The sequence below is a fragment of the Poromitra crassiceps genome (assembly GCF_964638095.1).
Source record: "Poromitra crassiceps genome assembly, chromosome: 13".
Lineage (NCBI taxonomy): Eukaryota > Metazoa > Chordata > Actinopteri > Beryciformes > Melamphaidae > Poromitra > Poromitra crassiceps.
The window spans coordinates 19,095,895-19,166,135 of record NC_139644.1 but is presented as its reverse complement, the minus strand read 5'-3'; the positions used below and the strand labels follow the sequence as shown (position 1 = coordinate 19,166,135).

The 70,241-nt window shown below is 44.4% G+C and overlaps 6 protein-coding genes across 8 annotated transcripts in view; 2 read left to right on the top strand and 4 right to left on the bottom strand.

Moving 5' to 3' along the window:
* Window positions 1-14,765: 14,765 nt before the first annotated feature.
* ndufa4a (NDUFA4 mitochondrial complex associated a) lies at window positions 14,766-21,628 on the bottom strand. Its single transcript, XM_083649235.1, has 4 exons — window positions 21,491-21,628; window positions 20,564-20,652; window positions 16,921-16,984; window positions 14,766-15,039 (listed from the first exon to the last, which is right to left on the bottom strand). The coding sequence occupies exons 1-4, from the start codon at window positions 21,530-21,532 to the stop codon at window positions 14,983-14,985; spliced, it is 252 nt and encodes an 83-aa protein (XP_083505361.1). The 5' UTR covers window positions 21,533-21,628; the 3' UTR covers window positions 14,766-14,982.
* A 4,718-nt stretch (window positions 21,629-26,346) lies between these two features.
* On the bottom strand, window positions 26,347-31,881 carry slc35b1 (solute carrier family 35 member B1). Its single transcript, XM_083649452.1, has 9 exons — window positions 31,364-31,881; window positions 30,635-30,738; window positions 30,198-30,328; window positions 29,821-29,851; window positions 29,183-29,343; window positions 28,375-28,501; window positions 27,756-27,862; window positions 27,404-27,557; window positions 26,347-27,002 (listed from the first exon to the last, which is right to left on the bottom strand). Exons 1-9 carry the CDS (start codon window positions 31,486-31,488, stop codon window positions 26,950-26,952), a joined length of 993 nt encoding a protein of 330 aa, XP_083505578.1. The 5' UTR covers window positions 31,489-31,881; the 3' UTR covers window positions 26,347-26,949.
* Window positions 31,882-32,757: 876 nt separating this feature from the next.
* On the bottom strand, window positions 32,758-42,762 carry fam117aa (family with sequence similarity 117 member Aa). Its single transcript, XM_083648992.1, has 8 exons — window positions 42,336-42,762; window positions 41,324-41,469; window positions 38,290-38,385; window positions 37,947-38,060; window positions 36,910-37,026; window positions 36,005-36,338; window positions 35,305-35,491; window positions 32,758-34,137 (listed from the first exon to the last, which is right to left on the bottom strand). The coding sequence occupies exons 1-8, from the start codon at window positions 42,457-42,459 to the stop codon at window positions 33,924-33,926; spliced, it is 1,332 nt and encodes a 443-aa protein (XP_083505118.1). The 5' UTR covers window positions 42,460-42,762; the 3' UTR covers window positions 32,758-33,923.
* A 3,859-nt stretch (window positions 42,763-46,621) lies between these two features.
* Window positions 46,622-56,085, bottom strand: LOC310787712 (very-long-chain enoyl-CoA reductase-like; the record flags this gene model as incomplete). The annotated part of the gene is made up of 11 exons (XM_083649201.1): window positions 46,622-46,795; window positions 50,219-50,307; window positions 50,414-50,471; window positions 50,588-50,631; window positions 50,719-50,791; window positions 50,938-51,043; window positions 51,273-51,388; window positions 54,022-54,125; window positions 54,269-54,313; window positions 54,474-54,525; window positions 55,915-56,085. 11 exons carry the CDS (start codon window positions 56,083-56,085, stop codon window positions 46,622-46,624), a joined length of 1,032 nt encoding a protein of 343 aa, XP_083505327.1.
* A 3,598-nt stretch (window positions 56,086-59,683) lies between these two features.
* Window positions 59,684-65,098, top strand: dnajb1a (DnaJ heat shock protein family (Hsp40) member B1a). Of its 3 annotated transcripts, XR_014553285.1 has the most exons (4): window positions 59,684-60,217; window positions 60,839-61,425; window positions 61,742-63,714; window positions 64,024-65,098. XR_014553285.1 is itself a non-coding variant. In XM_083649595.1 (3 exons), exons 1-3 carry the CDS (start codon window positions 60,007-60,009, stop codon window positions 61,970-61,972), a joined length of 1,029 nt encoding a protein of 342 aa, XP_083505721.1. In that variant the 5' UTR covers window positions 59,684-60,006; the 3' UTR covers window positions 61,973-65,098. The 3 variants fall into 3 exon arrangements, 2 of the variants coding, with proteins under 2 accessions (XP_083505721.1, XP_083505722.1); XM_083649595.1 differs by having other exon boundaries at window positions 61,742-65,098; XM_083649596.1 differs by having other exon boundaries at window positions 59,766-59,805; window positions 61,742-65,098.
* A 938-nt stretch (window positions 65,099-66,036) lies between these two features.
* The window catches only part of gipc1 (GIPC PDZ domain containing family, member 1), a 4,946-nt gene continuing 741 nt past the window's right edge, over window positions 66,037-70,241 (top strand). Inside the window, exons 1-7 of the mRNA XM_083649078.1 lie at window positions 66,037-66,186; window positions 66,645-67,199; window positions 67,329-67,514; window positions 67,686-67,866; window positions 68,641-68,753; window positions 68,862-68,943; window positions 69,317-70,241. The exon at window positions 69,317-70,241 is cut by the window's right edge and continues 741 nt beyond it. Of these exons, the coding sequence (XP_083505204.1) occupies window positions 66,900-67,199; window positions 67,329-67,514; window positions 67,686-67,866; window positions 68,641-68,753; window positions 68,862-68,943; window positions 69,317-69,468 (1,014 nt within the window). The 5' untranslated portion in view covers window positions 66,037-66,186; window positions 66,645-66,899 and the 3' untranslated portion in view covers window positions 69,469-70,241. The remainder of the gene's footprint in view (window positions 66,187-66,644; window positions 67,200-67,328; window positions 67,515-67,685; window positions 67,867-68,640; window positions 68,754-68,861; window positions 68,944-69,316) is intronic.

The window sequence follows — 70,241 nt, the reverse complement described above, 5'->3', positions numbered from 1 at the left end:
ATGGGCCCAACTCCCATGCCAGTTATTGATATTTAAATAGCAGACTTCTTGGATCTGGTGATTCACTATATACAGTGTCAGTGCCCTCCTTCAGGCTGCAGCTCTAAAGACTGAATGATTAAATGACTCAGAAAGGACCTGGCTGGAGTGCAATACATAGGAAAGCCAGTGCTGCTTGACAACTCTCTGAGGCGCTGCAGTGTATCAGAGGACTGAGCCTGGTGGCATCTGAACACAATAAGACATGGGGGGCTATCGACTCAGAGGTTTCTTGTATTTGGCTTTTAGGTGTGTTCTCTCTGAACCTTCTGGTATATGGTAATACTGTACATTGGTTTCATGGAAATTGTACAGAGCAGGGATTTTCAAAGTCTGAGATTGTGGGCCTCCTGCCAGACAAAGCTTGGAAAAAAGGCGCCCCCCTCGCTCAATTACTGGATGCCTATGGGATCATGATTATATTATTTCATCCCATAGTAGACCATTGGTTCCCAAACTGTGGTCCGCGATATTTGGGAAATATTACAATTTTGAACATTTGCTGTCAGAGGCTGCAGAAAGGCTCAGTTTTAAAGTGACGTTTCTGGTATCTTATGAAACTAGAAGACCTAAGGAATCGATTTCTACCAACCATGTCAGGGTAGTTTGTCAGGAGGGTAGCTAAATAACACTCAAATTATGGAAATTTTGGCAAGGGAAAAAAACATTTTCAAATGTGTCACAACCTAATGTTGGCAGGTGTGTGTGTGTGTGTGTGTGTGTGTGTGTGTGTGTGTGTGTGTGTGTGTGTGTGTGTGTGTGTGTGTGTGTGTGTGTGTGTGTGTGTGTGTGTGTGTGTGTGTGTGTGTGTCCATTTTGAACCAGCTAGTAGTCTTATATTGTTATTAGCCTTTCTGCTGCTATTGCATGGTTAAATCAGCAAATTTATTTTATGGGGGGGGGGGGGGGGGTTGGTGGTCCCTGGGAAATTCCTCAAAGCTACTGTATAACCAAATCACACACATTTAGCCTATTCTAAGTGATCTCCTTTTGATAACTAATGTAATATTTTTTCACTTCCATTCACTGAGCCTCTCCTGAAACAGCTTGGAGCTGCCCTGGGGAGGCCCGCCTCCCACTTTGAAAACCTCTCTAGAGAGCCTACTCCCACTGCATGAAAAATGAAATCTATTGGGCCAAATACAATTCACCGGTGAAAATATGAAAACTGGGACAGGCAGTCAGTCAGTCAGTCAAACAGTTTAGTATTATCTAGAGACAGACAAAGCCTCTCTCACCGAACATGAAATGAATCTAAAGAGACCAATTTTCAGCAAATAATCAAGCCATTATCATTCATGACTCAATCACAGTGGACATTAGCAGGAGGCTGCTGGTGCCCAACAGAAGAGAAGAGAGTGACGTGAGGAAACAAAAGGGCAGACAGACTGGTGTTTGGATAATAATCATATCCAGTTTGTGGCTCTGTTGGGATGAGTGGAGGATGTCAAGGTTTGGGCACGCTGCCACACCTGAGCCTCAGTCCAAATTCAATTGTACAATCTTTCTTATAATGGAGAGCAAAGACCAAGCAAAGAAAAAAATACAACAATCTATTTGGAGGTCACATCTAAAGAAAATCACATCAACAGATAATTTACCGTAGGTTCCCTCTAAGCTGTGCAGACTTGGTGAGCTAAATAATTCATCACACTGATCAAACAATGATATCTTATTTTTCCACTTTGTCCCTACAGATTAAATTCATGTAGGTTTGGAAGTTGGGCAACAGATGCTAATCAGAGGCCAAAGCTTCGAGTTTCATGAAGTGATCTGAGGAAGTTAGATGCAGTCCGTCTGTGTGGGAATCCCCACAAAATGTTACTACGGCTGGGGCGCGAGACTAGACGGTGGGGGGAAAACCCCATATATCTCAATGGGCTGACTCACCAAAGGACGGTGCTGTGGCTCTACACTACAGGATTGGGGATTCTAGAGCAGGTACATAGACGGTCTGTTTAGATGTGCGTTTATTGCGGGGGTTGAATTCCCAATCCTGTCTGCATGGGCTGGGCTAGCAGCTAAATGTACTAAAAAAGTACACACATTCTTTACTTAAGTAGAAGTACAGTTACTTGTGTAAAAAAGGGACTGACAAAAGTAGAAGTACTGATTCAACTTGTTTACTCAAGTAAAAGTAAAAAAAAGTACAGGCTCTGAAATGTAATCAAGTATAAAAGTAAAAGGTATTTTTATTGGCTGTTTCTGTGCAAAGCTAACTGATGAACCAAGCACACATGGACACAGCTCTCCAATTATAGTAGTAGGATTGGCTACAGGTGGTGTATGCTGATGGTATTTAATCTCTGGTCCTGGATTTGTTGGAAACACAGTCACTGAAGAACTAAATCTAGGAAATGAAAATAAATAAACTAACAGTCCTTCAGTCCTTCAGTCAGTTTTGGTGGAGCACGAAGTCCTTCATCACTTGTGGTAGTGGTAGAGAGTGGACTTGGTTCAGGTGATGTGTGCCCAGTGCTTGACGGATCCGGATCCGGATGTTTGGATGGTCTCCAGATAATGTATGGATAGTGTTTGGATGGTCTCCAGATACTGTGTGGATAGTGTTTGGAAGGATGTTAGATGGATGTTGTTGGAATGGGTGTGTGGGTGGTGTTTGGATGCTTGTTAAATGGTTGTCCGATGGACGTTGGTGGGATGGATGTTGGGATAGTGTGTGGAGACAGTGGCTGGTTGGTGGAGTCTGGATCTTCTGTGTGGATAGTGTGTGGATGGAGCGTGGTTGCTGGTGTCAGCGTGGCTCTAATCAGCTGCTGGCAAGCGGATGAGCGGGCGGCCTCTCCCCGCGGCGGCACCCCGGGTCGGAAGCCGGTTTGAAGTTTAATGATGCCAGCTGCCAGCTCCGCCAGGCTGTGAGCGCTAACGAGCTGGCACCGGCGGCGGCTCGGGCCGCGGCGGCTGCACCTGGAAATGTAGCACACACGTTTCAGTGGGGCGGGGCTCCAGCGGGGCTGTCAGAGGCCTGCTGGAGACCCAGGACGGCACGGAGGGGCCCGGATCTCTTTGAAGACCGCCCCAATTTCCATATTTCATTACACGCTGCTGACTGACAAGGCTAAGCCAGATGTTCTATTTTCAGCTATTTAAATTTTGACCTGCTTTCTTACTATGGATGCAACAAGAAAAGAAGAAAAAAAGAGTTAATCAAAACACAGATGCCAAGGATGATGGGAGCTTGGGACTGGTGTGTCTGCTGGTTTTTGTCATCATTCTCCATGCCTTTCCATCCGAATAAGAGGGTTGTTGAGAGAAGAGTACCATTATGCAGAAAATTGCTGCTACTCAATTGGATGGGATTTCTAAATGCAGGGTGGCAGAGGCAGAGTAGGGTGGGCTGCCCCTGCCATCCTGCATCTATCTATCTATCTTCTTATCTATAAAATTGGCAACATGGACTCCGTTTCTCTGTCTGTCTGTTTCAAGAATTTTGGCCGGCCACAACTATGCTGTTTTACGTGCGATCGGGCTGAAACTTTCAGGGGGTGTAAAGAGCACCCGTGTGGGTGACCTGACGGAGCCAATTGCCTAAGGCTGAGGCTATAGTTCATTGATGATGTCATCAGTGATGTCATCAGCAGCGCGCGAGATGCCTAGTTGTGGAAAGTTACATGGTTGCAGCTTTTGCGAATTCACGCTCGTTACATTTCAGGCGTGACACTCTTATCCAGAGTGACTTGCAATAAGCAGGTGTTACGTGTGTTCCTCAAGGACACCTCAACAGTTGGTCACTTGGTTGCTGCCGGGATAAAACTGGAGACCTTGTCTTCTCTCACTGAGACATTCTTCTCTCTTTAATGACGAGGCCAAAGTGAGTGATACATGCTGAGAGACATCACATAAAGCATGCACACACTGCCGTTCTGTCCCTGAGATATCTGGGAAGATTAATTCCTGTGATATTGTTCTTGAAATGGCTGTTAAATGACGGTGTCCTGACTCAATCCCTCACTCAAAGACACATCGACAACCCTGACCTTTCTGTTGCAAATGGCACTTTGTCAGCCTGAGTGAGCAAGCCCAAGGATCAATGTGATGGAATAAAACATCCATAGACGTGTGTGTGTGTGTGTGTGTGTGTGTGTGTGTGTGTGTGTGTTCATGTCCAGAAAAGAACGAGATGCATAATCTTAGGGAGAAAAGCGCTCTGTCGTCTCTGAACACAACACAGCTCGCGAATGGGGAAACGTTTATCCCTTCACATATCTGTGAGTGTGTGTGTGTGTGTGTGTGGGGGGGGGGGGTTTACGACTGTATTTGTGTGTGTGTGTGTGTGTGTGTGTGTGTGTGTGCGTGCGTGTGTGTATGTGTGTGTGTGTGTGTGTGTGTGTGTGTGTGTGCGCGCGTGCGTGCGTGCATGCATGTGTGTGTTTCTGAGAGAGTGAAAAAAAGGTAGGCTAATTGAGAGAGGGCATACAGTAACTGTGTAGTTCCCACACATCACTGTTTGTTCCCTGGGGATACAGACCTATTTATACAGTCTATGATACAGACACAGCCAGCTCTATTTATACAGTCTATGATACAGACACAGCCAGCTCTATTTATACAGTCTATACAGACACAGCCAGCTCTATTTATACAGTCTATGATACAGACACAGCCAGCTCAGCTTGACGAGATTCTGTTTGAAATATCTGTGGAATAAAGAAATGAAAAGTGTGTGTGTGTGTGTGTGTGTGTGTGTGCGTGCGTGCGTGCGTGCGTGCGTGCGTGTGCGTGTGTGCGTGCATGTGTGTGTGTGCGTGCGCACGTGTGGCCACTGCAGCCACACTGGACTTTGCTATAGTGTGTGTTTGATAATTTGGCACAGGACATATTGAAGACAATTCTATTCAAATATACAGTATATTTTTATGTTTAACAGCAAATGTAATCTCCCAATCCTCTTTTTAATTAGAATTCTGTCTTGCCATCTTTAGTAGCTATTTCTCTCTCAAACAAATTTGAGTCAAGTAATTTTTCCATAAAATGCTCCACTACTCCCCCTGTCATGTATTAATATAGAAATGAACGCTTCTGACAGTGGGGATGTCTCTGTGGCGAAGCAAGCTGGGATTCATCCCATGCGCATGCAGCATATCACAGGTTCAAGTCTGCTTAGTGACCTTTCTCCTCCGAGCTGCTTCCTGGCACCAGAGGAATGGAATGAGATGAGATGAGATGAGATGAAACTTTAATGATCCCTTTAATGAACCCTGGGGGAGATTGTTGTAATTGAATGGACGTAAGGAAAGGGAGGAGTGAGCAACAGAGAATAGTTCTGGGAGCAGTCTGGGCATTTGATGTTTCCTCAGAGTCGTCCTGGTAGAGAGAACATGAGCAATTCAACTCAATTAAAGAGGACCTATTATGCTTTTCCACATTTTGTGTTACATAGCCTATAGAGTAGCGCAGAGATGATGTATGCTTACCCAGAAGTCCCTGCACTTCCTGATTCTTATGTGTAAAATTAAATTGGATTTTTGTATGGGAATTTTGCGTTCTTCTTCTTTTCGTTTCTTTGAAGCATGGTGTTATATGACAGTTTCCCATTTCTTTACACAGTTCTTTGCGTGTTTATTAAACTCTGCAAGGTCTTCTGAGCTGCAAGGGTTGGGCAGCAGAGGGCAGACAAGGCAGTGCTCCATAGTGTGGTCTGCTTCTCCACATTCACAGGTGGTTGGGCCAATCATGTAGCCCCATCTGGCCAGAGCAGCTTTAGATCGTCCCGTTCTTGATTTTGCGTTAAATGCATGAAATAAGGTCTGTGGTTAACAAAAGTTTATTAAACACAAAACTTTGTGTTCAGCAAGATAATCTTCACAAATGAGGACCACTTTTATGATATGAAGTGTTTTCTGAAAATTGCATGATAAAAGTGGTCCTCATATATGTTTCATAAAAAAATGTAACCAGAAGGATGTAACCAAAATCGCGATACAAAAATGCCATTGAGTTTTACACGTAAGAGCCGGAAGCCGGAGGCCAGCGTTACCGGGGTTAGATTGGCACATAGCAATACAACTCTGCCTTTTGTTGGCCATAAATGATGGTGGTTTCCAGGACTTGCCAGGTGGTTCCAGGACTTTACAACCTGCCCAAGACCTCCCCTGGATCTTAACACCGCTGCAATTTTCAGCCCAATCCGACTTGGGGAGGTGGCTTCCAGGACTTTCCCGGTCCTTTACGACATGTGCAGCTTGACCTTCTCTGGTTCATAACCCACCGCCATGCAAAATTTCAGCCCAATACGAACTGGGGTGTGGGCATGCATTAAAGATATGCAGCGTTTCAATGTTGGATGTTCATATTAAACGTGGACAAAGTTTCAATTAAGGAGGTAAACATATCTGAAAGTGATCCCCATTAGCAAAAATGGTGGGACTCAGACCCCTAACGAGAGGTTACGAGAGTTGAGAACACAACTAGTTGAGGTCAGATAAACCCTGATTTCCTTATGGTCATTGCTGCAGCCTCCAGCACTCTTCAAAACATACCAAACCAATGTCACAATTCATGCTACCAGGCTTTACAGGCTGTACTCTTTACTAAATTCACACATTTTTAAAATGTGACAGTTCAACTTGGCTATACATCAAACCCTATTAGCTACTAGCAAGCTACTTCTGCTCTCACTCACAATGTCAATATATAAGCGATGTTACATATATTTTTTGATAAATTAGCGTTTGTTTGACACAAGTGTTCCACTCTTTTTCACAGTCATTTCTGCTGTCAGCTAAAGAGACAGGAGCTCAAACGAAGCCTTTCAGACAGGTTGAACTCATAAAGGGACAGTACAAGATAAATAAGAAGTTTTTTGAACTGTGAAGCATGCAACCTCTAGTGGAGTCCCAGAATAAAATAATAATAAACTATAGAACTGAAAATTAGCATAATATGTCCCCTTTAATGATCGCTTTAAGTTAATGAACCCTGGGGGAGATTGTTGTAATTGAATGGACGTGAAGAATGGGAGGAGTGAGCAACAGAGAATAGTTCTGGGAGCAGTCTGGGCGTTTGATGTTTCCTCAGAGTCGTCCTGGTAGAGAGAACATGAACAATTCAACTCAATTAAATTATAAAACCGCATCAACAGCCAATTTCCTCTTTAGCATTCTGTGACACTTTTCATGACTGAGTGAACTGAAAACTACACAATGGGAAAAGGTGCGTGTCATCGGTATTTAAATCCTTTAAGCATTCTCTGATATGTTTTCTAGGAAGTAGCCTACCACTAAACTCAACAATAAAAGTCTTCAAAAAAATAAGACGAGAGAACGACTTGAACCTACAGTGTCAATAAAATCTCCAGGAGAAATCGGGGAAAGTTAGCAGCCATAGCACCCAGGGGGATTTTCTCGGGACATTTTATAGTTCATAACTACAGAACACAGAAGGTGCTGGTTAATAAAACACTCTCAACCTCTGGCACACATCCATCGGCTCCCCCCAGGGCTGTGTCCTCTCACCCCTGCTGTTCATCTTGTACACAGATGACTGCAGAAGCCGCCATCTTAATCGCCACCTGGTGAAGTTTGACAATACTCTTTCCCTGCTCTGCGTCCTGCCCAAGATCACGCGCCGGTCCTCAGGGAGTTTGTGGAATGCTGTGACCGCTCCTGACAAAGGAGATATTTGTGGATTTTACCAAGCATGAGGGAAGGAGTGTGACCGTAATTCATGGGGAAGTTGTAGCTACACCATTACAAATACCTGGGCACTGTCATCGATGACAAACCGCGTTTTGAAGTCAGCACAGATGCGGTCCTCAAAAAGTGCCATGCATCAGTATTTCCTGAGGAACTAAACTCCTTTGCGGTACACATATCCTCAACACATTTTACAGCTCCCTCATGAAGGCATAATAACCTTCTCATTCATTTGCTGGTTCCACTCTCTCATATTAATCCAAAACAAGAGGTGCCTCCAGAATACCATGAACACCTATTTATTAGGGGTGGGGGATAAAAATCGATACACCATAGTATCGCGATATTTTGCCTGATGATATTGTATCGATATTTGGACGCCAAGTATCGATATTGCAAAAAAAAAAAAAAAAAAAAAATTGCAGGCCATGCCAGGCCACCGGGCTACTATAAACTTTAGTTCCAAGGCCAGCAGTAAACAAACTGTAGCATATTTTCATTTTGTTTTAACAGTAACAGTTTTGTCATAACAGTAATTTACAAATTCCCCAGTTACTGAGTGGGCTGCACAAGTTTTGTGCAAGTGAAGTGAAGTTGCATTGTTGTTCAAAAACTACCTAAGTACAGTACTCCACACACACATCCAGTTAAGGTGGACTGTAGACTGTAACAAACAGTTCAGTTTGTCAGGTACATGCAACTATAACATGACTTTATGAAAGTTGTTGGTCTGTCTACTTGACAATGTTGCTGCAATAAAATGGTTGAAGTCAGATGTACAGACTGGAAAATTGTTCTTATATAAACCAGATGTTGATAAAGTTTTCCTTTGGGGACATCATTTGCAGTTGAAAAAGTAAGAAATCGCAATATATCAAAATATCGCAATATTCAATATATCGCAATATCGGCGATATTGCAATACTATCGTATCGTGACTCAAGTATCGTTTTAGTATCGTATCGTGGGCATCTGGTGATTCCCACCCCTACTATTTATTTATGTTGATGATGAACACCTGCTCCAAAATCATAGGCCACACCCTCCAGTCTCTGACCTCACTGCATGATCATGTAACAAAAGGCCACTCCATCATACAGGACCCCAACCCATCTCCTAAAGGGCCCTTCGAATGGATCATTTCACAAATTAAAAAGAAAACGCAAACATGAATTTGAAATGAAAAGAGGTACGAAGTAAAAGGGAAAAAAACAGTGAGGATGAAAACAGGAGGATAGCAGTTATTCACTATTCACTAGAATAGTCCATACTCTGGGATGTGCGTGACAACTCACAGACTTGATTTTACTGCGGTCATGTGGCAATTGAAACAAATGGCCCCTTCCCTACTTCCTACTGTCAGCCCTACTTCGGGCCCCCTTGCTTGGACCACACCCCTCTTTGAACTCTGCTTTCATTGTGATCGGAACTACACACATGTAAAGCTTTGTGACTACATCTTGCGAGGTTGTGACACTATCGCGGTGACAATCTGTCCATAACACCTGACAAAGTACTCAAAACTTCTTATGTGGTACTTCCCTCTACAATAGGTGTCTCCACGAGTCACGATCACATTTTACCATGATGACACACGCACGCACACACACACACACGCGCGCGCATACACACATATGCACACACACAATGAAACTCATGCGGGTTCTGAATACATGTCAGCATAGAAGCATTATGTTATGAACGCTGCATTCTCATCCTGGTTGTGGACGGCGTGACCTCTGGCATGACCTCCACAAGACAATTTGCAGCAGCAGCAGCATTCGCCTCATGTTATTTCCCCTCATTATTTTTGTCTCACCGGTGTACCTTGCAGGGCAGCGGAGAAGAAAAGGCTGGATTCAACACAGGGGTCAAGGGTCGGGAGGAGGGCAAAGACGCGGGTCAGATGGGTTCTGCAGTCATGTTGGGCCAACATCCTCAGAGGATTCACTGCCACGGAGCCATTTGACCTCTGAACCCTGCGGCTGTCACTCAAAGCCTGTCCCTTATCTGGTATGTGGGCAGGGACGAACGATTAGGAAGAGATGCTCACCCCGTAATGATGGACTACGACACACAAAACATCCAACATGAATAATTAGGAAGAAAATCGATGATGCTCTCCTAGGGGTGTCACGATACACTCAGTTCACGATACGATACGTATCACGATACTGGGTTCACGATAACGATACGATACGATACGATTTTAACAATATTTTTTTAAACTTGAATAATGACAATATATGACGGGAAAAGTAGTATTTTATTTGAAATGCACAAATACAAAACATGCTGTTGTGGGAAATTGTTATTACAATAACAACTAGAAAAAACATGAGATTGGAGATAAGGCTTATCTTGAAATAGAATGAGTTACACCGTCACTTAGATTTACTTTGAACTAAAAGGTTTCTCAGCAGTATAAATTCTCATTATGCATCTTCGGTTTTTCTTCAAACTCAAACAACAAGACTTTTCTTAATCTATTTTTTATGCATCTTCAGTTTTTCCTGTCAAGTAAACAGTTTTGCCAGAAACTCAATTGAATGGTTTCTCTCCTGTATAACTTCTCATGTGTCTCTTCAGAGACTTGTTCAACTGAACTACTTTCCACACATTGAACTTCAACAAACAAAGACGTTTCTTAGTCTATTTTTTGAAAAAAAAAAAAAGATTTTTTTTTTTTTTTTTTTTTTTTGCGATATGAGATTTCATCTCAACGATACATATCGTGACGTTTTACTATCGCGAAATTTCGTGGGACGATATATTGTGACACCCCTATGCTCTCCACATTCCGTTACAAACATTATCCTGAGCCAATATCAATTAACCAGAGTATAGGGAAACAACATGGTGTCACTTGCCGTCCATTTTAACCATCTAATAAAGCACAAGGCACTTGTGGAATAAAGTTGATCATGAGGGGCGGTTTTACCATGAGGTAAAGGGAAGTGACTGCCTTGAGCCAGCAGCAAAAAAGACAAGACTAGAACTATGTAAACTTGTTTATAATCAATAAAAGAAATTGAAAAACACTCGTCTTTTTTGTTGGAATTAATTATTTCAATCTTGAGTCATGGTCACCCAGCCTAATCAATCAGGCTATTAGCGGGCTCCACTTCTTGTGGTAATTATTACTACTATTGTGTTACTATGTTGCTACTTTAGCTCATTTTCCTTGATTGATTGATTGATTGACTTTATTTGGTGAATGTCAACAAAGAGACAGGGAACACAAATACAGATACAGACAATCACTGAGGATAAAAACACAATAAAGCCGTAGCATAAAGCATAGGCTTGTTTCCATTGCGGTCCTCTGAACAAACAACATAAAAGGGACAAACACAACACACGAATGGGTATCACCTTCTATACTCAAATTAAGATTTTTAACATTATTACTAGATTGAATAGGAATAAAGGCACACTTGAATATTATACAATACATAAACATTTGTTGTTAAATGTAAGGAGTTAACAGACACAAAGAACAAGAAAAACAAGGGGGGGGGAGGGAGTGGGTTTGCGGGGGGGGGGGTTGCAGCGGGTAGTGGAGGGAGTAGCTCGTCCACAGAACACTAGAGGCTATGCAGGCTAATAGCAGCTCCAATAGGATGTTTCCGAGGAAAGGAGGGGGGGGTGGGCGTGGTGGGAAAGGATGCAAGAGCTATAGGCAGGAACAAGGCGGCGGTATGGGACGGGGAGGATGGGGTGGGGTGTGTGCATGTGTGTTTGAGAGTGTGTAAAATGTGTGGTCAGGAGTGTCCAGAAATTGTCCTTGTGTGTGCAGTGAGCCTGATAGTCTTTTCATGGGAGCCGTCTCTTCCCGGATGGTGAGCGATAACACAGCAGGTCGCTATGGTGACGGCCTCGACCAGAGAGTCTTATCAACAGGTGTCTAGGGCGAGGGTGAACGGGGGGGTTGGAGCTCGCACATTTCCACAGGCTCTTCATGGGGACTTTTATCTTTCACCGTTGGCCTTGGCCAAGGCCAACATGCAGTGGGGGGATCCGAAACAGTGGTGGATGTTTTGGTTAGCGGAGTGAAAAGTACATTCCAATTCTTTCCATTCCATGCTCGTCTCATCAACTTTAAACACTTCAGCGCCGGATGTTAGAACTTCTCCAAGATCTCGTCCAATTTTTGGTTCACGTCTGCAAACATACCATCCACCTTTAGATTGCGATCTGTGATCGAAATAGTCTGAGTGTTCACAACACGGCTCAACTCGTTAATCATTCCCATAATCATAGGTAGCTTGGGGCTCTCAGAATTTTTTCCCATCATCATGGTAATTTTCCGATAGACAACGGCAATGCTCAATCCCATTAGCAAGTGTCCTGCTATCATAAATCCAAATAGATAAATATCTTCGACGTCCTCGATGGTCAAAACAGCAAGGCACAGTACCCGCCATTCGAGCCAGGCGTCCATTACGTACCCCGCGGCGAAAGTCCCGTCGGGGCACACAGGCTCCCCGGATCCTGCATTCCTCGTGGAGATAATCTTATCAATTGCATTGAGAGACCAGCTTAATAGTTCCATAATTCTTCAGGTTTTGAAGAGACAGTGTAAAGGAGAAGCTTTTTTAGGGCAGGGTGCAGGCAGTGAGGAGAGTAGGGAGAGCAGGAGGAGAGGAGATTTGCGACCGCCCTGTTCGAGAGGCAAGTCAGAAGGGGCCTTGCCACTGCATCAGAGAAGTAAGACCCAAAACAAAAAGGCAAGCTACACAAATGTTGTAGAAAAACAACAAAAGTGCCCTTGCATGCATAGTTTTCTCAGGCACAACTTGATCATGTAGAAAGGGCTGGATTAAAAAGGTCGATGTTGGGACTCAGGGGGCACCATGCTTGCCTTTGCCTGGGGGCCCCCAAATCACGAAGTCTGCCCTTGTTCATCATAAAATTGTTGTGTGATAGCTCTTCAGATCGTGATATCTCTAGTTACAATATGGTCAAAATCAAGACAAGTTATCTTTATTTTATTTTAGGGTAAGAAACTCCTTTGTTTGCAAAATTACTTTCACAGACTTGATCCTGTACTGTAAAGATATGACATAAAGTCGTGATAAACTTCATCCAAAATGGATCTAATCTAAATGGATATCCTTCTGCAATTTAACTGTTCATTATCAAGTGCAGTTTTTGTTGATTTTTCTCATGCCCTAAACTCTGTAATTTGACATAGCTTACTTTAGATATGTGCAAATCAAAAAGTTCAAACTCAAATAGTGTTTCATCTCATACCAACGACACAGCAGATTGATCAAATCCAGATCTAGTCATGAGATGTTTCCGACAGTTTGAGTGGCAGTATGAAATGAGAAAATGCTTCTGAAAAAAGTTTTTTTTTTCAGAGTTCCATGATCCAAGTGATGATTTACTTCAGTGTTTGGTTTTCATAACACAAGGGCTCCTCAGAGTTTTGTGTGTGTTCTTGTCAATTTCAAGTTATTTGAACTAATAGCATTCCATTTTGAATTCTTAAAAAGTGTGAGTGTTCAGTCAAGCCAGGGTGAACATGCTGTAAAATGTTCCAACGTGAAACTTGTCGTGACACACTGTACCACCTTAACTTTTAACTCGGCTGAGAAAAGCTCAGCCTCCGAGGAGTGAGTAGGTGAGGTTTTAGACGTGGGTTTCTATTCAAATATGAAGGTCTCCTTGACATTTTCTGCACTGCGTCGGCTGCTCATCCTTGTCGCATTTTCCCCGAGTTGCAGAGATGAACAGCGTGACCTGTTGACATTTGCAAATTCATCTAGCGGAGAGAGCGATGGCATTCTATAAGGAGAAACACTTCTGCACGTCCCTCTAAGGGAGTCACGCTGCCACTGCTCATTGGAACACGTGGACAAGTTATTGCTTTATTCATCAAATATAAATCAACCTTTGCAGACAGAGTGCAATGTTGCCTTCACACTCACTCTTCCCGTTTTAAGTCAGCAACTCAAGTGTCTCCTGACAGCTTGGGGACCAAGCCTGCAGCACAGCACTGGGCAGATGGTTAGGCCTTGTAAACTGGACTACAGACTGGCAAGGCTGCATTACATTCAACAGGACTGTCACAGCTGCCACCAGAGAGCTCAGTATTGTGAAGTAACCAGGCTCAAGTATGTCTCTGCCATACCGAGAAGTCTCTGGATCGCAGCCAGGAATGCTATGCCATGTTACGCCAGTGAAAGCTGGGTTAAGGCTAGCCGCGACACGCAACTCTAAATGGATTCTCCTTTAGAGTTGCGCACGGCTTGCCCTTCTCCGTGGAAGTCAGACCCAAAACAAGCTCGTACGGGCTTCAAACATGCACGAATCACAAAGACAAAAGTACTTTCAGTTTACGAGTACGATGCTTATTTGTGTAGCCAGAAACAGTATCTTTCCCTTTTCAGAGACTCTTCTGAAAGTACTTTTGTCTAAAACTGAAAGTTAACAAACACCGTTGCCAGCCCGTTATGAGGGAAGACACCCGTGGCTATGCGTGAGTACTTTTGTCTTTGTGATTCGTGCATGTTTGAAGCCCGTACGAGCTTGTTTTGGGTCTGATTTCCACGGAGAAGGGCAAGCCGTGCGCAACTCTAAAGGAGAATCCATTTAGAGTTGCGTGTCGCGGCTAGGTTAATCGTGCATTCCTTTATAACTGGGAACTGGTAATCTTACCGGTTCAAAGTTCATGAGCTGGGACGTGACGTCACTAGAGCTGGTATTTCCCATTCCAAACTCGTAGGAGCCTCAGCAGCCCCAACCTCAAAAATCCAAGATGGCTGCGCCGCGCAACAACACTAGTTATAATCGTATAAATGCTATTTAGCACTTCTGTCTTGTTAAATCAGCTATACACACAGCACGGCCTACTTCTATCTGTGTGGACATGAGGCTGCAGTGTTTGTATGCGCAAAATGCTGTCATCGGATAGCGTCTTCACTTCACGTTTTTGGCTCAGGTAAGGGTTGGCTTTTATACCTAGACGCAGTAAACCATAACTTGGCCAACTGGATAGAACCATCTCTGACTTGGCTATTGTTCACAATTGCAACCCCAAAACAAAACTGAGTGAGTCACGAGAAATGAGACGGATTCTCACTTTATTGACAACCATCAACAATGAGGAGAAAAGGGACACGGTGTTAACGAGTCGATGGGATGCGAGTTGGAAACTCAAACAGTTAGGAAACATTGTGCGGTGTTTGCCTCTTTGCATCCATTTGGGTTTTAGGGAGGAAGTTCATGTGGTGCTGTGCGGATCAGCTGATGTTTTCAAGCCTTTGGTCCAGCAGTTTTGATCTTAGAAGTCAGGGCCTTCCTTCTTCAGCTTGCTGTAGTCCAGGTTAACTTTGTAGAACTGAAAATAGACAAAACAATTTCAGACACACTTAGGAAGAAGATATAGCGGATAAATGGTGTTTTAGGGTGCGTGGCACAGCATAATGTTACAGAAATTAATATATGTATGGTGGTCTGCAAAAATGTGACATTTTAATTGTTTTATATTTCCATTAGAAACTCCTACCCTATATACGGTAACTTTTTTAATGACTGAGCTAGCTCTCTCAGACCAAGAAAAGTCCAAGTATTTTTATGCGTCTAAAAGTAAAATGTGAGAAAGATGGCTTTAAACATTCCCCATTCTATTTTCTACAGTTGCATTCCACCAAAATAAAAAATACTTTCCCCTTTGTTTTATGACAATAATTATTCACCATAATGTACTACGGAGTAACCAAATCACTCAAAATCCCTGCAAAACTAATTTTCTACCTTCTTGTAGCAGTGACATGTTAACACATTCACTGCCAGACGTTTTTTTTTTACTGTAGTTAGCTTCTGCCAGAGGGGTTTTTTGAGGATTCTGGCTCATCTTTCAAGACCCGAGGATTCTTTTCTGCTAAGATTTTGTGAACACACAATATCTCAAAAGAACTAATAGAATGTGTGCTTTCTCTGTCTAAAAGAGTTAGTTTGTAGAGTTAGTAGTTATGTAAGCATTAGCAGTTGAATACAGCATGGTTTCAGCATCAGAAAAATTATTCAGAGATAAACGGCTTTTTGTGAAATTCGATAGAACAGTCACTTTAACCATTCATTTTTGTCTCTCTCTCTCTCTCTCTCTCTCTCTCTCTCTCTCTCTCTCTCTCTCTCTCTCTCTCTCTCTCTCTCTCTCTCTCTCTCTCTCTCTCTCTCTCTCTCTGAGACACACTAGGTTTAATCCTAGTGAGAGGGGGAGGGGGAGAGGGAGAGAGAGAGAGAGAGAGAGAGAGGGAGGGAGGGAGGGAGAGAGAGCGAGAGAGAGAGAGAGAGAGAGAGAGAGCGAGAGGGAGAGTTGCTTCCAACTCCTCCCTCCGTGGGCGTTCTTCTTGGCTGCAGCGGCCGTCACAAGCTTGTCACCAGTCTCACTGCTTTACTGCTGTCCTGTGCCTGTCTGCGCGGCCGCTGTTTGAGGAAGTCTGGATGGACTCGCTCGCTTCTTGGAGTTTTGGTTGAGAGAAGCTTTTGCGATTCTGGTCATATTTATGCTGCGTGTTTCAAAGTGTGTTCCACCTGTAATCTATTATGCAAATTTGCAATCCCGCATCGCCAGCAATCAGCGCGAAAACGAAAGCGTTTTCCCCCATCCATTTTCATGAGAATGGCTGCTTTTTGCTTGCCTTCCTCTAGTCAGGAGGACACTGTCGCCACTTAGTGGCTCGGTGGAATGGGTTGTAAACGTTCGGTGGCTCCAATAATTATATAAGAGATGTAAAAGGGTTAGATGCACATCCCTCGGTCAAATTTTTTTTTTTTCATTTTTTTGACGTATTAATACGTCATTGGCAGTCAACCGTTGGATTATTTTTGACGTATTAATACGTCAATGGCAGTGAACGTGTTAAGGGTTCTCCCAGACCATGACACATATGTCAAAGCACTAATGCAATCCCAATGGTGTTCTATCAAATGATGTTCTTTAAAACGCCATTGTAAGTTTTGTCTGCCGTTTACTCAAAACTGATATATCTGGAGGTCCCTGGAAACGCCTACTCTTCTGGGGGAGCGTAAGCAGTTAGTTGCTTGATTAGATTTGTTAAATCAGATTATGTAGTTTGATTCAGCAACATGTCTGGCACAAGTCCATACATAATCCCTGATTGTGCCAGGCTACCTAAACTCTTCGGAACAGAGCATGGTACAGTCAGAATTTGGAAAAATATGATTATGTTATGAATGAGAAGTGACTGAGCCACACCTTGTACTGCCCGTTCGGGCCCAACTTCTGCCAGGGCTCCTGGTTTGTCCCAGCCCTGTCCCAGCTGTAGAGAGGGATGGGGGAGGTACAGTTTTAATGTACATTGATATGACACCAGAATCTGTGATAGGAGGAGCTTATACGTGAACATAGGAGTGTAATCACTGATTTACTGAGATCATCACAACATTGTGCGTGTAATGTAATGTCTGCTTCCTTGCCTCCAAATCCTATCACAAAGAGAGAGATATCCCCCCCCCCCACCCACTTATTCGATATTCGCTTGTTTTGCCCGTTTCTATCTGTAATAGCTTCGTGAAAACTGCACCAATTAATTCCAGATAAGTCTTATTTTGTACAGATACGTGAGGCCGACATTTCACAGCATTGATCAACTCACCAACCGCAGCGGTTATCGCGCAATTGCCAAGGAACGACTCTGAATATCCTTCTGAGTGCGTGCGGCAGGCTGAATATCTAGGGACCGTCGTCAAAGAGCAATATCTGTAGTTTCACTTTTGCAACAACGGTTGTATTTCCTAAAAAATAGAAGTAGAAAAACAACTGTTCCGTTTCTAAACATACAGGCTACGCCCATCATAGTCTAGTCACAGCGCCACCTACTGGCAACACAAATAACGGTTTATCGAGAGAAGCGTTCATCCGATCGACTTCAAACTTTGTGAGTGTGCTGCTGGGAACCCTCCGGAGTGCGGTTCCGAATTTCGGAAACATGCAACATTACTGGCAACACAAAATGTGGTTTATCTCAAGAACCGTTTGTCCGATCGACCTCAAACTTGGTGGGTGTGCCGCTGGGAACCCGATACAGGCCACCACCTACTACACCAGAGGAGCCATCTAGAAACACCCTAGCAACTATGTTTGTTTCTGTGTTTGTCTGCTTGTCTGTGTGTGTGTCTGTGTGGCCTGGGTGGTTCCCTCTCTCCCAGCTCCTGGAACTGGCTTGCCTTGCTTATGGTAGCTACTCTCTCAGCCAATCAGTATGGGGTCCAGCCGCTATGCCGACCACCCGCAATGCCGACTTTAGGTTAATGCCAACCTTAGGTTAATGCCAACCTTAGGTTCAGGCGTGGGGGGTGGGAGAGCTTAGGTTTAGGGTTAGGGTCTGGGGGAGGTTAGGTTTAGGCGTGGGGGGTGGGAGAGGTTAGGTTTAGGGTTAGGGTCTGGGGGAGGTTAGGTTTAGGCGTGGGGGGAGGTTATGTTTAGGCATGGGGGCTGGGAGAGCTTAGCTCCAGCCGGTCCACCGACACGCTGCACGCCGCCTCGCTCAGCTGGTTCTGCTTGTGGGGTATCGGCACTACGGCCTGTCGGCACATAGACGCGGCACCATCAGTATACAGTAGACCCGTAGTTGTTCCTGTTCCCTCATGCCTGTTTCCTAACATTGTTTTCCCCTGTGTTCAGCATCCCTCGTGCCCTCTGCCCATACCTCTCCTGCCAGCCTGTTAGGTCATCGGCTCATCTACTTGCCTACCTGCTTGGCCCCTGCTACCTCACCTACTTATGCCTCAACCCATCTCTTCGTCCTATTCTCAAACCTACCACCAGCATACAGAAAACGTGTTTCCATCCCATCCACCCTTTTTATTAAAATAGCTCTCTTGTTAGTGGACCGATCGACACCAAACCACCTCTCATCTTTTGCTAAGCTCACTGCTGAGGTTTCACAGCCTTTGTTTTGCAGGAAAGATCATTTAGGATTTTCCTAGACAATAAATTTGTCACAGAACCATATTTGCGGCTTTAAAGACAGGAGCTTAGCAAAGGTTTATAAGTAGTTTGGTGTCGATCGGTCCACTAAGAAGAGAGCTATTTCAAAATAAAGGCCTGGAATGACACCTTTTCCTGTCTAGGCCAAGTCTGAATGATTCTTCCTGCAAAACAAAGGCTGTGAAACCTTAACAGTGGGCTTAGCAACAGATGAGAGGTAGTTTGGTGTTGATCGGTCCACTAACGAGAGAGCTATTTCAAAATAAAAGCCGCGAATATGGTTCTGTGACAAATTTATTGTCTAGGAAAATCCTAAATGATTTTTCCTGCAAAACAAAGGCTGTGAAACCTCAGCAGTGAGCTTAGCAAAGGATGAGAAGTGGTTTGGTGTCGATCGGTCGACTAACGGCAGAGCTATTACAAAATAAAAGCAGTGAATATGGTTCCATGACAACTTCACTGACTAGGTATATTCAAATGATTTGTTTCTGCAAAACAACAGCTGTGAAGGTGGTTGTTTGGTGTTGATCGGTCCACTAACGAGAGAGCTATTTCAATAAAAAGGGTGCATGGGATGGAAACATGTTTTCTGTATGCTGGTGGTAGGTTTGAGAATAGGACGAAGAGATGGGTTGAGGCATAAGTAGGTGAGGTAGCAGGGGCCAAGCAGGTAGGCAAGTAGACGAGCCGATGACCTAACAGGCTGGCAGGAAAGGTATGGGCAGGTGACACACAGGGCAGAGGGCATGAGGTATCCTGAACACAGGGGAAAACAATGTTAGGAAACAGGCATGAGGGGACAGGAACAACTAGGGTCTACTGGATAGTATACTGATTGGCTGAGTAGCTACCATAAGCAAGGCAAGCCAGAGTTCCAGGAGCTGGGAGAGAGGGAACCACCCAGGCCACACAGACACACCAACAAACAGACAGACAAGCAGACAAACACAGAAATAAACATAAGCCGTTTTCACACATGCGCTTTATACCGGGAAACGACCAGAAAGCGGTGTAATGCCTTCATGTGTGAAAGTTGTTTTCCGGTATAAGCATACAGGCTTACAATGCCCGTCATCGCAGACATTTCACCAGTTCGGAGGTTGTCATAAGAGCGGTATGTCTGCTTCATGTGTGGGCGTGCCGATTTCCCCCCCTCCCCTCTCTGCTCGCTCTCTGGCCAGTCCTTCACTTCAGTCCGCAGCAGCAGCCCGACACACAGGGACAGGCACAGCGAAAATGGCAGCGGCTTGTTCTAGTCTGAAGCCGCCCAACGCTTGTTGAGAAAGCAAATGCACGAAGCGAAATGTGGAAGTATTTTGCTTACGTTGCCGACAGCGAAGGCCCCTGGACACATCAAACTAAGCCAGTCTGTAAAAAGTGCTTCAACGTGACGCAGGTGAACGGATAAACATCGAACAGCCAGGCTATTTCTCTCAGACAGGAATGCCAACTTCTTCAAAGATTTCAGTTCAAAGACTGGTTAGCGAATGTGAGGGATACAACATACATGCCCTCTTAAGTCAAACGAGTGTGATTTATTGTGTGACAAGCAAACTTATTTCACCATCGGAGTTTTGCCGCCCCCCAAAATAAGGACGATTCCCCATCCAAGTGCACACGTCACTCCCCACCCGCTCTGCAGCGCCCCCCCCCCCCTTCGTTCTTTGGCAATTGCGCGATAACCGCTGTGGTTGGTGAGTTGATCAATGCTGTGAAATGTCAGCATCACGTATCTGTACAAAATAAGACTAATCTGGAATTAATTTGTGCCGTTTTCACGAAGCTATTAGAGATCGAAACGGGCAAAACAAGCGAATATCGAATATAAACCCAATTTCACCCCGGTGTGTAGGCAGGGATATGACAGAAAGAAGACTTCCAGTTCCTGAGACATTACTGGGCTCCTTACCAGACGTCAGGGTTTCTGATGGCCAGACGAGCAAGGTACCCAAAGGACATGGCCATTCCTCCACCGATGAAGAAGAGCAGGGGGATCAACTGTGGGCAGCAGACATTATGTAGCCTTATTAGGGTTAGCAATTAATGAGGGACTGTGAGCTAAGTGAGCTAAGTTAGCTCAGCTAACGTAAGGCAAAGCTAACAATTATGTTACAAGACGTGATCGTTACATACACAAACACTGAAAGCGAGTGTCTTGCAAGCAGTGTAATGTTACTGCACAACGCGCTAAAGCAAGTCAATAAAAATGGCTTGGTAACTTGGTGTTCTCTAAAAAATAAAGGTAACGTGGGTGACTTTAACAGTATGCCAATACACTCTGTCCTAGTGGACCCGTCTTGTCCTTGAGGATCATAGCCATGGTGTGACGAAACGGGCCTGTCTGAGCCAACTTGCTGTCTAACAAACGTATACGGTATGGCGTTGGTTATAACGTCACAAGTAATAAGATATAGAGATATAACTAGCATAGTTGTGACTCGGAAAATTCTGTTTTAAGTGGGTAACTGGAACGGTTAGCTCACAGTGCTAACGTCACCTAGCCAGCTAACTTGCTAAGCAGTAGTAGTTGCTAACGTCAGTGAAGGCATGACCTGATTTGACTCAGAGTTATCACCTGCCAAAGGTCTCGGCAAAAGTGACACCGTTGAAAATACGTATTAGTCGATAAATACCAACTAATAAAACTATCAACAAGCCATCCACATACATGTAGCAGGTTATTTTGAAGTCATAGCAGGTTGTTTTGAAACCACGGTGACATTAACGCTAGCTTGCTAAAGCTAACTAGCGTTAGCCCCAAAAATCCACAATTCTTCCCAATTTAGATTTGGCCTGCAAACGCGTGTGTTTTCTCGAATAATACAATTTTACTTACAGCTGGGTGGTTCTTGAGTTGTTTGCTGAGCGTAGTTAACATTCTGGCGTCTGTGGGTTTACTTCTCCCAAATTGTTACAGAAATAACCGGATTTTAGAACAGCCTTGCTAGCAGATGCAGGTTTTTTCTGCAGATAGTAGGACAGACGGGGGCAGAGAGTATTGAAGGCAAGAATCGAAGTCAACAACGCTCCCGTCATCATGGCACAACAGCACAGAACCATAACAGCCAATCAGAGGCGTCTCCTTCAGGCCAAAATGGCGAATTTGCTGCGCTGATGTTGCAATGGAACGTTTATTTGTCTTAGGTTCTTATCAATGTAAATTCTTTGGGAAAACCGACGAAGGTTTAGGTGCTTTATTTACTGCCTGATTTAGGTCTGTGTTCAAAACACATTCTTAGACATTATTATGTGTAGGTTTATGCTATACTGTATTTGAAAAATAATAATTTTGCAAATAACTTTGCACTGTTTCTTCAATTTGCTGCTCTACAGTATATTTTTTTATTTCTTTACTGCATTTTCATCTGGCATATGTAATTGTTGCTAACGTGAAGCCAACATTTATAATTTTCCAAATTTCTTCCCTCCTAATTTCCCAAAAGTATTTTGGTAATCAGTAGGCTACCATTGTCAGATTAATGCTCTATCATCAAAATGCTGCTTTAATCCCTGGTTTTTAACCATTATAATCTGTATCATTCCATTTTGTTTTACATCTCTTTCCACAAATACAATTTTACGCATCTTTCATATTAATGGTTCGCCTATAGACCCCTTATACGCCTACGTCACAATGACAACAAACAGCGTCAGATGCGCAAGACGGAGGCAGAAAGACAGACTCCGCGCAGCCCTGTCAAGTAGTTTTCCAGTGCCTGTGAAACTATTCGAGCTAGATATGTCTTCGTGTTGTGCAGTGCGATGCCAGAATCGGAAAGCTATTGTAGCAGAGTATTCGGGTCCGCCTATTCACACTTGGTTAATAAAATAATAAACGATAGAGCCAGGCTGTAAGGTTATAACAAGCTTTTCCCCACATATCCTGTTCTACGCAACTCGAAGGAACATACACAGCCTCGCACACACGCAATAGAACACAACACAACACTGAACAGTCTGTTACACTATCAACAAAGCAAGGACTAAAGTTTTACCGAATCCCGTCAACTCATACTGCTTTTAATGCTAACCGTAGGTGTCTTTGGTTGCAAGCCGAAAGAGGAAATCGTTAAAAATGCCCGACTTTGCAGTGCTCGCTCATTTCATATCAGGTAAACTGTAGTAGGCTGCTAGTAACAGCCACATCGCTCGGTTAGTTAACAACCAAGTAACGTTAAATAATGTCATTATTGAGTTGAACTGATTGGAACGAGGACATCATTAAAAATGCCCAACTTTGTAGTGCTCTTCATAATCAGGTAAGCTGCCTGTAGCTGTAGGCTGCTCAGCCACATCGCTCGGTTAGTTAACGACCAAGTAACGTTACATAATGTCATTATTGAGTTGTGTGCATTATCAACATAACAATATATCTTTGCAAGTTACAGAATAATTATCTACGCTATCCCCAGTTATAAAGGAATGCACGATATGTTAGCCGCAAAACGCGACTATTTCACTCGAGTACCTCTCCCATCATAGGAGATACATCTAACTGCAGACCCGCAGAGCCAGCTGGCTACGCCTCTTGACACGGTCTGGCTACGCCTCTTGGCACGGTCTGGCTACGCCTCTTGACACGGTCCAACAACGCATTAAGAGTTCGTGTGTGTCAGTTCTGCCCAGGCTAAGAGCCCCTATCTCGGGTACCATAGACCCAGGCAGGTCCCCTTACCTCCACACTGCCTCTGCCCAGGCTAAGAGCCCCTATCTCGGGTACCACAGACCCAGGCAGGTCCCCTTACCTCCACACTGCCTCTGCCCAGGCTAAGAGCCCCTATCTCGGGTACCACAGACCCAGGCAGGTCCCCTTACCTCCACACTGCCTCTGCCCAGGCTAAGAGCCCCTATCTCGGGTACCAGACACCCAGGCCAGCCCCCTACCTCCACACTGCCTCTGCCCAGGCTAAGAGCCCCTATCTCGGGTACCATAGACCCAGGCAGGTCCCCTTACCTCCACACTGCCTCTGCCCAGGCTAAGAGCCCCTATCTCGGGTACCACAGACCCAGGCAGGTCCCCTTACCTCCACACTGCCTCTGCCCAGGCTAAGAGCCCCTATCTCGGGTACCACAGACCCAGGCAGGTCCCCTTACCTCCACACTGCCTCTGCCCAGGCTAAGAGCCCCTCTCCCGGGTACCACAGACCCAGGCAGGTCCCCTATCACCACCCATCCACTACCCAGGCCTGGAGCCCCTCTCCTGGGCACCAGAGACCCAGGCAGGTCCCCCTCCACTACCCGCCCTGCCCCTCACCTTGCCCGGGTACCACACCTCCGGCAGAGACCCCCCACCTCCAGGACCTTGCGCACCAGGGGGTCCTGTGCCCCCCACTCTTATAACGCAATATCCACTCCAACAAGGGGATTATTCCTGAGAATAATTTTAATATTGATTGTAATTCTTGCCATTTTTGTAATACAGAGATAGAGACAACAGATAATTTATGTTTTTCACTGGATTAGCTACTAGCTTTTGGTCTAATTTGAATTTATGGATTAAATATAGCATTGATGCACTACCACCATTTATACTTGAAACTGTCAAATTTTGAATATTCATTGAAGGTAAAAAAAAATAATTTTTAATGAACAATGTAATTATTTTGACCAAATATTTTATACAGAAATGTAAATACTGTATAGCAAAACTCTACTCTGTCTACAACCTTTAAAAAGGATTTAGAAACATTTTCCAAATCCATAAAATATACATATGAAAAACAAAATGTGTTGGGTGAGTTGAAAACGAGCCTAACTACGCTCAGTGTGGAAGATAGAAAGCATAATTGTTCTTGTAATTCTTTAAATCAAGAGAAAAATAACGAGTATTTTATTTTGTGTGGAAGATAGAAAGCAACGAGTATTTTATTTTGAAGGGTGATGTGTATACCAGACCGTGTCAAGAGGCGTAGCCAGACCGTGTCAAGAGTGTCAAGAGGCGTAGCCAGCTGGCTCTGCGGGCTCTGCGGCGCTGCAATTATATGATGTTTGCATCATAGTCGCGCTCGCCCGACCCCTTTATCGAGGGAAAGTTGCACATTTAGCGATCTACAAGCTTCAAACATGCACCAATCACTAATATAAACTACGCACCTTGTTGCCACGGATGTTGTCGAGCAGGCCGCGCTGAGGCCGCGCTTTGTTAACTCGTATTTTAAGAAAGTTTGGGTTATTTGTGTGTCCGGAAACATTATTTTCCCTTCTCCAACGACTCTTCTTCTTTTTTGCTGCTCACCGGTTCAACTGCTCAACTGCGCCACCGCATCATGGGGTATTGTGACTGACAGAACGACACAGGGCAAACCCCATACTTGACACATGATGTAATACCCCATGATGCGGTGGCGCAGTTGAGCAGTTGAACCGGTGAGCAGCAAAAAAGAAGAAGAGTCGTTGGAGAAGGGAAAATAATGTTTCCGGACACACAAATAACCCAAACTTTCTTAAAATACGAGTTAACAAAGCGCGGCCTCAGCGCGGCCTGCTCGACAACATCCGTGGCAACAAGGTGCGTAGTTTATATTAGTGATTGGTGCATGTTTGAAGCTTGTAGATCGCTAAATGTGCAACTTTCCCTCGATAAAGGGGTCGGGCGAGCGCGACTATGATGGGAGAGGTACTCGAGTGAAATAGTCGCGTTTTGCGGCTAACGATATGTATGACTAGGCTTGGCCAATTGACAGCGCCAGTGCGTATGGGTCTGTAAGACATATCCCATTAAACAACGTTAATTTCGATGCATAACATTGCTTATCACTAGGCGACAAGCTGTGGTAGTAAGCCGAGAACTGCATTTTAAAACTAAAATGTAACTGTGTGTTGCAGATGGGCATAGAGCAGTCCTGACAGCGGGGCTTTTTTACTGTCTGTGAATGCTGGGCTGAGGGTTTTCTGCCTACACGTTGCGCGCGCAGCTCAATGTTGACAAGCTGTATAAGGGGTCTATATTGCCAACTACAATGAATGACATGTAGTAGCCGAAATGCCAGAAATAGTTTACAATACTCACTTTACTTACTCAGAGGTGTGAGACGTCTGTAGCATAAAATGACAGCAGGTGTCGCTGTTGAGCGTCATCTGGAAACGCAATTGGAGGCTTTTAGAGACACGCACGCGCGCTCACACACACACACACACACACACACACACACACACACACACACACACACACACACACACACACACACACACACACACACACACACACACACACACACACACACACACACACACACACACACACGTATATATTCTGGGACTCCACTAGAGTGGCTTTGCATGAGTCAGTTAAAAAAATTCATTGTTTATCTTGTACTGGCTCTTATGAATTAATGTTTTTCTTTCTTTGTAAGAACAGTAGGCTATTTAAAGTTTGTGTGGGCAGACTTTTAAAACTAGGCTATTGATGATTTCAAATGGTCATTAATATCCAATCACTGGTCATTTTACAGCAGCTTTGAACATGATGCAGCCATTGATTCAGAGATGGGGACTGCAACTATCTATTTTTATACTCAATGATATGAATGAGCTGTGTGTAATGGGGAATAAAAGGAAAACAACCAAGAACAGTTTTGCAGGTTGGTCTGAAATATCACAATTTCCCTTTTATGGCAAGCTATTTTCAACTTCTGTAGAAAAAAAGTAAAAACAATTCAATAGTAAGATAAGATTTGACATAACACAATTGGCTACCTATAACCATTTATATTTTATAAATGACATGACACTTGGCTCATTGATTGCCAAGAAATAACATAATTACGGTATACATTTTCTAGACTCCGTTACATTTTCTGTAGCTGGTTTTGTGTCGATGTAAAACTTGAACATGTTTTGTAACCCAGGCATTCCTTGGTGATAAGTTCATGAGTTAAATGCTGGAAATGTATTTCTTAGGCCTTATTTGGTTCAACGTCCATCCCCCCAAAAAGTGCTGGCTTAAAAAACAATAAGGATTTAGTGAGTTTCCCCCCCCCTCAACCCGTTTCTTTCATCAAGTCCAAAATCCTCCAACAAAACCATGATATCTTGTGGTCAAAGTAGATGTTAATGCCTCCTGAGCGTTCAGTCAGGCCTTGATCCCAAGTAGATGTCTTTCCAACATATCAAAAGCACACAACACAACTACAGGGCTTCTCTTTTCAACACAGTTAAGTTCAAAATTAAACTGTACGTGGACAAACCATAGGCACAGACGCCTGTACAAGATGTCTTAAGAAAATAAGATACTGGCTATAGAGTTCTGTCCATTTTGGCCTGCTATTTTTCTGCCTATTGCGTATTCCAGATGTTTTAGTGAGTCGTCTTCTTGGGGGTCTTGCCGAATTTGGCATCCAATCCGAGACCTTAAATGAGAAAACAATGTGTGATTAATCTCAAAATATGTCACTGTAAAGATTGGTTGAGATACACCCATCTGGATGCAGAACTTTCCAGTCAACCAAAAGGATTTCAAGGGGAAATTAAGACAATTTCAAGGGACAGTATTACCAAATTGGACCACATAAAGAACCAAACGGATAACTGTCTGGGACCCGATGGAATGGCTTCAACCATATTTTTTGCTGGAATTATAATCAATATAATCTGTCATCAGGACTAATTTCACAGTGATAATATATGAATGAGAAAATTCTACATCTCCTTGCATAAAAGCAGGATTAAAAGATTGAGAGATAAAAGCTAGAGGGACAAACTGAAACAGTGCCATTAAAACCAGAAAGAAAGAGCCAGTGTTAATTCTCACCAAGGAACACCAGGACGGTTCCAAACCACTGCATGGTATTTATAACATTGCCAAACAGAATAACAGAGCCGAGGATGGTGAAGAACTTCCTGGTGGTGGTGACGATGGAGCAGGTCAACGGCCCGAAGTACACCACCGTCATGAAGATGAAGGTCTGGCAGAGGATTAAAAAAAAAGAAAAAAAGAAGAGTAATGTAATCGTGGATACCCACTGCCAGGAAGGTAGTGTCTTATCATAGCATTATCCCCAAGAAATGTATCAAAGTAGCCTTCTGACCTTCTCACAATAACCCCCCCTCCCACACACATCATACATCTACAGTACACCACCATAGTGACCGTTCCCACCCACCTGGCCCAAAGCACTGGTGAGTCCAAACAGGACAATATTGTAGAAGATGCTGGGGTGGCGCTCAGTAAAACTCAGGAACTCCCAAACCTCCCCGGTCCACAAAACAGCTGAGAGCAGATGGGAAGAAAGCATAAACAGGAATTAATGTAGATCTGATAAAAAGGTGATAAACGACAACACAGCACACATAATTTAGTCTGTTCTGATCATCTCTTGTGCATTTTCCTTTGGCCATAATGCCATATTCTCTTTCCTAGTGTATTTGTCTTCTTGTTGACTCAGATTTGCTGAGAAAATTAGATTTGGTTTCAAAGTGTGGGCATAGAGCACTACCAAGTGGTGAAATACAGTAACCACAGTTAGATGAAGCATTGTGGAAAACCCTTATGCTGACTTGCACCATCTTTGCTGTCAAGATATCAAGGAAAACAATGGAAATAAGTCTGTGACTTTATTGGGTGTCATCCTTGATAGATATTTTTAAAGCTGTGATTTATTTGTCCTGTTGCTTTTTAAATTGTTGTCAAATAAACTAAACTAAAATCTCCTTATACAGTAAATGAGAGCGCTATCAAGTAGTGACCTCCTCCATGTCAGGCAGGGATCACAGTTGACTCACCTAGTCCCAGCACCAGGGTGGACCACATGTTGATGTTCAGCATCATGTGGTAGGCGCTGGTCTGGAAGCGAGCCCTCATGTGGTCCTGGGCCACACCGGTCAAACCGTCCATCGTCAGCGAGAGCAACTACCATGCAGAGAGAGAGAGAGAGAGAGAGTGTTAAGGCAATGTTATGGTTACTGCAGAGTGTCCGGTGCGGAGGGTCTGTGCGGCGAGGGTCTGCAGAGGGTCCGCACTGAGCTCCGCACTCCTCTCAAAACATTAAACTCCGCGGAGACCTGCGCACACACCGCAGTCAGTTCCAAGGCTGATTGGCTAATGGTTGCTATGTTATTTAGTTACTAGGGAAGTATTCTCTTCATGCAAACCGACAGCTGATTCTGTATTCCCCGCACGCAGATACTGTGCGGTTACTGCATTTACCATAAAATACTGTGCCTCTGCGGAGAGAGCGGTCATGCCATGAACATCGCAGACACCAGACACTCCGCAGTCATACACACTCCGAGACGGCCCGCTGCATTTCCCATTCATTGTCAATGGGGGTAGTGCGTTTAGGCTGCGACAGTGGGCGCGGCAGGGTGCTGCATGAAAAACCCGCAACAGTCGTGCGGTGAGAAAGTTCAGATCGATCCTACTTTGCGGTTAGGCAACCTGACGTCACGCTGCAGTGGCCAATCGCGTAGACGCACTGCCCTGCAGGTCGCCAGAGTGTGTGTGTGCACGAGCCCTTACACCAACAATCCTTGAAACAAATGTCATCATGGGTATGTCACAGTAATTATGTCTAATTTCATCTGTACTCACCAACAGAATCTCCCCGAACCCAAAAACATGGTCGTCTGCGGTGGCCGAGCTCTTGTTGGGTTTGTAGAGGAACAGAGCCACACCGCTCACAATCAACAGCACACACAGGTATTTAGCCAGCGGGTATTTCTTCCTCAGTATTGTCACACCGAGGATCATCACTGCAACAACACAACAATATGATGTATAGAATAGGGTCGTTGTTGTATTTTGCACTCAGTTCCATAATAACATGTCAGGCCATCACCCTTGAGAGTGGAACATATGGATGGTGAAAGTGTGTGTGACGAGATAACCAATCTATGTGGGGCAAGAAGTAACCTTCATGTACAAGCAGAACATACTGATATTGTAGCGCGAGACCTACCAAGTATGCTCTCCATATGGAGATTGATGTGATGTGTTTTACTAATGTGATGTTGTGTTGAATTGGTGAAATCAAAAACGATTTCCGTGCATCGACAATAAAGTTGTATTCTACTCTGTCTATTCTTGAATAAATGCTTGTCATTTCCAGTAGATATGCTATCAACTAGTCTCATAAGAGGCTACTTACTATTCCTTCTATCATTGAGACATGTTCTGTAGGTGGTTTGCAGGGAAGAGAGCATGAACCAAATAAGAGTTATCAAATATACCTGGTATGGGCTTACAGGACTTCCCCAACACCTATCACAAGAAAGAGATTGTAAGTGAGAATGTTTTAGGATACGATAACACCAACACTCTTTAAGGAATGAGGACACACCGTCCAGAGGATTCAGGGTAACAAAGAACTTGCCTGTGTGGGGTAGTTCATAACAGACTTGCCTGTGTGGGGTAGTTCACATACTAAAAAAGAACAGACTTGCCTGTGTGGGGTAGTTCACATACTAAAAAAGAACAGACTTGCCTGTGTGGGGTAGTTCACATACTAAAAAAGAACAGACTTGCCTGTGTGGGGTAGTTCAAATACTAAAAAAGAACAGACTTGCCTGTGTGGGGTAGTTCACATACTAAAAAAGAACAGACTTGCCTGTGTGGGGTAGTTCACATACTGGAGGGCAGAGTTACTGGACACCATGGCTCCCAGATAAGAGAGGGAACATAAGCCATAGAGCCAGCTCTTGGTGTGATCCGGTCTGGAGCCCTCAAAAAATTGGATCACTGATGGTGACGGGGAGAAATGAGGAAAGAAAAATTACATATAATTGCAAACTTTAAACAGCTTTTTAGGTAACTTAAGGTAGAATCTTACTATAAAAATGGATTAGAGGATTTAGATATAGTCCCAAATAAGTTGTCCCAATACAAATGTAAAAGATTTGTGTGGGGGGGAAATAACTTTTCTAAGATGTTATCTGGCTGCACCCCAATCTAAAAAATGTGTAGTTAGGGTGCAGCCCCTCCAGTTCATATTTAATGTCCCCCCCCTCGCCCAGATGTGCCTATCCTTTTACATCATCTACTTACAGATCTGAGCAAACACAGCATTGACGATGCACTGGATGAAGACCAGCGTCTGAGCGAATCGAAACTTCTCCTTCTTTTCCCCCTCACCATATTCGCCTCGAGTGCTGGATAAAGCATAAAGTGTTGAGTGCAGTACAACACACACACACACACACACACACACACACACACACACACACACGGGGGGGGGGGGGGTACGTTCATGAGACCCCAAGCTGCAAAATGCCCTTCAGAAAGGAGAGGTGACTAATTTACAAAGTTACATGTGACAGGGTTGGGGGCCCAGTGGGCTATCTTGGAGAGGAACACAGAATTTCTAGCTGTAGCTGTACCCTTGCTTTTGGTGACAACAGATGGTTGTAATCAAGGAGCTCAAAACACATAAGAGACAGTGGCTTCAATGTTGTACCATATGGAATGAAGGACAATCATTCGATTTGATGAGGAATTGGGCCAGGATGAGCCACCAGTTTCGGGTGATCCTTTTGAAACCAGATATGATCTCTCTCCCTCTAGTGACGGCAACAACATACCACATGTGTCATGACACTCGATAGAATTGAGTCGCCTGCACCTACTCTAGAGAACCACGAGTATTGTTATTTATTTGTTTACAGATGCATATGGTTTGAAATGACAAGATGTGGTGGGATGGACATATTATCAGGCCAAAATCCTTTGAAAAATAGGTAAATTCAATGTTTACTTTTATCGCACCTGTGTACTTACATGGTCTCTTGCAATATGCCGTAGTAGAAATAACAAACGAAGACTCCGAAGAAACAGACGGTGAACCGTATCCGCTCGTTCTGCAGCAGCGAGCCGGGCTTCCCTGCTCCCTTCCCCGCAGCCATGCTGTCCTCGACCAGTCCGGGTATGGAAACCGACACCGCTCCGCTGCCCCTCAGACCGACGTCCCGCTCCACTATAGCCGATGTCACGAGTCCGGAAATGGTGACCCGCTTTTAGCCCCAACGTAACCCGGGGATACAGTTTCAATTCGCCGATCTTCCTTCCCCGACACTTTCGGCCACAAAGCTCGCTAAAGCCTGCTAGCGAGCGTTTCCCTGTGGTGTCTGGAGCTGCTCAGACATTACAGGCAGCTGTCATGTCATCATTCTTTAGCTTTTATGATTCGGACTTATCACCTGCCTACACCTCCTCCGACTGTATCGACCTCCCTCCAGCACAGATAACATCAAAAGCATCCCATTCACAGGGTGGAAATGTAGCGATGTACTGTCAGATATGCAAGTAATCGTGTTTTCATTGAGAGGGGGAGGTGCATCAAGAAACGAGATAGTAAAAGGACCTCAGTCGTCTCAACAAAAGCCTGGGCTGTTAGATATAATCTATAAATGCATTCTCGACCACAAAAGCAAGGGGTAAGCGATAAAAGCATTCATAGTCAAATATACTACGAGTAAGCCCTTATAAATTAGTGTTATTAGAACTGATTTAGTTTGGTCGATGTAGGCGGCTACCATGGCAGCTATAAAGGCTACTATTAAAATGTATGAGGGCCCTTCCTTGAAAATGTCGCGTGCCCTTTTGTCGTCCTAGGATGTGGATTAATCTCATTGGTCCATGTAAGGCAATAGTGAGCCACTTTCGGCCAATCGCAAAGCGGAGTTTAGAAAAAAAGGCGGCGCTCAACTCAAAAACCGCAAATCCACGTGTCAAAGGCACAGATGACAACAAAGACAACAGGAAACCTTGTATGAGAAGGAATCCCTACGAAAAGTAACTTTTTGTTTTCCCCTTAACTCACCCATGTCGTCTTCTCCCACCACTTATAGCCTCAGCCAGGAAGGATTTATTACACCACTGATGACATCACAATTGCTGATAGACATGACTGATGGCAAAGCATATCACAATTCTGATTTATGACATCGCTGATGTCACAAATCGTGACTGACACCGCCTGCCCACTTAGGCCATTTTAATTATGATGATAATGATAACCTGAAAAAAGTAAAAGGAGGTTGCACACCGAGGTCTGACCCAACCCTGAACAAATGCAGCCATACAAAGTATAATGATAGTCCATTTGCATCTACCTCTTTTACTCCATTTTGATAGACCATGTTTTGTTTGTTGTTTTTGTTTTGTTCTTTAATTCAGTGTTGCATAGGATCATACATACAGACAGTTCGTTGTCAATATGAACAATAATAGGCTATTCAAGCCGGGGGAAATCAAAGTACCGGTACGCCAAATCAAAGTGAATACTTAAAACACTGGCACAGTGTGACCAAACTGCTACACTCAAGCAGAAATGGACTGAAGTGTTAGCTGTTCTGATTATGGGGGAATACATGATAATTGTGTGATTATCACACCACAATAAATCACAACAAACTCAATTAAATCATTCAAATTCTGCAGAGTGAAGTTTGGAAAAGTAGAAAATAATACCATCTGTTGGCTAGTAAGGCTAATAAAATGTCCATCCCTGCTCATAAGTGTAAACAGAAATGTCCATCATGAACGGATGAGCCCATTATATGAATACAAAACCAGCTTCCTCACTTCTTCCAAAAATACAAAAAAGTGTATATCTCCTTAGAAATATATATGTAGAAAAGCACCATAAACTATGAATGGGCCATATGAAAATACTTGGAAAACATCTCTCTTCAACCAATAGTTTATCTGACATTTCAAGAACTAAATCATCATGTACTGCCCCTCTTTCACCAGTGCAGTATATCAAATTAAGTTGATCTAAACGTAATGACACTTCACTGGGATAGTCATCAATATCTGTGGATAGCAAGATGGTAATACCCATGTCAACATGTGTACTAAGTGCTTCTGGTTTTGACACTGAATTCACATGAAATTCTGCCATCAAATGAAAACATACCTGGCTTTGCAGACTCGAATATGCTGAAACGATAAGTAAAACACTATTTAAACATATCAGAGGAGAACCATGTCAAAAGTTCAGACATCCTTAAAAAAAAGGCACCACGAGGCAATTCTGGAACAATTGAAGTGCCCATCAAGCAAAAATATCAGCTGTGAGTCCAACTAAGCTCCCTGCAGAGAGGACGAATCAGTAAATCAGTCAAGAAGGCCTTTTTAGAACCTGAAGTATAATGGCAACAAATGTTTCTTTTCACATGTTGATTGTGATCAGACTGAGGAGACGGTGTGTTGCAGCAGAGATGGAGGAGACGACGACAGGTATCCGTTAAAACGGGTTCACTTCTCCTCCAGTTCCAGAAGAATCCCCCCGGCAGGTGGGGTCGAGTCCTGATAGAGTCCGCTCGGTACCCGCCTACTGCATGCCCAGCTGCCTGGTGGGGGACACCTGGCTCGGGCAGCCGGTGACGGGAGAAACCGACAAACCGCGGAATAGCAGGTCCACGGAGGGCAGGAGGGGCTTCAGCAGACTGACGGGGCAGAAGGCAGAGCCTCCGTGGGGGGTGAAGTTGACTTTATTGGGGTCGGGGCAGGACGGCTGGAGGAGAGGCTCGCCCTGACAGGCAAACCTGCAGGAGGAGAGAGAGAGACTTGAAAGAAGCTTGAGAATGCTTTTTTAGCTGGGACCAGCAGCTCTATAAGTCACTCTGTCATTTGGTCGGTTGTCCATCAGCTCCGGAACAGATGCGGTACGGCTCCAGTACGGCTGCGAACAGACCCACACTCATGTAATCTGTCAGACGTATGCGGGATCCGACAAAAATAGAACAGGTGCGTAATTCTTCCGTACCGCATGTATCGCCCATCAATTAACATGGGCGAGAGTCGATCCGGCAGTTTTACTGGATCCGCAACGCAGCCGTAACGCATCTGGTGTACATTGCCTATTGGCATGCACAGTTTTTGCAGGAGGCTGAAAGTTTGCATGGAGGTCAAACGTGTGTGTGTGTGTGTGTGTGTGTGTGTGTGTGTGTTCATGCCAATTAGTGAAAAGGAGGCGTTTGGGGCAAATTTAAAAATGCAGGGTGGCAGAGGCAGAGTAGGGTGGGCTGCACCTACCAATGCTACCATCCTGCATTTTGCATTATGTGGTTGCAGGCAGCTATTGCAAATTGGCGCTTGTTTTATTTGTTTCTTGATAAGGATCCCCTTTAGCTGTGCAGCTGTTCTTCCTGGGATCCCACTAAAACCCAATTACATCCAAACCATTATGCACAATGTTTAAAAACAGGATATGATAAAATAATCACTTAGGAGGACCACAATGTATTAAAGACAAACTGAAATATTAATGAAATAAAACACATTTCTACAGTAAACAATGATTCTAACATATAAAGGCCAAGGGCAAGCTCAAACAAACAAAAGTGTGAATGAATTGCATAATATGCATGGATTCAACCATGAATCAATGTGATAAATAAAAGAGAAATGATGGCAAAGTATAAATGTGCAAGACTGTGTTTATTTTTGAGCCACAAATCTTTCTAGTATTGGCTTGCTTGCACGTTGACAACAATGTAAAAATGCCATTACAAAGTGAAAATGATAGTTTTGGAGAGCTTGTGAAATTGTGATGGTCAAGCCATCCCATTTGTGATTACTACAGCAGAATAAAATGGAGTAAATATCGCAATTCATTTTCTTCAACAGTCTATTCGACGGTCTATTGAATTTCGATGTCGTCCCATCCCTGTGATCTATATGAAGTTCTGCTTGTTAAAAATGATACTTACATCGCCTCTTCACACACACGAATTCGCTCACAGCCTTCAGGGGGCACCCTCTGGAAGGAGCAGGTTTTGTTGGGACGGGGGGAGGAAGTGGAGGAGGAGGGGGGGAGCTGAAGCTGAGGAGGATCCAGAGCAAACGGAGGGAGTGACATCAACGGAGAAGGGCAGAGGGTCTCACACTCCACCGGCTCTGCACCAGGGACAGAAACATGCAAACGTTAACCAGTAATACCCGGATAAACAGAGATCGACTGAAAGAGAATCGTTGGGTCAAACAATCAATATTTCGGTTGGTCACACTTTATTTGAATAGTCCAATGTTAACGCTCAACTTCCTAACAAGTGACTATCATGTGTCACTAAAAACAACTACTGCGTTTCCAGTGATACTCATAATTGTGTGAAAAGTAGTCTATAGATATCCATTGTCTGGCCCGGGGGTTAATCTCAGGGTTGGGTTTAGGTTTAAAAATAGGGTCAGGTTAGGGTTACATAGTCTGTGGAGACGCGTCAAATAAGCAAGTGACACTTTGTAGAATATCAACATTTTTGTCACCTGATAGGTGAGTATCAATATTGGACAATCCAAATACAGCAGTACCTTTCACTATCCAAATACAGCAGTATGCTTCACTTTAATACGGCAGGCTACAGGCTGAGAATATATCACAAACCAAACCAAGAAAATGCACCGTAGTCTCACCTGGCTCTCCCATGGGACAGGGAGACTGTGACGGAGACAGAAGAGACAGGTTGAAGGGACAGGGGGACTGCGATGGCATCAGGAGCGATGGCTCGAGGAGACAGGGGGACTGCGATGGAGAGAGGCGACAGGGGGACTGCGATGGAGAGAGGCGACAGGGGGACTGCGATGGAGAGAGGGGACAGGGGGACTGCGATGGAGAGAGGGGACAGGGGGACTGCGATGGAGAGAGGAGGGACGGATCCGGAGGCGCCGGGGACGGCTCGCTTTGGGAGCCACTACTGCACCTCTGGGCAGGGACCGGGGCCCTGTGGCCGTCTGGGACGTCCAGAATCTGGAACATACAGGAGGACAAGGATTGCAACCAGGGATGTAGTGGAGGGTGAACCTACCTGAACTCAACATACCCGCCATAAAATCACAGTACCGGTATATACACTACCACTCAAAAGTCTGGACACATCTGATTGAATATGCTGTTTTTCATTATTTTAAAACTATTTTGATCTAAAAGCTTGCGCTTAAATGCTTGAAATTTGTTTCTTAGACAAATATAAATAGTGAAGTTGATGCCTACATATACATTTCTTTCCAAAGCCTTTGCCTTATCATCAAGGCAAAGGACTTTAAAGAATCTGCAGAGAATTGCATAATTCCATTTGGATGAAAATGAATGAAAAATGCATGTGTCCAAACCTTTGAGTGATAGTGTAACCTAGTAAGTAGCAACAAATAAATGCAAATTATATGAGGATTGGGTCTGGGAGAAAAAGGATACATTTTTGCTCTTTAGAAAAAATATACAGTGTAACTGTCTGATTTCTGCTCATACAGTATTGGTGGTTTGCCAATCTTCTAATTTGCTGCCACATCACTGGTGGTAAGCATTAGCTCAGTAGCCTAACCTTGTGTTGATCGTCAGGTTTCTCGGTCACAAACGCCTCCTCCAGCTCCAGGTTGAGACCTTCAACACTACGCCTCAGCCGGGGGGCGAGTCTGTTCAGCGGCATCAGGGTCATTGTCTGGGGAAAGACCACATCAACAACAGACTGAGCCAGGTGTAGTGTGTGTGTGTGTGTGTGTGTGTGTGTGTGTGTGTGTGTGTGTGTGTGTGTGTGTGCGTGTGTGTGTGCGCGTGTGGTGCGTGTGTGCGTCCCTGATTATGTGCTAAAAAAAAATCTAAATTGTTAAAATGATCCACCCAGTCTGTCATTCTATACCAGTTGTGCCTGAGTTGTACAGTATGGTATGTTGGTTTCAAATTGTCTTTCTGTGTTAGCATGGCGGTAGCGCAGCAGGTTCGATGACAGCAGCTCCTAAGAAAAGCACCACAGTTTTTTTTATATCCATGTTGCTAGCTTCTGCCTAGTCTGCCTGTGAGAGACAGTTTGGCATCAGCACTGTTCATGAAAACTTTGTGTCTTTATGCCACTTCTCATTAAACATTTGTTTTGCATTATTATTTTTTACCTAAGGTGACACAGTTAACAGATAACCATCATCAAGCTTTAATGTGTGCTGGTATAATGTATGTTATCTACTACAGCAACAGTTAGTGGAAAGTCTTAAGTTTGCCATGTTGCATAGGTCAGTGGTCCTCAAACCTGTTCCTGTCAAGGACCTCTAAACTGACACAAATTAGACCGCGGACCCCATTTGATAAGATTTGATCCCAGGTCAGGGTCCCCCATCTGATACAATTTTTTGCTTTTAGATGTTTCATTAGAAAGTGGATGAGACTCGTCACACTTTTAGATGTTTATTACAGAAAGTGTATGAAACCCATGACCAAAACAGTCCTACATTCTGTCCTTGTGTTACTTATGGATGGAATTATAGTGAAAATAAATGATTCCCCTTTTTTCTGGGGACCCCTCGGAACCCTCTCAAGGACCCCTAAGGGGTCCCAGACCTCACTTTGAGAACCACGGGCATAGGCTACCTGAGTGACGCCTGCTGCATGGCCGGCAGGTAGGGGGTGGTGGGAGAGCTCGTATCCCGCGGAGGGAGGGGCATGGCGGGAGCGCTTCTGCAGCTGGTGCCTCAGCTTGGCCACCTGAGGGCAGAGGAGAGAGAAAAGTGGGTTAGGAGTCGCTGCAGTTGTTTTTGAAACCTCTAGAGGAAAGTTACCCAGATTACCCAATTTCCCCACAGCTATGATGAATGTTTCATGTTATCTCCTCACTGAGGAGCAGCTGAGGAGCAACGACTGTGTGTGATGATTCATAGAGGGCGAAAAATGCTGATTCATGCATAAATGAACTGATAATGATAGCTCAACTTGCCTCCCTCAAGTGCTCCGCGCTGCCCCATGACGCCGAGCGCTTGTGTCCGCCGACACTTCTCCTTCCCCGGGTCTCCTCGGCCCAAGAGCTCGGTGTCTTTGGAGAAAAACAGACATGTTCTCTAGAGGCATACTTGTCACGAAAATATGTTGTTGAATAAACATAACGAGAGTCATGTGTTTCAGCTATTGAACCTTTGCGGGGTTTTTTTTTCATAGAACACTTCATGCCATTCGCGATAATTCTGGCTGTCAGCTGGGCTGACCTTTGGGAGGCCCGTTACCGAGTCAAACCATTTTTCTGTCAAACCCGGTGAACTCCAAGCAACGCTAAGACTTTGAATATGTAACAGAAGTGGAGCCCCACAGCTGTCTGGCACACCTGCCCCACAACAGCTGTGCAAAGGAAGGCGATGAGAAAACCACTCTACTGTAGCTGCAAAACAGTCCCGCTTCCACGCACAATGAAAACATCCAAACCACATCTTGGTAAAGGCCATAAATACAGTCAGCGTAGCTCAACACATACGGAAACCCCGCTATTCACAAAGACAAGTGCTGTAGAGGGGAACTGCTCAGACAAACAGACGACTAGAGGAAACCTCTGTGCACTTTGTCAATCACAACTCAATATCGTCCCACTTCTCAGTCCCAAGTGGGCTGAGAAACCACACCGAGCAGAGGAATGTCCATTACCGTCTTCTTCACCTTGACTCTTGATCCTCGGGCAGCGGGCGCGGGAGTGAGCGCTGCCGGCTGCTGCTGGGTGGGAGCGGGTGAATGGCGGGCCGTCGTCATCATCATCAGGTCTCGGCTGAGCCACAGATTCAGGTTCTCTCAGCCCCGGTCCCTCCAACACTCCCGAGGTCAGCTGGTGGTCAGCTGTTCCACTCAACTTGCAAACAATCTGATCTGCTCAGCGTGGCCCAAATCATTCATAAGCCAATCTCAGCTAGTATTACACAGCGCAGTCTAGCTCTCGCCGCCGGTCCTGTCCTGTCCGGCCTGCTCTGTTGGTTCCTCCTGGCCCTCACGACCGGCGTCCTCTTCTTGTCCTCACCACTCGTCTCACTGCGCTCCAAGCGGATGCCATATCTCACTGCAGAGGGCAGCTATGATAATCTGTACGTATAAAACACTGACGCCATCTTCTGCCCTACCTAGTGGGACTCCTGGTCAGGGTCGCCTGGCTAAATAAGTCAGACAGCAACACGAGTCAAGTTATACAGTGACGTCGGTGTCGAGTTACAACTTCCACCACCCAAATGCCCCCCCGCCCCCCTGCCCCACCACCCACCACCACCACCACCACCACCCCCCCGCCCTCCCACCACCTCAAAACATGAACGGGGAGATCATGGGACACAAACCTATAAAAAGACTCCTCGGCAGCGGGCAGAGCATTTGCTGTGGCGTGTGGCTAATGTTTCCAGTGTGGACAATTCCGCCTCATGGTTGACAGTGTCAAATAAGTTAACTCTCTGTGCTTTCACAATGTCGCCAAAATACAAATGTCACGGTCAAATAAAATGATATTGGAATCTGCGTATATCTCTACCAGTCTGTCAGTCCACCTCCAACTTCCACGACAAACTTGAAAAAGTGGTTGAGTGAGAAGCCGCAACGGTGCGCTTAAAGATTAAAGAATGAAATAATGGCAAACAATCGGTTATAATCATCTAAGTAATGTGGAGGAACTATGCCAGGGGGGGGGGGGGGGTATGAGAGGTGCTGGGAGGGGTGGTGGTGGTGGTGTGTGTGTGTGTGTGTGTGTGTGTGCGTGTGTGTGTGTGTGCATGTGTGTGTGTAGTTGAGAGTAGGGTGCTGGGGGATGGGGTGTCTGTATAATGAGGTCAGGAGGGGTCTGTTCTTCACAATGGAGGCAAAGGGGTTTGTTCGAGTTTAAACTGTGTCAAGAAGAGTGAAGACATAGCGGAGCAGCTTGGTAATGCTAGCTGAGGCTTTGTGCACTAGTTGAGGGCAGATACAGTGGAGGGGGGGGGGGGGGGGGGCACGAGGGAAGAGCAGCCGAGGTTGGGGAAGAACAAAAACAACTATTTCCAGTTGGCTGCCTTCCACCAACAGTGTCAAACTGGAACCAGTAGACACCTGCAGAACCAAATTCACATATAACCACTAAGACACCTGCACAAACAACTTCACATATCTTGCCCTCTATAGCAATATATTACATGAATAAAAAGCAGAGCAACGTTTCTTTTCTACAGAGTAACCTGCTTTCAGATGACACATCTGTGATTGGCCTGAGAAATACAGAATAGCCTCCAGCATGTATTATATCAAGTAAAGTAGTAATGTTTTAAAGGTGCTACGTGTAGCATTTTAACAGCAATACATTATTACCACATTCATTTTGAAACATTAGTACTTACTGCAGCCAAACAAGGACATCGCTGAGAAGTCAGCCTGTATCAGCTTCTACTCTTCATTTTACATTGTGTGACACCGGGTCAGATTTGGAGGGGAATCTGTATTGCTTTACAGCACAAAGTGATATTGCTTTACAGCACAAAGTGTTACTGCTTTATGGCACAAAACAGGAAGGAGGAGAGGCCGCTGTGCTTCCAGTGTTAACAGAGTGAAGAGAACATCCACCATGTTTTATCATCTTCAGTAAAGCCAAAACAAACACAGCAACATTCTCTTTGTGACTGAAAGCAAGGGAGTCTGGGCCGTCTGGGTAGAGTAGAGGTAAAAGCAGTCGCCTACCACCGCGGAGACCTGGGTTCAATTCCGGCTTGGTCAGACGTTCCTACAGGCATTATTGGCCGTGTCTGCGGGTGGGAAACCTGTGGGGTATGTGGCCGTGTCTGCGGGTGGAAAGCCGGTGGGGCATGTGTCCTGATCGCCAAACTAGTGCCTCCTCTGGTCGCTCGGGGCGCCTACCAATAGCTTCAACCATGTTTTGTTAAACTTTACAGTAATTATACCAAGGTATGAAAGTGAATTTGACACGATATATTGATGTGTAAAAATGATACACATACATGTATCACTTTGAAGATTGAACCCACCTGTGTGGCTTTGTCATTGACGCAGGTAATGCCTGGGCTCTCTGCCTCCTTGGGCCACTGTCCGTGCAGGTAGGGCCCCACGATGGCATCCAGAGACAGGGTTCGGCGGATGGTGGGTTTGGGTGGACGAGACGTGGTCCTGTCGGCTGGCGGGAGGAACACACAACACATTCGACTGATTATGTTGTTATTCAACCATGGGATTGATTGGGTAATGCTTAACTCAGTACCTGTCAAAACATTGTTTTCTCGCCTCATTACTGCAAACATGTGTGATCATGTTTAGCTTGCAGCAACATCAAAACTCTCCCAACACCCTTTCACACACACACACACACACACACACACACACACACACACACACACACACACACACACACACGGTTCCCATCACCGAGGTGGGGTGCTGATGGGAACCTGTGTGTTGTGTGTCGCAGGGCAGACAATGTATAAATAAACACCGTCCCATACACACTTGAGTTTCATGGCTACCAGAGGCCTGTGAAGCTGCTGCTGCTGTGTGTGTGTATGGCACCAGAGAGAGAGAGAGAGAGAGAGAGAGAGAGAGAGAGAGGTCAGAGTGCAGGCGGGGTGAGCAAGTGTCCAAATGATCCCTCATGACATACATACATGGCCTACATTACTCTTGTCTTGGAGCATGTTATATTTCTAGTTCACAGATAAAGTAAAAGGTGAAGGATAGATGTATATTTTGTTATTTTTTATTATTATTATGTAATTATTAGGATAATATGCCATAGTGTGATACAATGGGTAAATTACACCACAATAAACTGAAGTGATACATATTTTATCATGTAATAATAAAAAGTATCAAATAGGATAATTACTGAGGAGGATGATGATGATGATGGACAAACTAGCACTACACCAATGCAGTATATGAGTGGAACACAACAGACATAAAGGATGATTTAAAGTTTTAAACAGCCTCGCCTGTGTGTATTTATACCATAATAGACTAGTGTAGACAGAGATTAGAGGTATTTACCCGCTTTGCCATCCCTGCAGAGTAGAGGTTTGTTCCTCTGGAGCTGGTACGGGACAGTGGCTCTGAGGGGCTGCAGGCTGGGGTTGTTGCCCCCCCGAGGAGGCGCTCCACTTCTGCACGACATCCCCCACTCTTCCTCACCAGGCGATAGAAATGTGAAGGAGGACACAACACAACACGCTGCTTTGCTTCTTTTCTTCTCTCGTCTTTTTCAGGCGGACTTCTGCTCAGCTACAGACTTTTTCCTGACTGCATCCGGTTAACAATCAGTGATGATGATCACCCAAAACTGTGCTCGGGCCTCTCGTGAGGCACCCATGAGCTTGTTTCTTTTGTGATGACCATGGTTTTCCTCGCAGCTTCTGTTTCGGGTAGAAGAGTCAGGAGGCTGAGCTGAGCTGAATGAGTGGAACACACATCACAGATCCTGAGTTCTCTGAAGAGCAGAGGAGGAAACCTGTAGGCTTCTGCGTGTGTCCCCCTGCGTGTGTGTGTGTGTGCGCGAAGTGACAACACAACAGCTCAACCTGTGCAACAACTATCTCGTGTAGTGTATGATTCCAAGGGGGGGACGATGCCAAGGGGCCAAATCTCCGTCTGGTTGGCTCCTGCAGAATACTACTGAGTGCTTATTGGTCATCTGAGCTGTCTGTCTCTGAAGGGAACGCCCGCCCTCCAAAACTTCAAGTTGCCACCCACTTTGTTGAGATTATTTCCACCACTATGCATGATGGCCCTTCCCGTTCTCCATTCAATATTCTCCAGTTGTAGGCTACTATTTTTCACCATCATTATTTTATTTGGATAAGGGGCAGTAAGCGAATGACACATGCATGTCATGCTTCACATAAAAATTGTTGCACTGCATTCCAAGTAGATTATGAATTCATAAACACAGCTTTTTTTTTTACAATCTCATCATCAAACATAAGAGAATTAGCCTACATTCAATTTAATATCATGTCATTAACGATACAGTTGGCCCATAAATGAATCTCCTAAATTGTACAGTGTTATATCATTCTGTATAATAATTACACACAGTCACAATGCTTATAGCCTAATAATGCATTATGATGCATGATCAGCATTTCACTTATAATCATGACTATCTGTGATAAAAACATATATCAATAACAAAAACCCTTCTCCATTATTCATATAGGCTACACACTCTGTTTCTTTTGCTACTAGCTATCCAGCTAGCTAGCAAGGATAGAAAACACAAACTGATAGCCTATACTGTGGCACGGACAGAATATCCCCCCCCCCCCATCAAACCCCATGTCTTCAAATGAAACTGTAATATAGCACATGCATGTCACTCAGGGCCTTATTTACTCAAATCAACTCATGCATTACTCACACATGTCACTGGAGGTCAGTGGAATGCCACCAACTACAGTGTTACAAAGCTTGCTGTTGGCCGCCATGATGCAGTACAGTTCTCAATCTTTTTCAGGTCAGGACCCCTAAACTGACACAAATTACATTCAATTATAGTCGTAGGATTGGCTACCAGTGGTTTATGGTGATCGCATTTAAAGGGATAGTTCAGTTTTTTGATATGGAGTTGTATGAGGTACTTGCATATACAGTCAGTGTACTACATGCACTAGAATGCAGCCGGCGCGGTCCCAGTTTGGAGAAATGGAGACTGGCTGCATCAGGCAAGTAGAGCTGTCTGCTGAGTGTGAAGGGGCGGTCATGAGCAAAAATGTAAAAAACAACAGAAGAAAATACATAAAATGCTTTTATACTGCTCACCTTGCGTAATCCAAGTCCCCACAAGCCCTGAGATGCCAAGTTGACATGAAAAGACATCATTTACACCCTGTTTTTATATAGCCATATGCAGCTGGAAGCTCACATTTCTTCTTATACCTCGAGCACCTGGCTCAGATTCAGAAAACTGAACTATCCCTTTAATCTCTGGTCCTGGATTTGTTTGAAACACAGTCACTGAAGAACTAAATCTAGGAAATGAAAATAAATAAACTGGCAGTCCTTCAAGTCAGTTTTGGTGGAGCACAAAGTCCTTCATCACTTGTGTTAGTGGGAGGGAGTGGACTTGGTTCAGGCGATGTGTGCCCAGCACATCGCAGATCTGGATCCGACATACGTGGGCCAGACTGCGAGGACATTTCTTGGCCTCCAGAAAGACCCTGAGCGCCTTGGGATCCGTATTGTACTCCAGCTGTGACTCATTCCAGGTCATCAGGCCAGGGCCGGGTCTGCGCCGTGTCCCAGGAGGAGCAACTGGACGAAGGCCGCATCACACCCCGCCCTGCCCCAGCACCTCATGCAGCAGGTGAGAAGTCACGTCACGGGTCAGAACGCCAGCAGCCAGGAGCAGCAGGCAGAAGCAGAAGAATAACAGACTCCCAGACCTTTGTAACTACTGAGGTTGAAGGAAATCGAGATGTATAGAATATGGAAGATATCAGGGGAAATTAGATGAGAAGATCTGAATCCAGAGGGTGTTGACTTTTGATATCTACTGTATTTTTCATTATAAAACGGTTTAGATTGATTTGATTTCCTAACTTCAGTGACTGTAGTTCAGAGCAATCTAGTAAGAGAGTGGCGTCAGCAGAGGTCTAAAATGTGTGACTCAGTAGCCAATGAACAGCCAGGAAGGGGGCTCGCGCTACTTTCGAATGCTAAAATAAAGCTGATAATGTACAATTTGATTCTTTAAACGTCGGACCCTTTCAAAGTACATCACAAACTGTCCATTTTGCTGTAACTCGACAGCACTGCTTAATCTAGAACCTTACTTCCGGGAACTCTTGAGAGTAAAAAACTGGTCCATTGGAGTGAACGGAGATGTCACGACTCTTCTATATAGACGGTTTTAACTTGACAACAAAAACATTCTAAATTGAACCCCCGCTCACTTCCTGTTGCAGTGTTTGCTATGGACATAAAAGAAAAAAAACATTCAAGTGCAGGACTGACCATTCTGTGAAAACCGTCTATAGCCTACAGCTGAGCAGCGAAAACAAAAGTAATGATGTCGAGCGAATATTTCTGCAGTTTGCCGAATGCTGAGAAAAAGGAAGTGCTGTGGGGTTGCGCTCTGGTGAAAACCGTCTATACACGACTCTGCTGTGGTTGTGAGAAAGCCCCTTGAACATATAGACACTGGTAGGCTACATGTATGTCACCCTCTGCTGCTGGTTAGGGTGTCATGAGTCAGGGCAGTTGCCACATGGTGGAGCTAGCTGTGACCAGGGACTTTTAGCTCTTGCTGACTTGATTTATGCCACCTTGTCGAAAAATGCTCACACTACCCTATTATTTTTTCCCTTATCTGTAAGGGGGACTTGTGAGTATCCATATATATATTGAGGAGAGAGGGACCCCTTTGAAAAAAGTGTTTCCCTGGCCTTGACCAAATTTAGCTTAACTTTGGGCACACACATATTGCACGAGTATTTCTCCCTTTTCCCCAGTTCCTTGTATCTCATAGATATCTGTTGATGTAACATTCTGAGGAATAATGTTACACATTCAATGAAAGGGGAATAGTAGTGGATAAACTTTGTGTTTCAAATGTGTTATATGCTAGAGATGAGCTTGATCTGGAATAGTCAGCTTTCAGTTCTGTCTCCCATAGACAGAAACAAGAGAATGGAGGATGCCCAGGATGGAAAACATGACTATGAGAGTTGACAGGATATGTTTTATTGGCATCAGTGTACGTTTTCTAATTCAGAACTACGTCAGTATAAAGGACACTTATATGTGTAAAAGCTCACACAAACACTGCATGAGGCCACAAAGTCAGTCTCCCATTGATTTCCAGCTCCAGGCTGTACACTGGTTTGACAGTGCAGATTAGACTTCTGTTCCTAGCTTTGTGAGGAGGTTGTTTATGTACACTGATTGGGCTGCCTGAAGCTATGGAAACAACACGTGACTTCTTAAACTGAATGACATTGTCCATCAAATAGTTCACGTCACCATGGTAGCAAAATACATTTTCTTCATCCTCTTCTTGCTCTTGCGCATCACGGCACTTTTCATTAAATTAAGACTTTGCTGCATTTAACTCTAAAGGGTTAGCCTAGCTCTAACAGTCCAACAATCAGAGTAGCTGCTGTTGAGGTGGCAATCCTTGTTGATCCTTGCTATGGAGTGACAAATAAGTATGTGTCACATCAGATCCATCATGGAGTCCTCATGAGCCCCATCTGTGTGCGCTGTGACTCCAGGACATCCAGGCTGAAGGAGGGCCCCTCCTATTCAGTTGATCAGTGAGGGGGGGGGGGGGGGGGGGTCTACAAGATGAAGGGCAGTATGGAGGAGCGCAGGGTGGGGTAGTCTCTGAACTCCTTCAGGTAGCCGTGGTGCTTGCCTCTGGCCCATACAGTCATCTGGATGAAGCCAACGATGGTGAAGAAAGCCACGGGCACACACTGGGTCATCACTGTGAAGCCCATCCAGGTGCCCACCTGAACAAATTTACATACACACACGCGCGCGCGCGCACACACGCGCATATACACACACACACACACACACACACACACACACACACACACACACACACACACACACACACACACACACACACACACACAGGGAAACTTGTGGCATTCAACATACTGTAGTAGAACATAACCAGTAGATGGCAGCAATACTGTGCGGTATCATATTCGACAACCATCTCAATTTCGACCAGCACATAAACTCCGTTGTCAATCATGTTTTTTCCAATTAAGAACATTTTCAAAAATAAGGTCATTCTTATCCACTAGAAATCTGGAAACAGTCATTCATGCATTTATTTCATCCCGGGTTAGATTACTGCAATTCACTTTTCTCCTGTCTCACACAACAAAACATCAATAAACTTCAGTTAATTCAAAATGCCGCAGCTAGACTCATATCCAGGTCCAACAGGAGAGAACATATCTCACCGGTCTTAAAATCACTTCATTGGCTCCCAGTTCCTTTTAGAATTGATTTTAAAATTGTAATGATCACTTTTAAGGCTTGTAGAGGACTAGCTCCAGAATATATAGCTGACCTCCTGAACCCCTACGAGCCAAACTGCAACCTGAGATCCTCTGGGAGGTCACTCCTGGCCATTCCTCCATCCAAACTTATAACTAAAGGTGACCTTGCCTTCTCTGTTCAGGCTCCCCGGTTATGGAATGACCTCCCAGAGGAGATCAGGGAAGCGACCACACTGTCATCTTTTAAGTCAGGTCTGAAAACTCACTATTTTAGACTTGCTTTTTATTGATCTTATTGTGATTTTATTGTTTTATTCCTCCTGGTTTTTCATGTATATTTTATGTCTACCTAGTGTCTTTTAATTGTATGCAATTTTATGTATTGTCTGCCTTCTGCCTTTTTTAATCTGTATGTAAAGTGCTTTGTAACTTGTTCTGAAAAGCACTATATAAATAAATAATTATATATATATATAAATATATAAATTACATTATTATTACTGTATCTTAAACTGAAAGGAGAAGGTTCGGGGTACTGGATTGCACAAGGTGCTAAGAGTCAGTGTTGAATATTTTTGTCAGCCTACTGGTCACTGCAGGGGAATGTTCTATCAGTTCTTTGACTGAGCCACTGCAAAACATAAATGGTAAACAAACTGCAAAGGGACAGAGTCTCCAGAATGTAATGTATATCTGCAATGTACTGCTGGGCTGATTGTGAAAACTATGACATTCCAAATTCAGTTGATGGAAGTGATAGAAAAACTTCTTATGGGCCGTGTCCACAGAAAGCGTTTTTTGTTTTTTCATGGCACAGCGCTATGGATATGAATTCACAATAGCTGCAACCACATATGCGAGCCCCCCCCCCTTTTAGCTGCACCTTCACACACACACACACACACACACACACACACACACACACACACACACACACACACTTGACCTCCATGACAAATTTGAGCATCCGGTGAAAACTGTGGCCGCTAAAGGGTTTTGAACTTTTTGTGGACCAACCAACCACCTGACAGGGTGACTTTTATAGAGGTGCTGGTCACAGCTAAAAATATAAATGCTCAGAGAGCTTCCAAACTTAAAGGAACACTCCGCCGATTTTCAATGCCGAATTATTTTTGACATAATCTCACACATATTCAAAAAATGTAAACAGTTTTGCAGACATTCATTTCGTTTGACAGTTATTGAGAGTTGATTTGAGTTAAGGTGTGGACCAGTGATGGAATTCATGTACAAATGACATCACTGGTCCACACCTTAACTCAAATCAACTCTCAATAAACTGTCAAATGAAATGAATGTCTGCCAAACTGTTTACAATTTTCGGATATGTGTGAGATTATGTGCAAAATAAATCAGCATTGTTTTTCGGTGGAGTCCCCCTTTAAGTGCACAGACACACAGCGCACAGAGCCTCTTCCTCGATTTTGATTGGTTGGTCGAAAAAGGTGACATTGATGAGCAGTGCTCTTCTACAAAAGTTGAACTGTTTTCTACTTGAGGCCCCAGAGTGCTCCGCCAAAAAAGGCTAGCCGCCGAGGGCGCTGCAACGCCAGGCGCGGTGCTGGAAGAGGACAAATGAATTTGTGACAATGAGATTGTCACGCCATTTGTGAGCTGTTATTTGTCGCAGTCTAAAACAGTTAACGTTAATTCAGGAGCAGTCATTGTTTAGTTTAACTGTCAATCATAGTCGCCATTTTGTGATTGGATTAGGATTGGCACACGTCAGGGGGTTTGGGCTGTTGAATGGCTGAGACCTAAGTGGGTGGTTTGCCGGCCGCGGAAGGATTGTGGCTGAGAGACAAAGAGAAGCCGTGAGAGCCGCGGGAAGGGGCTGCATAGTGAAAGAAATGTTTGCCATGTGGACTCTGACGAGATGAATGAAATAATGACTCTTTGACTGTTTCGCATTAAACTGAACCCAGTAGATGTTTTGCCCAGTGTTTATGTGTGTAGCTGTATGTCTGGACCTTATCGAGGGTCCTTCCTGTGTGGTCTGGCATCGGCCCAACACAACCACCGCTCAGCTGGAGCTGGCGGAGAGCCAAGGGGTCTGTGATCCGACACCGGGAGACGGCGTGGGTCAGCCCAGAATGAGATGGGGTCCACCCGCTATGCCGACCACCCGCTATGCCGACCTTAGGTTTAGGCGTGGGGGTGGGAGAGGTTAGGTTTTGGGTTAGGGTCTGGGGGAGGTTAGGTTTAGGCATGGCATGGGGGGAGGTTAGGTTTGGCGTGGGGGCTGGGAGAGGTTAGGTTTTGGGTTAGGGTCTGGGGGAGGTTAGGTTTAGGCATGGGGGGAGGTTAGGTTTGGCGTGGGGGCTGGGAGAGGTTAGCTCCACCAACACGCTGCACGCCGCCTCGCTCAGCTGGTTCTGCTTGTGGGCTATCGGCATTGCGACCTGTCGGCACTGCGGCCTGTCGGCACATAGACGCGGCACCAATGAGATACCGGCCAGAGCGTCTTAAAGGTGAGCCTGTTCCTAATTGATAAAGCTATGGTCATCAATGCTAACCTCAGCCCAAACCAAAGCGTACAATTCAGTTTGCGGTTGTCGGTTTTTGAGTGTGATAAATGAATGTACCCCTAACACAGCCAAAGTACTGTATTACAATACTGGATCAGATAAACACTTTCAAAGCTGAGCCGTAACAAATTGCAGCAAAAAACCTAAGCAACAACAACAACAACAACAAACAACACTTTCTGTGGACACGACCCCTTAAACTACCGTATATCTAATATTTTGGTGTACGTTTATTCTGAGAGACTTCAGCAATAAGGGAAACTTTTGTGCATCATCTATCAATTGTTTTATAATAATACAAAGTATTGTTCTCTTTTGCTTCAGTGTATTAGTGTAGTATCATCAGTGTAGTCATGTATCTGCTCACCTCATATGTATAGTTAGGACAGGAGACCAAGAAAAAAATCCACGTGAATGGATTCTTTGTTGGGTAAGGAATCTTCTTGACTTTGGAGCCTGAGATTATGGATAAATAAAAATGAAACATTGTATTGTTTGATAATAATAATGATGACCCAATAAGACAAATGAAACACTGAGTGCATTGTGACACAAAGCTCACCTGACGGTTTGAGGTTGCGAAGCGCAACATGGATGGACAAACTCCCTAATTGACAGAACTGTGGGGACACAGATATTCAAAGATGACTGTCAACATGAATCTCTGCTCACAGATCTATGGAAATTGCTCTCCTTCACTGACAAGTAAACACATTCAACCCACCCCCCGACTTACCAAGAACACATAAAGTGCTGTTTTCACCTGCTGCTGCCCATAATCTGTCGCAATAAAAAAGGATTACGTTTACAATGAACACCAGCTTAGAATGATGAGTTGAACTGAGCATTGAATTTGTCAGCACTTACAGGGTGTGGTGTAGAGAGGATGGTTAATGTAGTAAGCCATCCAGGCTGCAAAGCCCCAGTAATAGCCACAGTTCTGGAATAGAAGGTAGGAATATATTAAATCAAACGGTCCATATATAGCGCTCCACACAGATTCGATTCCATGTTCTGAGAATGGGAAGACATTATTATATGACTGTAGCATAAGAATACATCACACTCAAAGGCCAAAGTGTTCACCTTAAAGATGTTTCTGAGAGGCATGGTTCCATGGGAGATACGGTGGACAAACAGCGTCTCCAGGATCCTCTTGACATAGTGGAAGGAGTGGCAAATGCAGGCCAGGCTGCAGCGGGGGGGGGGGGGACACAACATGGCCCGTCAAACGTTCATATTTTTAGCTTTAGCTTTCATTAGCCCTGCGGCAGTCCATTACACTTGGCTCTGATTCAGTGTCAACATAGCAATATGCCTCACAACTGTCTGCTGCATTTATAGGGCATCTGTGCAAAGCCCGGGATTGTGCGCTACTACGCCGTAACATCACAACAGATGCCTGAGAAGCTGACACTCACTGTACCACCCAGTGTTTGCTGGTGGTGAAGTCATATTTTGGAGCGTAGATGAATGGCAGGCGGAAGTAGAACATTAAGTAGATGAGCAGTGGGCCGGCACACTCTGTCAGGAACACCTGCAAGTGACCAAAGGAAGAGCGGGCAATTTAATACACTCAACTTGCTGGCAGGCGCATAGGAACAAGCATGAACATGTATAAATACACAAAAGTACATTTAAAGAAAGGCAAATGGTAAACATGTTGTCTCCCCCCGGTGATGTAGTTCCTGCAGTCAGCAAAGGCAAAAAAAAACATTTTGACAAAATTCTAAATGGCGGGAAATCTTGTAGACAAGAATGGGTGGGGCCTATACAGATGGATGAAGATTGGTCATTGGACAAACGTGTAGGAGGGGATAAAAATTAACAGGCCACACAGTTTTTTGGCATTTCAAATGTTGCTGTAGCCCCACTATCCACCTTATTTCTAGCTGCCATGATGCCTGATGGGTGCTTCTTCTGCGTCCGGTGTAATTTTTACACTGTTTTAACTTGACAAAATAACGTAATGCATTGTGGGTAGTCGGCTACTGTGGCTAATGCTAACGGCTAGCGTAATAGTTACTTTACATGGCAGTAAAACGCCACTGAATGACCAAATTGATTTAACTTTTAACCATTTCGAGTAACACTGTTTCCATACGGACCCGCAGCGTTGGTTAGTTGTTTATAACGTGACTATATTTATAACTTTGATAACGTACTCCAGCTTCCGGTTTATTTTATTTTTTATTTTATTTTACCTTTATTTTACCAGGCGAGACAATTTAGCAATTTATAACTCGGGTCTGCAGCCGAGTATAACAAAGGAAATGGCAAGCTGCAACAATAAGTCACGTTAAACCGGACCTTGTACCCACAATTATTTTTTACAGTGGGGCATTCAAAAATAAGGTGGATAGGCAAAATGACAATAGGCCCCACTCATGAAACTTTGGAAATCGAAATGGTGTGGACTATTAAAAATAACTTCTTGATTAGTTTTGTGCAGGACAGTCCACACATGCTGTGTGTTGTGGTTTGGCTCATAGTGGACAAAATTTGTACTAGTGGGGGGGGGGGACAACATAAACATTCTAAATTGCTTCTAGCTTACTTCCTGTTACAGTGTTTACTAATGCAATAGCTGACAGGAAATAAGCTAGGTTTCAAACTGTTCCCTAGCAACACAATTCTGTGAAAACAGTCTATATGGATGGATGTAGAATGAACCAAGGAATGCAGGGAAAGTGGATTTTGATTGTGGCGGATACGGTTCAGAAGTTAAAGGCCAAACCATAAAGTTGCTATAGAAAATGTGGTTGCTCTGGGACTTTACATTGGGACAATTGGGGACATTGCAGTGTGAAGGACGGACGGACGCACCGACGACTGGACCGAGACCATTGCATAGCCTCCCCCCTTGGTCTTCGGCCGTTGGGCCAAAAACAGCACAATACATATGAGTCATGAATTAAGAGCATCTTCATCCATCCATGGGACAGCATTAAAATAAACAGCACTAACAATGGACTACTCCAGTATCAAATATGTTACCCACACAGTGGCATGGGAGATGAAAGAGTTCCTGGCCACGTTACACTTGCATTTGGCGGTCTAAGCTTTCTGCCAGAGGGAAGAAACTCAAATCGGCCTTCAAGGGCTCTGGCTTTCCTGACCAGCCGTCGGTCAAAGCAAAATTTCAAGCAAAGTCAGTCCGTGTACGTCTCCTCATCACTGCCAAAAGCCATTCAGCACTCAACAAGTGCCGCCAGAGCAGAAAAGGAGAGAGCATGTAATACCGGCTTGCCACAAATGATATGATCAAGCTGTGCAGCACAGCTGTCAGTGGTCCTGTGATGAAATGGATCTGTGAATCAGCACCTCTGCTGAGTCCTGGCTCAGCATGGCTACTGTTGATCTACAGCCTGGTGGGGGTGCTGGTGGGGGCCGGGCCGGGCCGGGCCGGGCGCAGGACAGAGAATTGAGAGGTAGGATGGGCGTTAAGAGAGGCGTTGCCAGTGAAAGGCGGGCGAGAGGTCAGAGGGATAAACACCTGTCTGAGAAATGGGGCCATGAGATTATGTGTCCTAGGACAGAGGCTGCAGGAGGCCAATGTGTGCCTCGATCTGTCACTGTGGGCACGTATTTATATGCAAGCCCACCAGTCATTATTATTAAGTGGGTGAGGGAGTGTGCCTGTTATTTGAAATGCAGGAATCTCAATACTGTGCTGTGTGTGTGTGTGTGTGTGTGTGTGTCTGTGTATGTGTGCCTGTGTATGAGTGCGTACCAGTGGTTCTCAAACATTTTCACGTCAAGGAACTCTATACAAATTAGACCACGGACCCCCATTTGATAAGATTTTGTCCCAGCGTCCCCATCTGAAAATATTTTTGCTTTTAGATGAAACGAAAATAGCCATACATTCTGTCATTGGGCATTTGGGGTACATATGGATGGATATAGTGAAAATAAATGATGCCCCTTTTTGCTGGGGACCCCCTGGAACCCCCCTCAAGGACGCCACTTTGAGAACCAGAGGTGTATACGCGTGTTGTTCAAGTAATAGCACTCACAAGCTGCCAGACCTGCTGTGTGTGTGTGTGTGTGTGTGTGTGTGTGTGTGTGTGTGTGTGTGTGTGTGTGTGCGCACGCGTGTGTGTGTGTGTGTGTGTGTGTGTGTGTGTGTGTGTGTGTGTGTGTGTACGTGCACAGGTGTACACTCACAGTTCCCCATGTGACCTGGGACCCCAGGTCGCTGAAGTAGAAGTGGCATGTGGTTCCCACAGGGAGCGTCCCTAGAATTTCCTCGTCCCGCAGACACTTGCCCTCTAGGGAACATGGCAATGTGCGGCCATCAGCCAAGGTAACAGAAACTGTCCACTCCCTCGCATATTTCATCACACCTCCTCTCATTCATCTGAGTTGCATAAATACAGACTACATTGTGAAAATATTATACTGACAAACTTACTCGGGTCCATACGCAAGGACTGTCTGGCTGGATACCACTGTTGATCTGACAAAATAGAAGGGAGTTTTACTGTTGGCATGCTGTAGAGATTATTATTATCATACGAAGATTCTTTTTATTAATTATTATTATTTTAAGTAAAACAAACCAAAGAGAAAAGTTTTGTTTTGTCTCATTTTCACATGCAAATACATAGCCTACTCACATGATTTGTGAACCAAAGCCTTAATGTCCAAAATAGTGGCAGTTGGCTCCACCTGCATTCACAGACAAATACAGTAATAAATACAGTAATAAATACCGTAATAAATACAGTAATAAATACAGTAATAAGATCAAGTACTCCAGATAGTGTCATCATCAGCAGCATTTGTGATGGGTTTGCACCAGTGTGGAGAGACTGCCATACTGACATTTTACACTGAGCAATAAAAGACACTAAAATAGAAGTCATTGGCATTGCTTTTCACCACCGCAACTGCCATTTCTTTAGCAATTTATTAGACATTAGCTTGGCCATCTTTCCATTTTGAGCTGTGATCCATGAGGTTTTTCACTGAACTCTGCACATTCACACGTGCCACTAAACACGTGTGCCGGCCCGCCTATTGGCGCGGAGGAACGCAGCCATGTAGGCTACTGTAGCAGAGCATTGCCGGGGGAATTTTCACCTCCTAACTGCAACCCGACCTCAGCACATGCAGACCCAGCTGGTAATGCCCCCTCTGTAGATGATTAACTGTAAAATTACTAGAGTCCGACCGATAACGGATTTTTGAGGCCGATGCAGATACCGATATTAGGGAGTAAAAAAATTCCAATATTAATATATCGTCCGATATTCTTATATTATACACATTATATTACACTTTTTTGTGTGTGCAATGATCCCTCATATATCAAACACTTGACAAAGATATGACTTGACATGACTTGAGATATGTAATGTAGGCAGGATATTTTACAGCTTATCAATCAACTTTATTGTCCAAAATGACATCAATGCAATGAAACAGTAAACTTCACTGGGAATTTAATAATTATAAATAACGAGAAATACAAAAACACAAATAGAACAAATATAAATTATAACTTGAGTGAAGAAAAAAGATCAAATATACACAACATGCTGTCTTACACAACATGCTGTCTATAACTTAAAAAATACAAAATAAAAGAATATCTGCAATATCGGCCGATAGCGATATATCGGTTATCGGCCAATATCGGCCGATAATACTGGTGGACCGATATATCGGTCGGGCTCTAGAAATTACCTGTCTGCGCAAAGTGATGACTCTCTACTGAATGGAGCTAAAACAAACATGTTTCCTCTGACTTCATTGCACAGTACAATCACTGACAATGCTTGGGCTATTTTTAGAGCACATGTTTAAATCCTAAAAGTTTACAAGAAACACACACTGAGTGAGAGGTGATGAACTGCAGTAATTTAGCACACGAGCTGTAGTCACGCTGTTGCAGGTCATTGTACAGTGAAGTTACTACGGTATATGACTCAAGTATCTGGAATCAGAGCGCATCAGCAGTTACGGTGCACATGATCTCTGGCTTATGAAATCATGTTCAAAATAAAGTGTGAGTGCCATTTATAGAAACCCTCGTCCTGCCTGGCCAACACTCACCTTGTCCAGCAGCAGGAGTTTCTCTTTAGTCTTTGAGTCCAAGATCTCCACCTCAAAGTAAACTATCCTTTTGGCCTTTGTGGGAGGTTTGGGTTTTGGCCTCGGTGTAGACTTCTTCTCGCCGTCAGCCGCAGCATTTCCAGTCTTCGCCTCTAATGCGAGTGCATCCATAACCCTGTTTGATCCTGAATCTCAACGGCCTGTCAGAAGGTCAGAGAAGCTACGATGTGTCCGGACACCCTGGTTATATCCTGTCCTCCACTGGTATGAGCAGCAGCTCCCCAACTCACCCTGGACACAAGAGGAGCAGCTCCCCAACTCACCCTGGACACAAGTCTGTCAGTGTCAGCCCAGCCCTGCTACGCGTCCTCCTTGACTTCTTCCCCCGACACAATCTGGACTCTCCAAATAGCCTTTCACTTCCAGAAGAAGAATGGGAAAAATCTGTGCGATCGTAAACACTTCTTGGCAGATGGAGTGTATGAGAGAGAGCAGAAGCTAAGGAAAGGAGAGGTAGAGCAAGCGCCTCTCTTCAAATGGTCCAAGAGCGAGAATGAGATATCAGCCGGCGCCTCACCTGAGTATCTGCCTCCCCACCATCAGAAGCCCCCCTGCATGCAACACAACCCGCTGAAGACGAAACTGGAGAGCACCAAGACATAATCCATATCGCGCCATTCACAAGGCTAAATATAAGTCGCCCGATTTGCACAGCACCGGCTCAGTAACCTTGGGAAGCCACACACAACCCTACCCAGTGACAGATGCCAGTGCGCTCTCACTAGACCCAGAAGACACATCTCCTGTCTGCTCCGCGCCACACTCCGTTACCCTAAAAGCCTGATCCAGGGGATGAAAGACAGACAGACCTCCACATACCAACACATCCCCCTCCCCCAGACCACCTGTGCCCCGTGCCCAGTATCCCTTTCCCCCTCTCTGACCTCCAGAACAAAGTCAAACATGTTTATTTCAGTGCCTAGGTTGTTTTAAGGTCTGTGTACTATATGGACAAACATCAAAACCCATTTCTAGCCTACTAGCCATTACTAGCCTAGCCTACTTCAAGGTGATTTGTGATGGGAGGGACGCTGAAGAAAATGCTGGCCGCGAGAAGGTCAGAGGTGACTTTCATTTCAAACAGTCAGCTCATCAACACATGTAAGCAACTGTATTCTATGGACTATTTATAACCAGTATGGACAAGTCAGCAAGTCAGTAGCAAGTGGTCGGATCACTGTTCACATTCCAAGGCAATCTCTCCGAGTCTTTTCGAAGAGCAAAATACTTCTAGGCCAACTTCAGTTTCAAAAGTGATAACACTTTGCTCTGGTGTGCTGTGTTTTTGAAGTAGCCTACTGGTAGGCTTTAAGACAGGAGTGGGCAACATTTTTTTTAGGGGGCCATACTGACTTACATCATAAGTGAAGGGCCATACATTGGACATCATACCTGCCAACACTCCTGATTTTCGCGGGAGTCTCCCTATTTTTATCCCTCTCTCCTGCTGTGATTGGTAATTTCTTATTAATCTCCCGATATAGCCTAATAGTGATACAAATCCAATGGCTGTAGCAGATGAGAATGATTAACATAATTCTACATTGTATAGAGTTTTGGGGGTTGTTTTGTTTTTCTTTGAGTACATTGGGGGCCGGCTTGAGATGGTCCAGGGGCCAGGGCCAGCCCTGGGGCCACATTTTGCCCATGTGTGCGCTTTAACACGTGGGCTCCATTGGGCTCTGTGATCCAAGTGGTTATGAGAAAATAAAATAGAGATCGTTGTTGCCCTCTTGTGGACATACTGTCACAGACAGTCATGATTGATCTAGATTAGAATTTAGATAAAAAGATGACAATTAAAAAAGCTCTTTGTCATCCACGTCTTTGAAGGTTTGATATCAAGAAAACCGTGGCTATATAGTGGCTATGACATTATGTTGTTAAAATGAATATGAGTTATCAAAACTTAATCTAGTCCACACCGTAACCTTATCTAGTCCACACCATAGTCAGACAGGCCCTCTTTTGGTGAGATTTTGCATCTCGGACCGAGCGAGCCTGATATCTCGGACCCAATCTGACAATATTTTTTATTGTCAGATTAGACTTTGACCAGAATCTCATGACTGTCTGTATTGTAGGTAGATAATAGATAACAGATCAAAACAGTCATTCTTCAACATTCTCCTATTGTAAATGAAATAATGTTGGAGCAATTCATCGGTTTGCTGGGGACTCCCTGGAAACCCCTCAAGGACTCCTGGTCCCCGGACCCTATGTTGAGAACCACTGCTCTACAGTGTCAGTACACAGGGCCGTAACCAGGGTTCTGAAATAGGGGAGGTCCAGCAAGGGGAGGCGGATTCGGCCGAAAAAAATTTGAGGTTTTTTTCCCCCCTTTTTAGCCATATTTAGAGTAATATATCATTTTAAATCAACATTAGGATTATACTGTTGTGATGTCATTATTCAGTATATTCTCTTTCATGTCACCACCTGCTCAGCTCTCCTGTCAACATAATTGTAACTAACAAACACAAACTGTTTTAGCCAAATTCATATCAAAATGACACCTACAGGTACACAACCCAAGCCGTACACAACACACAGTCATCATCGATAATAAAAAAAACATACAGAGGGACATTTATTTATTCCTGATAGGAACGATTGAAAAATAAAATAAAATATATTATGTTGTTTTTAACTTTACACCACCTCTTTTTGTTACTTATTGGGTCATGAAACTGAAACCATGCATATAGCCACCTGCATACCTGACTTCGGGAGCTTGGCAATTGGCATCATGCATGATTAGCCAGTAGCATCCCAACGTGTCACACAGGTAACATTACTTAAGAGACAGACTAGACACTTACTTTCTTGGTTGTTGCTAAAAAATCTGTCAGTGTCACTCACTGTCTGTCGTTCACTCGCTCACTGTCTCGCAGCTCGCTCACCTTCAATTATCTCGCCAGGCAGACAGACAGTCATCACTCACCACCATGCTGCTGCTCTCTCGGAATCAAGTTACCGCGGACGCGGCGTCAGATGACTTCCTGCCTGACCTGCCTTTCGTTTCAAAATAAAAGCGATCCTGTGTTTTTCATGCTTTTCCATGCAGATTGTTTTATTAAAAAAAAAAAAAAAAAAATCTGAAATATTAGGGGAGGTCCGGACCTCCCCGTTCTCATAGCTAGTTACGGCCATGTCAGTACATAGCATTGACTGTATAATATCGTACATAGGCTAAATACAGTACAACATACCTCAAACGGTAGTAGGGGGGCGTGTTTAGCTGTGAAGTAGTGACGCAAAAAGGGGCGGGGATTAACAAGGACACTGGGTGTTCACAACATTACAGGATCAAGATAGTTCAGCCCAGAGACAATCTCTCAAGGGCTCTGGTTCAGCGGATTCGGCGGATGGTAAACCTCCTACCCTAGAGCAGCGTCGGGACAGGAACTCACTGTTTAAAATTAGATGACACGTCTGCGCCTCACACAGTCAGTGGCATATCAGTACAGTTGTTCATTAAGACCTTAAATATAGCGCTATTTGGTTAAATCTAATAAGCCTCTCTCATAAATAATAGATAGTATCATAAGTAGTAGTTTGCCCAATGGGATTTAAGCGAACTCGGAAGTCAGCGGGAGTGAAACCTCTCGTGTCGTTTGGATCTTTTTTGATTACGCACATCAGCAACAGCAACAGCATCAGCCTCTTCCAGAAGTTTCCTCGCACGGTTTTAGGAGCTGTCTATAGCTACATCCATGTTGGTTGGCAGTGGCACCACTGGCACTGGCAGCTTGGTGGCAACATATCCTCCTAACAACCTCCTCTTTATCCAGAAGAACACGCTATAATTTAGGCTAAATACTGTGTTGTGTAAGTGACATTTACTCCGCTCGTCGTATCACCTCAGTTCGGGCAGTTGTGTGCAGAGTGTGAAGTAAGGGAGTGCTAACCTTGTTAGCTAGCCAGCTAATGTTAGCTGGACTGACAGCTGCAGCGAAGCCTTGAACAGCAGCTTGAAGTTGCCACGCTGATAATGATTTTGTGAAGTGGAGGGACTGACCGGTTACCGTAATGGGTAAAGATTATTACAAAGTGTTGGGAATAGCCAAAGGTGCCTCCGAAGACGAGATAAAGAAGGCGTACCGAAAACAGGCCCTGCGTTATCATCCCGACAAAAACAAGTCTGCTGGAGCCGAAGATAAATTCAAAGAGATTGCAGAGGCGTACGATGTACTCAGTGACGCCAAGAAAAAGGATATATACGACCGATATGGAGAAGAAGGTAACTGATCCAATCTCTCTGTACGATGTGCTGCTGCCCTGCAACTTGAGATGTCAGTGTTAACTCTAACCCTGCATGTTTACTTCTCAAATTCTGTCCATATGTACCAATAAACGAGATAAAATCAAATATTATCCATGTTGGCATGGCATCTTTAGTTCCAGTAACCAAAGATTGAAAGGTCTCGTGTAACAATGGCAGTAACATTAGGTGGAGAACTTGCTGGAAAGTTCTTTGCCTGCTGTGTAAAAACCTGTGTGGACTGATGACACTGGTTCTGGTTGAACCACTTCAAAACTAGGTATTTGCCTCACACAAGGGTTTAACTTATGTCACATTCACAATCCACCACAATCTGAAGGGCAGGGACAGAGGCATAGATATGACTTATTTTGGGGTTAAAAATAATAATATATAAGAGAAACTAACTTCTTAATATAATTGCTGTATGTAATGGACTTGTGCTATGCCATTTCTAGCAACATGTCATTCCCCAGTGCCTATAGCTATTATCTCAATGACATCGTCATTTACTTTGAGTTGGTCTGAGTACGTTCCAAATGATTTTTATTTGAAATGGTAAAGTAATCTGATCTCTGATGTGATTTTCTTGCTCATCAGGACTAAAGGGTCCCACCGGTGGCGGTGGAGGTGGAGGACACAATGGTCACAGCTACAACTACACCTTCCATGGAGACCCTCATGCAATGTTCGCTGAGTTCTTTGGTGGCCGTAGCCCGTTCGATCAGTTCTTCCCACGCAACGGGGATGACGATATGGACATTGACGACCCCTTTGCAGCCTTTGGCATGGGAGGGATGGGGGGCATGGGCGGGTTTCAGAGGTCTTTCAAATCCCACCATATGGGCCCCCATAGAGGACGAGAGAGAAAGAAGGACCCGCCAGTGGTGCATGAGCTGAAGGTGAGCCTGGAGGAGGTTTTCTCCGGCTGCACCAAGAAAATGAAGATTTCCCGCAAGCGGCTGAATCCGGACGGCTGCACGGTGCGCAGTGAGGATAAGATTCTGACCGTAGACATCAAGCGCGGCTGGAAGGAGGGCACGAAAATCACCTTCCCCAGGGAGGGAGACGAGACTCCCACCAACATTCCCGCAGACGTGGTGTTTGTGGTGAAAGACAAACCCCACCCAGTCTTCCGGAGAGAGGGCTCCGATATAATTTATCCTGCAAAAATATCTCTTCGAGATGTAAGTGAACAGATTCTCATTTCAGAGCATTTCACTCAGAAGCTGTTCAAGCTGTGTGCACTCATGTGTTGATGGAGATGAAAAATGACAAATTAATTGTCTGTCCCGGACTCCCTGCACAGTTTTGTTATTACATAAAAGACTGAGGACAGTTTGTGTGAACATGTTGGATGATTATCAAGACATCAGTGGTTTGTCTAATAATCTCTCTCACTCTTTTTCTGTCTCCCTCCCTCTGTCTCTCTCCCCTATCTCTCTCTCTCTCCCCTATCTCTCTCTCCCTCCCTCTGTCTCTCTCCCCTATCTCTCTCTCCAGGCATTGTGTGGATGCACAGTCAATGCCCCCACATTGGACGGCAGGACTCTCACTGTGAGCTCCAGAGACGTCGTCAAACCTGGCATGAAAAAGCGCATAACAGGAGAAGGGCTGCCCCTATCCAAGTGTCCTGAGAAGAGGGGTGACATGGTCTTGGACTTTGCAGTGAAATTCCCTGACAAGTTGGGCCAAAATACCCGTGATGCATTAAGTCAGATCCTTCCACCGTGATTCGGACGACTTAGGTTTGCTAAAACATCTGACAAATCCAAGATAGCCAGTCCACATTCCCAATGGCACTCTCCTATGTAGCATCACATTTTGGCCCAGGCTTCAACTTGGCTCAGGACAGATTTGTGTTAGTTGAGTTTAATTAATTTCACCATTTCAAGTAAATCTCTCCAAAAAGCTCACTTTATTGCTAAGCTTTGGGTCTATGAGAACTTCATCAGAGCATACGGTCTCATACACTGAAAGCTGAGCAATAAAGTGAGCTTTTTGCATAGATTTAAGTGTGCGGAATCCTTTCTTTTTATTGTGTACTCATTGATGCTTCCAGCACCTTAACAAAGATTGAGCCGGGCGGAGCGGTAGTTATCCTGCACTATTTCAAGTACCAAATCTATATTTTCACTCAGTTGAATGGAGTGTCACAAGACTGACCGGGGAACTGACCGAACAACTGACCTTCTTGGTATGCATTCAACTTGGTTTCCGTGACAGTGGTAGCAGCCCGGCTGGACCTCTTGGAGCCGTGGAGTGGGTGTCATGTGATTTGTAGTGGTTCAGCTCCAAGAAGGAGTTGTTCTAACCTTAGAAAATGACAATGATACCGCTTGAACATTTAATTTAGGAACTGAGGATTTGTGCCTCAAACTGTTTTGGAAGGGCTTCCAAGGCAACGGTTGCAGGCAGACAACTTATAAACAATACCTCAGGTGCAGTGACACATGCTGGAATGTAGCTATACATAAGGGCTTTTCACACTACATGCTCTTAGCCCGGGGGCTATCTAAGCCCTGGGCTAAGGGTAGGGCTATGATAGCCCCAGGCTAACTTAGCCCCTTTTCACACAAGCATTATTAACCCAGATTAACCTAAATCCAGGGCTATGCGATTCTCGTTGTTTCCTTGGCCCCGTCTCTGGCCCTGTTTCACACTGGCAACTTTTAGGCCTGTGTTTAGAGTCGGGCTTGTCCCTGAAAAGTCGGGGATATCCTGCTCCAGAGCAGGGCCAGCTAGCCGGGGCTGAAATCGGGGTTAGCCCACTTTGGAGTGGGCCAGGATTGTGCAAGTGTGAAAGCTTTCTTAACCCTGCGCTAACAGCTCTCTTAGCCCCAGGCTAAGAGACTGACTTAACCCCGGCTAAGTGTAGTGTGAAAAAACCCAATTTATTTCTAAACCCAATTAGTTTTTGGTTACCGGTATTACTATGCAGTTAGAATTACGTGAGGCTTAAATACTGGGCCGAAAACCTGACAGGTAGTATGCTGAGCATTTTCTCTCAGCTTCAGCCTGATGGAGAAAACATTGGAATTTTCAAGATTGCACATCTTGCGAAATAATTATGCTTTTAATGTTTCCAAATGTCTTGTTTATGTCGGATGCACAGCAGACAACCCGATTGCTTATGTCAATTTTTTGTGGGTTGACTTTTTGTGCCAAATAACCTTGTCCCTATGTAATTACAATATGCGTGTGTGTCTGCGGTATGTGAGTGCATGTGTGTGTGTGTGTGACTGACAAACTAGCAACATCTTACGTTATTGACTTAAGTGGTTCCCCTTCGTTTACTTAAAGGAACACTGCCCATTTCCAACAAGCTTGGTATCATTACAATGTCTGTAGTATGAACAATTACCTTCTCTCCATGTTGCCTGCACCGAGAGCTCCCATTCATCTGCCGGGAGAAACTCCGCCCCCGTCAGCTGCTATGGCTCGTTAAGGCTCTCGATGTGGACACACAAAAATGAGTAAGTACAATCTGTAGTACGATTAACAGCCATGTGAGCCAGCGCAGCATCAAGATCTACTGCTCTGCTGTGAATCAATGATGTCACTGGTTCACAGAAGAGCAGCAGATCCTGAAGCAGCGCCCCAGAGACAGACAGCATTCAAAAACTGACATTTTTCACACTACATGTATATCCCCGATTACAGATAGAGATTAAGTTGAAAAGCGGAAATGTGTTCCTTTAAGGATGCACACCCCTGTGTATTTAATTCCCACTCTGTGAAATTTGAATTTGTAATTACAATGTCTGCTTTGTCTGTTTATTTAGCGGTGTTGAGGACCAGTAGGAGGTGCTCTTCCACTCTGGTCTGATGAATAATCTGGTCTGATGAATAATCTCCCCAATGCCCAGGGCAGAGACAGGGACTCTGTCCTGTGAGTGAGCACCGTCCTTCGGATGAGACGTTAAACCGATGTCCTGACTCTCTGTGGTCATCGGCACTCCTTGCAAGAGTAGGGTGCCCTGGCTAAATTCCCAAAGCAGGCCTTCCTTCCATCATGGCCACCTAATCATCCCTCGTTACTTAATTGGCACATTCAGTCCTCAACTCTCCACCGTCATAGCTGATGTGTGGTGAGCGTTCTGGCGCTTTGAGTGTCTAAAAAGCCGTTATATAAATCAAAACAATTATTATTAATCTAAAACCAGTGCATTTTTAACCAGATTAGTTATTAGACTGTTGTATCAGTCTAGTACTAGGCTAAATATTACCTAGTCCCTTTCAAACTTTGAAATTAACTATTTCTTTTCTCACTTGTACCCCCCCCCCCCCCTTTTTTTTTTGCAAATGATTATACTGGATATTTTTATTTGGTTATTCTGTCCTTACTTTACCATACCTTAGCTTCATTTGGTTGGACATGGATAGTTTCGCAGCTCAGTAGTAATCCCAGGCAAACCGTTGAATCCAGTGTTATATTCAGTCATACCTTTAACAGTAAAGTTGCCACTTAGTGAATCACTTTCTTTATTTTTGCTATCAGAATTATTTCGGAAGTATTTTTCAAGTAGTTTGAATACAGATTTTGTCCTGGCGTGACTGTTGGAGGGGGGGGGGGGGTGCTTCTCACAATCAGTACTTGGCTTCATCATTCCACTCCTACTGGAGTCTAAACACAAGCATGTGGTTTAACATGAATTTACAGATATATATCTGTAATGTTTTACTTTTTTGTTTAAAAAAATTATATTTGCTTTATGTTTTGCAAATGTTTTCCTTTTTATGGAAAAAAAGTGTATGCATTTTTGTTTTACCTGTTGGTTATGTTATTTTACCTATGTTGCAACAGCATTTCCACACTATATTAAATAGATTGGCAAATAAATATCTAATAAACTATGATCCGTCACTGTGCAATTTATTCCGAATTGGGAAGGTTGGGGCCCTTTCTTCCTAAAGAAACCCAAAGCAGCATGCATTGCATTCATGTTAACTTTCCGTTGCACACAGAGGGTCTTTGCAACACTATGGCCTTGTGGCCTGGAGGAAAACATTAGCCTTTAACTTCAGTACAGTACAGGGCTTGTTAACTCCTTTTAGGTAGCAGCGGAGTTTTGTGAGGGGAGAACATATTGTACATGTTTACAGTGTCAAGAATATTTAGTTTCTTTCAGATTATGGAATCTACAGTATATGTACATTACAGTATATATATATTCAGTCTCCTTTTGGATTAAACTGCCATTGCTGGCATTAGGAGGAAAATCTGTCAGCGCAGGCTCACATGTCCTCACAATTTTTTCCGTTTTTGAAATTGTGCTGTATTGTATTTTCTGGTATGGTCAACGTAGCAAATCCTGCTGATTTAGATTATACTTTCAGAAAAAGGTCCCATTCAGCTTGTACCATTTGTATGATGTAGTGCACTAGTGTAGTAGTGTTGGGTCTGCTTGTGTTGTCCGCTAGATGGAAGTAGCGCATCTTTTCAACATCAAGCGAGGGCTTGTGTTGCCTTCAAGTGTTGTAGGAAATATGTGGGATTATTCTGTGATACCGCCAGACGCCAATGTTGCAAAGATGTGACGTTCAGAAGATTCGTCGGCTATAGCACAAATTCGTTTTGTGCCACTAGATTTAAAATGTATATAACAGCAGACATTAAACTCGACGACTCCAATTAAACATTTCTGTGTCAAACAGAAGCACTTCATACTGGGGAGGAGGACTTTACGAAGAAAACCTGAATGCAGCAGCAGTGTTCCACCCCTGCTGGCAGCAAGCAGCTAAATGCAGCACACACACTGATCATCCTCCTTCTCCAGTCCACATCTTTGCCAATTTCCACTTTCAAAAGCGTAGCAGCAAGATTAGCGACATATTCCACTTTCTTCCTACACGTAACGTTAACGTTATTTTTGACTGTCAGCAGCAAGTAACACTAGTTCTACCAGTTAGCTTAGCCTGCTAACGTCACTTGCTAAAAACTCCTGGTAAGAATGACTGGCCTGCTATCCTAGCGTTAGTTAAGCTAACTAACCATAGCCAACGTTATTCAGTAACGTTGGCGTTACTTAAAAATTAGCAACGCTGTCAAAACAAATGTAATGTGTGTAACGTTACTGTAACAGTCACTGATATAACGTTAGCTTCATATTTAAGTCTATGCTAAGTTGCCGGCTAGCTAGGCTCTGAGTTGCAAGTTAACGTTAGCTGTTACTGATGGTTTGTTGGGAATGTTCCTTACAGATAACATTAGCTCCTCTCTATCTGACCGGATATTTTCTATAAGCTAACGTTAGCTATGATTTATCTTGTGTTTGTAACGTTACTTGTAGGAGTTAGCTAGCAGGTGTCTGAAAGCGTAACGTTATGCTGCGAATATTTTAGCGCTTGCTATAACGTCTAATGTAACGTTAGATGATGGACATGGTCTTTCTCTTCGTTTCAGTGTGCTTCAGACGAGCCATTCCAAGCTGCTGGACATCAGATCCAGCTATGTAAGCTGCCCTCATACTTGGATTTGTAAATCCAAATAATTGTGCCTTGAAGAACTGTTATTGCTGTGCTGTAAACATATGATAGCCGTGCCTGACTTGGCAGCCTACTGGTGACAAGGTGTATGTTGGCCTGGGCCATATAGCTCCCCAACGCAGCAGTGGACCTCCTCCCACTCCATTCCCTGTAGTCTGCCAGCAGGACTACTATGCCTCTGGGTCTGGGAAGAAGAAAGAAGGCATCCCCGTTAGTTGAGAACGAGGAAGCGGAGCCTATCCGCGCAGGTCTCAATGTCTCCGGTATGGATGGTCTCGATGGAGGTGTCATTGGGTTAGGAGAAGGGGCCGCATCCGAAGGTCTGCCGCCACCACCCAGCAACCTGCGACCTCGCCTCATCTTCCACACCCAGCTCGCCCACGGCAGCCCCACGGGGCGCATCGAGGGCTTCAGCAATGTGCGGGAGCTCTATGCCAAGATCGGGGAGGCTTTCGGGATCCCACCAGCTGAGGTAAATTATACTCTTGTAGTAGTAAAATGTATTGTTTTTGATATGAGGATGTGTAGACTAGACTCAGGTTATCATTGGAAAAAGCAAAAGAAAACTTCTTGCTTGTTGTCTTTCTGTGTCTCTCTCCAGGTTATGTTCTGCACACTGAACACTCACAAGGTGGACATGGACAAACTGTTGGGAGGTCAGATCGGGCTAGAGGACTTTATTTTCGCCCATATTAAAGGCCAGCGGAAGGAAATAGACGTGTATAAAGGGGAGGACGCGCTAGGCTTGACTATCACCGATAACGGAGCTGGCTATGCTTTCATCAAGGTAAGCAATGTTGAAACTGTGAAGAAAATGTTTTTGTGTTTGTTTTGGTGAAACACACACGACCTAGGACTGAATGAAAGAGGAGGACACAGAAGCTTATGTATGTGCTGTGTAATTGGGGAGTAAGTGATGAGCTGAATTATTTACTGGATTGAGCTCTATTGTTTTCAGAGAATCCGAGAGGGCAGCATCATCCATCAGATCCAGGTCATCAATGTGGGAGATATGATCGAGTCCATTAACGGCCATGGCCTGATTGGCTGTCGACACTATGAGGTGGCCAAGATGCTGAAGGAGCTGCCCAAGGGGAAGGACTTCACCATCAAACTGGTGGAGCCACTCAAGGCCTTCGGTGGGTGGGAGAAGGAACCGTGGAGTCATTGTCATAGATATGGACTTATTTGGTATATGTAAAAAATAAAACGGTTGTCATTAAATGACTTCATAAAAATGCAGCATCATATTTGATGTGGTTTCTCCTATAAGTCTTTCCAGCCAGAGACCCCAAGGTGGTGTGGCATTAATATCTTTTACAAACACACTCCTTGCTAGCAGAGCTTCGCAAAGGTAGTGAGCACACTCACCAAATAAGAGTAAAAATTCAGGTGCACGGCACAAAAGTAACAATAAAAAGCAAGGGATGCCAGCACTCAATGAATGTCCTTTCAAGGTTTTTAATCCGTCATCAAGACCTGCACAACGGACGTTTAAGCCCACAGGCCTTCTTCAGCGTTGACAATGAATGACGAATGATGAATGACGACATTCATTGAGTGCTGGCATCCCTTGCTTTTTATTAATATCTTTTACACCACCAAATTTTGTGTTCTTAATGTGGTTCCCAGGGTCATAGTCGATAATGTAATTGTGTTGCTCTCATGATAAAATGCTAGACATATTTCTTAAAATGAATAGATACAAGCAACACTTAATACAAATACAATACGAAATTGAGCAAAATGAGAATGGACATGTTTGTAAGGAGGGCATTACCCCAGCTGGAGGATGGAAGGGGGGATTCTGAGGTGTGGAGTATACTGTATATGAAACTGTTGAAGGGATATCTTGAATGTTTTTAACCGTGCTGTGTGTTTGTGTGTGTGTATGTCTGTGTGTGTGTGTGTAGACATGATCAGCCAGCGGTCTGGAGGGTCCAGGTCAGGATCAGGGGCTCAGCTCGGGACGGGCAGGGGCACCCTGCGCCTGCGCTCTAAGGGCCCCGCTACTGTGGAGGAACTGGTGAGTGTGTTCATGACTTATTCTGACTTAATCAACATTCTCTGCACTACTGCAACCTATATTTGAATTGTATCCCCTGACTGTTTTTATTGGCTTCTTCTCCTCCAGCCCTCTGCGTTTGAGGAGAAGGCCATTGAGAAGGTGGACGATCTCCTCGAGAGCTACATGGGCATCAGAGACAACGAGCTGGGTAAGTGTGTGTGTGTGTGTGTTTGAAGATTTGCTTAAAGAAGTTGCCCTCATAAGTGTCTTGATCAGTTTGTGTCACTTTGCTGCGATTGTTTTCATTATCGATTAATCTGTTGATTATTTTGACCAATCGATTAGTTGTTTGGTCTATATGTCACAAAATTGTGAAAAACATCGATCACTTCTCCCCCAAAGCCCAAGATAACATCCTCAAACATCTTCTTTTGTCCTGACCAACAGTCCACAATCCAAAGATAATGAAATGATTAATCATGATAAATAGTTGGTGATACATTTTCTGTCGGTTGATTAATCGACTAATCGTGTCAGCTCTAGTTCGCTCAATGTTTTCCGTCTCTCTCTCCCATGCTCAGCGGCTACCATGGTGGAGCTGGGGAAGGACAAAAAGAACCCAGACGAGTTTGCTGAGGCTTTAGACGAGACCCTGGGAGACTTTGCCTTTCCAGATGAGTTTGTTTTTGACGTGTGGGGCGCCATCGGCGACGCTAAGGTCGGCCGCTTTTAACCACGGAGACCAAGGGAGCAGAACAACCTGTGTGAGACACCCACAACAAAACGGCACTACTAGGAATCACCACACGGCCACCATGACTTTGTTTTTATTCCAGTCTACTCTATTTTGAATGTAGAGTGTACTGGGGAGACTCTTGCTAGAGAAAGAGGATACAGTCCGATCATGAGAGACAGTTCAATACAAAGGCTGAGGCAATTATGTTCTGGCGGCTTTTTCCAGAAACGAAGAGGGCGCTAATGAGCATTCCTCTTGACCACACCACACAAACCTGCATGTCAGTAGTCCAGTTGTCGGCCTTGGAACAAATAAGAGCACAAAGTCTCTACTGTGGGAGAAATGAAGGACTGTGGCTAACAAAGTAAATATTTGATACTTAGTAAAAAAAAAAAAAAAAAATGTGATTTTTCCACATTGCACTGTGTTGCACTGCGCTGTCAAAACAAACAAACTAAACTACACTGTACCTCGCCTGGGGAGCGACCGCAGTTGTTGCCGTCTTGAGGTACAGTGTTGTTGTGAACCACTCTGTGTTACAGTTATGGACCATGAGTCTTACAAGCATGTGCTGTTGTGTTTTTAATGAGTTCTGTTGGTTTTATGTCCATTTTGATACGTGAAGAACAATTGTGGTTACAGAAGGATCATAGTAAGTTGTAGATCACTGTCTAAAAGAGTAATGGTGTTTGTTCACCCCTCCATGCTGCAATGACGCTAAACTGTACAGACAGCAGCACAGTCCAGTCTCATACCAATCGTCTGCCAGT

Bases quoted from the DNA above. Each gene is read 5' to 3' on its own strand.
- ndufa4a (XM_083649235.1), bottom strand. From the start codon at position 21,532: ATGTTAACTACGCTCAGCAAACAACTCAAGAACCACCCAGCT. The intron at 20,653-21,490 runs GTAAGTAAAATT...TGCTGCCCACAG, and splicing joins AACTCAAGAACCACCCAGCT to TTGATCCCCCTGCTCTTCTT. The intron at 15,040-16,920 runs GTGTGGCTCAGT...GTCTATTTTCAG, and splicing joins GCCCGAACGGGCAGTACAAG to TTCTACAAAGTTAACCTGGA.
- fam117aa (XM_083648992.1), bottom strand. From the start codon at position 42,459: ATGTCGTGCAGAAGTGGAGCGCCTCCTCGGGGGGGCAACAACCCCAGC. The intron at 41,470-42,335 runs GTAAATACCTCT...TCCTCCCGCCAG, and splicing joins CTGCAGGGATGGCAAAGCGG to CCGACAGGACCACGTCTCGT. The intron at 37,027-37,946 runs GTAGCCTATGCC...GTCTTTCCCCAG, and splicing joins ATGCAGCAGGCGTCACTCAG to ACAATGACCCTGATGCCGCT.
- dnajb1a (XM_083649595.1), top strand. From the start codon at position 60,007: ATGGGTAAAGATTATTACAAAGTGTTGGGAATAGCCAAAGGTGCCTCC. The intron at 60,218-60,838 runs GTAACTGATCCA...CTTGCTCATCAG, and splicing joins CGACCGATATGGAGAAGAAG to GACTAAAGGGTCCCACCGGT. The intron at 61,426-61,741 runs GTAAGTGAACAG...CTCTCTCTCCAG, and splicing joins CAAAAATATCTCTTCGAGAT to GCATTGTGTGGATGCACAGT.
- slc35b1 (XM_083649452.1), bottom strand. From the start codon at position 31,488: ATGGCTGCGGGGAAGGGAGCAGGGAAGCCCGGCTCGCTGCTGCAGAAC. The intron at 29,852-30,197 runs GCAAGTCTGTTC...TTCTTGTGATAG, and splicing joins ATGTGAACTACCCCACACAG to GTGTTGGGGAAGTCCTGTAA. The intron at 29,344-29,820 runs GTATATTTGATA...GTGTTGTTGCAG, and splicing joins GTCCTGTAAGCCCATACCAG to TGATGATCCTCGGTGTGACA.